The sequence below is a fragment of the Magnolia sinica genome, chromosome 6, assembly GCF_029962835.1.
Source record: "Magnolia sinica isolate HGM2019 chromosome 6, MsV1, whole genome shotgun sequence".
NCBI classification, from domain to species: Eukaryota; Viridiplantae; Streptophyta; class Magnoliopsida; order Magnoliales; family Magnoliaceae; genus Magnolia; species Magnolia sinica.
In genome coordinates, this window is record NC_080578.1 from 3,079,776 (window position 1) to 3,151,864 (window position 72,089).

General features: G+C 41.6%; 4 protein-coding genes across 8 annotated transcripts; 2 read left to right on the plus strand and 2 right to left on the minus strand.

Moving 5' to 3' along the window:
- Positions 1–1,553: 1,553 nt before the first annotated feature.
- LOC131249460 (lysM domain receptor-like kinase 3) lies at positions 1,554–2,645 on the minus strand. Its single transcript, XM_058250271.1, has one exon. It carries the CDS (start codon positions 2,643–2,645, stop codon positions 1,554–1,556), a length of 1,092 nt encoding a protein of 363 aa, XP_058106254.1.
- Positions 2,646–24,257: 21,612 nt separating this feature from the next.
- On the plus strand, positions 24,258–25,367 carry LOC131249461 (lysM domain receptor-like kinase 3). Its single transcript, XM_058250272.1, has one exon. It carries the CDS (start codon positions 24,258–24,260, stop codon positions 25,365–25,367), a length of 1,110 nt encoding a protein of 369 aa, XP_058106255.1.
- Positions 25,368–34,653: 9,286 nt separating this feature from the next.
- LOC131249462 (uncharacterized) lies at positions 34,654–37,036 on the plus strand. Its single transcript, XM_058250273.1, has 2 exons — positions 34,654–35,272; positions 36,725–37,036. Exons 1-2 carry the CDS (start codon positions 34,820–34,822, stop codon positions 37,034–37,036), a joined length of 765 nt encoding a protein of 254 aa, XP_058106256.1. The 5' UTR covers positions 34,654–34,819.
- Positions 37,037–55,510: 18,474 nt separating this feature from the next.
- Positions 55,511–66,447, minus strand: LOC131247958 (protein TOPLESS-RELATED PROTEIN 2-like). Of its 5 annotated transcripts, none has more exons than XM_058247948.1 (26): positions 66,250–66,447; positions 65,362–65,854; positions 65,086–65,265; positions 64,884–64,997; positions 64,655–64,813; positions 64,118–64,292; positions 63,907–64,033; positions 63,689–63,801; positions 63,414–63,552; positions 63,172–63,281; positions 62,975–63,044; positions 62,782–62,855; positions 62,597–62,692; positions 62,417–62,512; positions 62,094–62,221; positions 61,635–61,869; positions 61,392–61,559; positions 61,172–61,279; positions 60,940–61,089; positions 60,609–60,719; positions 60,337–60,519; positions 60,049–60,177; positions 59,345–59,440; positions 58,800–58,985; positions 56,581–56,753; positions 55,511–56,047 (listed from the first exon to the last, which is right to left on the minus strand). In XM_058247948.1, the coding sequence occupies exons 2-26, from the start codon at positions 65,439–65,441 to the stop codon at positions 55,834–55,836; spliced, it is 3,414 nt and encodes a 1,137-aa protein (XP_058103931.1). In that variant the 5' UTR covers positions 65,442–65,854; positions 66,250–66,447; the 3' UTR covers positions 55,511–55,833. The 5 variants fall into 5 exon arrangements, with proteins under 5 accessions (XP_058103931.1, XP_058103930.1, XP_058103932.1 ...); XM_058247947.1 differs by having other exon boundaries at positions 65,362–66,127; XM_058247949.1 differs by having other exon boundaries at positions 63,689–63,798; positions 65,362–66,447.
- Between the last annotated feature and the right edge of the window lie 5,642 nt (positions 66,448–72,089).

Here is a 72,089-nt window from a genome sequence, read left to right on the forward strand (position 1 = left end):
CTTTGAAATTCGGTCATTGATGCAAAGACTTGCTAGAGGTGGATGCGGTTCAATATTGTGGACTAAATGCTGATGACCCTGAGCACCAAGATAGATAGATAAACTGCAGGAAATTGTTTATGGTCGAGAACGTAGCAATTTAATCTTGTATTCATTGACACGTTAAAGAGATCAGACAATTGATAAAGGAAAGAATTTAACTATTTAATAAATTCTTTTATACTTTTAGCAAAAAGTATTTTAAAATTTATGTGATTTTGTAGTTCAATAATAATAATAATAAAAGATAATAAATCAAAAGATGAAAGTAATTATTTTGATAATTTAAAGTAACTGCACTTGCAATTAACTATTAAGAATAGTAATTTGTTCGTTATTCGGTGGAAACTACAGTCGTCCAGCAAAAGAACGCGTGAAAGTAAAAAGATGATGAATCATTCATAAGAGGTAAACTCTTGAAGAAAAAATAGGCATGATTGAACCATTTTAATATCCACTTGACGAGTAGTGGAACCGGACAAGGGACAACATACTTTCTCAAAAATGAGGCTAGAATGTTAGTTCTTCACCGTTTAAACAATGGTGGTGAGTCTCCAAGCGTACACATGGCATAGTGGTAAGTGGATCCGGACTGTCCGGGTTTCTGACCTAACCGTGGATGGAGCATAACAAAAAAAATTGCACTGAAAAGATAATATTTGCCTGCTTATTTTCTTTGAAAGAGTTACACTTGATAGCCATTAATTGCATGGTTAGAATTGCTTGATCACTTTGATTGTAGCATAGGCTCCATCCATAATGGGACCCACAATCCAAAACACATCAGTAGTTTTCATATATAGCTGGTGTGGAGGATAGGTAGGTTAAGATTCTTTGTGGGACCCACTTTAGATGGGCCACTGTAGAAGAAAAAATCATGCCAATTAGTGTGGACTATTGGTCTCTTTTTACTTAAACCACCTGAACGGTCATGATCACAATGAGGACAGCGGAAACGAATGTAGTAGAATCAAACAAAGTAAATATAATTACACAACTAAGCCCAAAGAAAAATAATCTCAATTTTACCTAGAAAACGGAAATTATAAGAATTAGTGTTTCTATCAATTTGAGCAAGCTTTGAATCTCCTTCAAGCCCTAACTATGCTCTTGAATTCCTTACATAGGAACGATTTAGAAAGTCTTACTACATCTTAACAATATTTTAATTTCGATTGCACTTAGATATAAATAATATCACAATTGGAATAGAAAACAACTTGTGCACTTACACAATCCTCCACACATATTTGATGGAACCTACTATGGCACTTCGATGGTATAAATAGCACATCTAAATCAGTTCAGTAGCTGACATGAATTTTTTGAATTTTCTTGATGGAATCAAGCATTTGTCGATTGCATTGATGTATGCTCGATGTTAGTGCTTGATCGCATCGAGTGGTTTGTTGATGACATCGAAAGACCTTGTTACAGAGATGTTCGAGAAATTGTAAACAATTTGAATAATCCGTCTTTGCACCATCGAGGGTCCCACAAACCCCGGGCCATCATCATCTACCCACCGATGAAATATTGACCCCCGTACTACGTCTCATCTTCTCCCACTTCTCAGAGAAAATCAAGACCCTCGACAGCTCATTAGAGACCCACCTCATGTGGGGCCTCTTTTCTGGGTCCAAGTCCACACAAGCTCGAGCAATTTCAACCACCCTTTCTACGCAATCCAACGGATAGGAATCCATCATCCTCCCGTCAACCCAATTCCTGAAACCCCTATTGACATAGCCCAACCCCTCCACCAACGAGATCTTCCGATACATGGTCTCCCTCTCTTCATACACGTATCGCACGGCCTCTTCGCCCGTCAGCAGCTCCAAAAGCACAACACCAAAAGCGTATACATTGAACTTCGGTGTAATAGACCCGCCCGCCGCGTACTCGGGCGCCATGTACCCCTGGGTCCCACTGATCTTTACGCTGCCCGACCTCCTCGTCTCGGCCCGTTCCGGTACGTGTAGCCCACACGTGAGCACGTGCGACCCTACGTATGCGAGCTTGGCGCGAAAATCGGGCTCGCTCACGATGATACCAGAGGACTTCACGTGCTTGTGCACGAAACGTATCGGGATATCGTGGTGCAAGTACTCGAGCGCCTTGGCTATATCGGACCCGATACGGATCCGATGTATCCATTTGGAGAGGAGCGTGTGCTCGATAAGGTTTCTGCCACGTAGGCAGTGGGCGAGATCGGTACCGCTCTCGAAGTCGTGGACGAAGTACACGTGGGGCCCACACTCGCAAGCGCCGATTAGTCGGACGATGCCGGCGTGACTCACCTTGCAGAGATCGGCGAGGAGGGTGCGGAATCGGGCCGCGTCGGGGGCGGGGTTTGGGAAGGGGAGTTGATAGACCACGACGGTTTTGCCGCGGAGGGTGCATTTCCACGCCGAGGAATTGCCGAGTTTTGGGGATTGCAAGGCGTTGGTAGCTGATGCTATTTCAGAGGAGGAGAAAAGGAGGTTGGTTTTTTCGGTTGGGGGTAGTTGCATGGAATTGGAACGTCTGAGGGATTGGTTTTCGGATCGTTTGGGTGGAGTTATTGAGATTGGGCTTTGGACTTTGTGTGGGTTTTGGCGACACATGGCGTTGTTGGGGCTGCGGTGTTTTGTACTTCGGAGGAGATTTTGGAGTGTTTGGACGCATGAAATTGGAGAAGCGAGATGTGGGCTTTTGGTGGGGAGTTCTGAGGAGCGTCAGCACATTTAGTACAGTTGGATTCGAGAGTTTTGAGGGATTTGAAGATACGGAATCATTTTTTAAATAGGCCATGTTCTTAATTTGTGGGAAATGCCAGATAGGATTTATGGGTCATGATACATGTATGGACCATATGAAATACAAAGGCGATGGATAGAACGCTGTATCTGTTGATTTCTTTTTTTTTTTTTTTTTTATAGCAGGAGACCCTCACAAAACGCTCGAATCAACGCCAACCATGTAAGGCATTCGTCCCTTAAAACTTCTAAATATTACAAGGCTACCCCCAAAGAGAACAACGTCCTAGGTACTCTGTAAAACTGTGATGGATGATACACATGCGCTTTTGAATCGCACACGCATATAGTCTTTAAATTTAAGTGCGCGGGTTCAGTTTTGATGGTTTCCAAACTGACAATTACACTGATTTGAGTTTCTAGATAGGTGGTTGAGATTTAATGGACGGTAGAAATGGAAAATATCAACTATCTGCATTTAAGAAGGAAACAGCCATTAATCAGAAGGATGGTTCAATTAATCTTCCTAAGTAGGCCTCGCAATTTGGACTATTTATCTTTAGTTAATGTATGCAACATGTGCAGCTTATGTGTGCCTGGGTATCAAGGATTACACTCCGCCAGAGTATCAAATAACTCCTCGACAAGAAAAAGGCCACGTGTCTCTTCGGATGACAGTTGGGCCTACACTTGTGTGCGTTTGCCACGCTAAATGCGACCTACTACTAATCCAGGCCGTCTTATTCATTAATTCAACGGTGGGAAGACCATAGCCTGAAGATCGATTGGAATATCCTGCAAATGGATATCTTGGAGAAATATCAGCTTCCCAAATAGAATAGTTGGGTTAACATCATGAGAACTGTGAGATTTTCTCTATCTATAATCGCAGCCCGATTTTTAGGCTTCAAGCGGAAAATGATGGACGGATTAGATGCCATGCACACATCACAGTGGACCCCGCACATCTCGCTGTATTGAATCCGGCCTCTTTATTTTAATACCGCGTGCAATAGTCAAGGTAGAACGACCCGGTTTGCTCGCCGAGTCAATCACATCAACTCACCCCAACGAGGTTCTGGTTTTTCTATCTATCCGCACTTCTTGGCCTTTTACTTTCCATGCAAGTAAGTTGAGGAAACGATAAAAGGAAGGAGGAAAAAAGAAAAAAGAAAAAAAGTACAACTCGCCGGGTCGACTCACTTACGTTTGACGCAATGACCACCCATTAGAGCCCCTGATAACAGCTATTAAAACAAACCCATCAATAACCATCTTCATCTTTCTCTTGCATCCGTTGAATGTTATCAATGGACGGCATCCACCGAGCAGGGCTGGTCCACTTCTAGAATGCATCGCCTTTGGAAAAGGACCACATCATCGCAATGCTCAAGAGCATGGGCGTGGACGAAGATGGACGAATATCGAAAACATGAACTTCTTTGCCTCGTGTACAAGGCCATGCCCACATGCCACTTATATGGGTATTTTGGTCTTTTAGCTAAGTAAATTACCAAAAAAATTGGTCTTTTTATACGGAGAGTTAAAAGTAATATTTGAAGTTTTTTTTTCGGAGAAAAAATGAAAGAAAAAGAAAGTTTCGTATAAGAAGAAGATTAAGAGGCTTCTACAGCTGAAATCTTAGTATCCCGATTTGCGAGGGTCCATCTACCATGCCAATGTTTTCAACTGTCTTTCCTAAGTGTTGTATTGAGGATTTTATACCATCCTTAATTGGTGAGAAATTCATTTGCTTCATTGTTACTTGTAATCTAATTTTAGATGATGTACTTGGAATATCGCAGGGATGTCTTTTGATGATTTAATTTTCACTATTTCTATTACAATGGATTTGTGCCGGATTACGTCCCGTGAATTTTTTCCTCCACATCCCAGGGTTTTCCACGTAAAAAAAATTCTTGGTGTCTCTTACCTCTTACATAGTTATTAATTTGCATGTAGAATAATAAGTTGTGTAGTTTCCCAACACAATTGGCTGAGCTCTACTCACCGTTGCAGGTCGCTTGAGTTATATACATTCATAATGTTCTACTATGCCACCATTAGTAGAATGGCCCACTAAATGCGTATCGTCCGTGCATCACTCACCATCCAAGGATGGTTTGGCGGACATCCAAAACTTATTTTGTTGTGGGATTCTTGTGCACTCACTCTCAGGGAAGAGATAGCCGGGAAGCCCACCTGGCCCAGCAAGCCTGGCCCGCTTTGGACTGGGCTTGGACCTATTAGCTTGGCCCATGGGCGGAATCATGGTCCTGACATGTGTGGCTGCAGAAGGGAATGTGTTAGATCCATCTCTCCCGAGCGCAGCGCACGTGGCTGGATGACTTATCATTTTGAACCGGGCAATAGCCATAGATCGGGTGATCCGAGTCACCTGATCGATGGCCTTGGAGGCATAACGTTCAAATCATTTGAAAAATAAGCCATCCATGATAGTAGGGCCCACAGCACCAGTTACTATATCACCCTGCCACGTTCACCGTGTAGATATAGGTTCTAACATAATCCGGTTATTTGGGCACCAATGGGTGACGTGTACATTACCATCAACATGCAGCCACATGAGGCACGTGTGCAAGATCACATCTTTCCATCAGGTGGCCTACACTATTTAAATCTTCTGGTCTAAAAGACATGCTATTTCAAGCCTTAACTCCATCACTTTCAATGCAAATCAACGAATGGAAAATACTGTATAACCGTCAGTTTGCCTTGTAAATTATAGCCCACTTGAGCAGGGAAACTGCCAGAATTTTTAGGGGGAAGATCTGATAACTATTTCCAAGTAGATGGAGAGCTCAGATCTCACACATGTATTCCATATTGGAACGTGAGACTCCACGTGGATTGCCAAGTATTTCCGTTTATAGATTGGAGTCATGAGTCATGGACATTAAACAAGCATGGCCTCTTCTTGGACAATTTCGTCTTGCTTGGGATGAAAAACCAGCTGGTAAACCTCAGTTTCTTTAAAGTAGATTTTAATACCATATGGGCCCATGTTTCAGCCATCCAAATCCGTTATATGACAAGATTAACCGTCCATGGCTCATCTGAAAAAAAAATAACATCACACCCAGATTGCAAGATTCTAAACAATATTTGGCCTTATCTGTGAGCCATTCTTAACCATCTACTTTTTGGACCACCATTCAACGGTTTGGATCACTGAATCATTGGTCACCTGAGGAGTGGCTCGACTCTTGCATACTTTTGTTCCCGTTGCCACTGTAAACGTGACTGGATGAACCTGATCAAATTAATAAACTTTCATTTGTTGGAATCAGACATTTAACTCTTTTCATGTAATCTGTCCATTTGATGGCCTCCAATATGATGGTTAATATCATTTGTTCGGTATAATTTATGCAATGTCTCCATCTAGTGTAGGAACATGTACAGTGTGTGTGCAGTATGTATGATGTAGAGCAGGTCGCGGGCATTTTCATGTATAAGATAGACCAGATAAGGCCTGACCAGAGGTAGAAGTCATCAAGACTATTAAAACCTTAAAACAAGCATATCTTGCAAATTGAAATAAGTTACTTAACATACCATAAATGATTTTAGGATAGGACGAGCTACTTTTGTGAGATGCCATTAAATCGACGGTCCAATTGCCTGTTTATTTCCATTTTTACTATTTTTAGTAAGTTTTAGTTTAATTGTAACTCTTTATTTGTTGGGCTTTAAGCATTGTCTCCAACATAAAAAGTGTTTAGAAAAATTAGAAGAATAATGTGGCTAAGCCACATAGGACAGATATCTAATAGCTCCTCATATTTATTTGTTACAAACGTGGTTGGCAATGGGGTTCTGCTCCCCATCTTGTCTTATACATGTAATTGGACCAAAAGCTCTTGAGCTGAGTTTGGCCTGAAAATAAGTCAATTTAAGAAAATGCATCATTTTTGGTGGACTCATATTAAAGTAGTGTTGATCGTGAGTGCTTTTAATATATTGCGAAGAGGTTATTTTTTAACTTGGCTAAAAATTTGTTGTTCATTGTGATACTTTGTGCTTTTCAAGTTGGATGGAAGGTTTATGAGTCGATTTGACTGAACCAAATGCACAAATACAGATTTTGTTTTCTAATATGGTACATAAGTATATAAATACCTTGTTAAGAATGATTAGGATAAAGCAGAATGTAAGAGAACTTTTGAACCAAGGGTTTTGAATGAAGAAACTTGGGTTTTTCATCTGTGAATTGTTTCATCTATTATAACTTTTTTTTATTATAATAGATTATTCATTGATTTGTACAGTTAATTTTTCATGTAAAATTTGTGTTTTTTGCGTGTGTTTGATTTTTTCTTTCGCATTTACTTATTTAATTCATATCTATGCTTAGTAAGGAGTATTTGTACCCAATTAGTATATACAGTCCATTCAATAAAGTATTACTATGTTCTACAATACTTTTATTATTCTTATGAATAAGTGCCAATAGAAATAATCTACCCTATAGGAATGGAGGCTTGGGCCTAAGAACGTTTTGGATGAGAATTGATCAAGTTGGGTTGTCAAATTTGAGTGCTTGGGTGTTTTAGCCAACTGGTCAATCTACGCGGATCAGGGCTTGACCTACTACTAACCCTAATTGCAAGGGTAACAAGATCGCACAATGCATTTCACTTGAAAAAGAAAAGCACTTGGGATGTTGGGAGAGATGCTTGGGGGTAGATTGAGTACCACCCTCACCGGGACATCCCAAGAGTCTGACAGTCCGATTAGGAACCTTGTGGGGCCATTGTGATTATATGTTTTGCGATGCTGTCCACCTACTTTGATAAATTATTTTGGAGCATGATCCAAAAAAGAGCCAGAATGGAAGATTAATATGCTGTCCACCTACTTTGACAGATTATTTTGGAGCATGATCCAAAAAAGAGCCAGATTAGAAGCTTAAGTGGACTACATCTGAGGAAGTAGTGAGGATTGTAGGCTTACGGTTGAAAACTTCATACAATGAAAATGAGTTTTGGATCAAGTTGATATTTATGGTTTACTTCACTATGGTTCATGTGATCTTATGAACAACCGGAATGGCAAATAAACGTCACATTGAGCATTAGTAAGTTTTCATTGTAGGAATTCAATCCACACATCTTCCTGTGGAATGGTCGTCGCTTCTTTCTGTTTTTTTATTTTTTTATTTTTTTTAAAATTTTATCGTGATCTAAAATGATACGTTGAACTGAATAGGGTAGTACCTGATCCACGCCCGAGACACTTCCACCAACCATTTTTTTTTCGTTACGTTTTCCCAGGTGACACGTGTCGTGTGCAGGGAGTGACACGTGGGATTTGGTTGACGTGACACGGTAAACGCGTCGGGACCACTGATAAACGAAAAGCAGGCTCCTTTACACAACGAATGTCGGACCTTTTATAAGCCCACGAGCGTGTGCACGGCATCCCGTATGCACGCTACCATACATTCCAGCATGGAATATAAGTACGAGATCCACAGCATCCGTCATTTGGGTCACATTATATAGATAGCCCGTCTGGAAGATCAGGAAAATCCAGTAATTAATGGCCAAAGTTCACAAAACAAATATGCCCATGAACAGAAACTAGCTAAGGTTTTCTTCACCGTGTATTGTTCGTCAACAATCGTGACCACCTGATGGGCAGAGAAGCATGAATTTTTTGGAGAGATCATCTAGAGGGTAATAACCACCTGATGAACGGTTTGGATTTTGGTCCTGCAGGCCAGTTTTGCACGTGTGGGGCCGTAGATGAGATGCCTCGCCACGGCCTTTGGTCTTAGCAAACGTCAGGATACCTTTTGGAGCCACTGATATTGAGGCCGCCCGCCTCTACAAGTCTTAGAAAAGTTTAGGGATCCAACCTGTCCATCAGGCTCTCTCCGCCGTGAAATCTGGACACGCCAAAATTGAGGTTGATCCAATCATGATAAGGGCCCTCATGAATTTAAAGGTTTTTGAATGGCTGTCCACTGATTTTTAAGGTGTGGCCCACCTACTTACTTCACAACCCTCCTTTTTTGTTTTTGCAACCTATCATCACTATAGGGATCACGAAATCCAAGATTACATGGCATATACAAAACCCGGTGGCCCCCACCATCATAATATAATGGAAAACCATCCAAAGACATACTTGTTAAGAAGGCTGGATCAACCTGATTATTTGGGGCGTCCAGCTTTCAAGGCAGGGCAACCCCGCTTCACGCAGCACTTGTAGGATACGTAGCAGAGGAACTGGCCTCAGCACGTTATTGGTCCCAAAAGGCCCACTATCTGTAAAAGCTAATTTTAGCTTTATATCAGAAAATGATATAATTGCCCATGCATTCATCCTAATGGCATGTTATGCATCAATGCCATCCATTTGATTAGTTTCAGTTCAATAGCCGTGAATTCAAGCTAATTGTAACACAAAAGCATTGGTTTCTGACGCTTGGAATACTAAATAACGGTTAGTGTAACTTCGTGGCCCACCTACAGAGGGTGGTGGTCCATTGGCCACAGAAAAAAAATGCCTGGGGGCAATCGAGGGTAATTTCGTAATTTTCCTTCCACGAGCCGGCGACTTTGAGGACGCGGATTTCCTGCGAAAGCCTTTCACATTAAGTTCCTGCGCAAGAATGCGGTGTGGGGCCACCACTATGTTTTTGAGAAATGTACTCCGTTCATTCGTTTGGTGAGCTCATTTTAGGAAATTAACCAAAAACGAAGTGGATCCAAAACTAAAGTGAGCCTCATGAGAGGGAAAATTAGAGAAAGAAATACCTACTGTTAAAACCTTTTTGGGCTCCACCTTGATGTTTATATGCCATCTAAACCATTTATAAGGTTATTAACACAAGGATGAAGTAAAAATACACAAAATTTAGCCTGAAACAAAGCTTTTATGGTCATACGAATGTTTCAACGGTTCTAAATGAATCCCTAATTTTTCCTCTCGCGTGGCCCACTTGAGTCTTGGATTCACCTCGTTTTTTATATCTTGTCCTAAAATTATCTTGCAAAACGGTTGAACAGAGTATATTTCCCGAAAACAATGGTGGTGGCCTCACCCAGCATCCTTGAGCACGAACTTTCTGCATCCGCGTCCTCAAAGTCGCCGGCTCGTGGAAGGAAATCCGCGTCCGGCGACTTTGGTCTTTTGACCTGAATGCATTCTTCACGCAACCGTGCAGGACGCGGATTGCGTCCTACCCTCGCCCGACTCTAGCGACGAACGGGCGGTTCTGTGGGCAGGCCCACTGTGATGTGTCGGTTTATCCACGCCGTCTATCTCTCCTATCAGATCATTTTAAGTTCTGTACACAGTAATGAAACAGATCCAAAGCTCAAGTGGGCCACACCAAATAATAAGCTTGGTTGTATTAAATGCACGTGGCATTAAATGCAACAGTCATCTATGTTATGGTCCACTTGAGCGTTGGATCTGCCTCATTTTTGTGCTTATGCCTTAAAATGATACAATATTAGGGATGGACGGCGTGGATAAACCGATACATTACAGTGGGCCCGCCCACAGAACTGCCCTTACGTGGCCAGAGACGGGCGGGGGCAGGACGCAATCCGCTTCCAACCGTGCAACCCACGCCCACAAAAGAGAGTTATTTGGTACGCTGGTTGTTGAGGGCGCTTGATACACAGGCACCTAGAAATGATATACGTGGCATAAATTAAAATAAATTAAACCGACTAAATTCTGGAACCACTGTCAATAAACTACAAAATAAGAAATCAGATTGGTTGGATAATTCTATCATGTGATTTGTGGACACTTATTTTTATAATAAGACATCATTTTTAACCATCCAATGGACGCCTTCAATCTAATATTTAGAGTAACTTTTGGTTAATGATACATCTAAATTACTAACCCAAATTCGTACGGTATATTTTGAATTAAATTTACACTAGTTACCCAATTTCTCAATAATTTCTAACTGCCTGCGTATCATCCGTCAAAAGCCAGAGTATCGAAGTATTTTTCCGTGAAAAGTAGTAAGAAACCCGCATCAATTGCGGACCCTCGCCGGAAAAAGAAATATCTATTGGAATAGAATGTCACGGGTGCCTCAGTCATTCCTGAAAATGACCCAAACCATCCCTAACATTTCTCAGATCGTAGGTTATAAGCGTGGTTTTTAGATTCGATGACTCGGGCCGACTCGTCGATCTCAAGTTGAGTTGTACTGGACGGCCTGGGCGTGACTCAGTGTACCGGGCCAAGTTGGTCCCTATTATTCGATTATACAAAATTCCATTTTAAAATTCGTATTTTTTGAAAAATACGATTATAATTGGTTAGTCTTTCTAAACTAAATCTTTTTATAATCTGAATCAAACACGTTTTTTCAATAATACATTTTTTTATTATTTTTATTATTTTTTATTTTTTGCAGCAATTCAAAAACTAAAGACAGGTGATTGCCGACATTGATACTGAGTAAACTCTGTGGGGGCCATCGTGATTTATGTATTTTATTTACTCCATCCATCCAATTTACTGGATAATTTTAAGGCTTGAACTAAAAAATGAAGCACATCGAAAGCTCAAGTAGACCATACAATGTGAAACATTGTGAATTGAATGTCTACGGATGAAAAAATCTTGTGGGTCACGGAAGTTTTGGATCAAGCTGATATTTGTGTTTTCCCTTCATCCATGTTTGTATGATCAAATAAACAGGTTGGATGACAAATCAACATCACTGTGGGCCCTAGGAAAGTTTCATCACTGAAGATCATTATTCCCACTGTTTCTTGTATAGTGATCTACTTGAGCGTTGGATATGCTTCAATTTTTGGTTCAACCCCCAAAATGAGTTGGAAAAACAGAAGTATGGTGTTGATAAACCACATACATCCATAAAGGGCTTAACTATGTTTACTCATTACAATAAAAGCATACCCAAGGTGATTTTTTTTTATAGCATGCATGAATTGATTTATACAAGGATTACTTGAAAAGGAAGCACTTGAGAGGGTAAAAACAGCATTTTACTTTCTATATACATTATTATTCATATTTATATGAATTATAGTTATTTTAATTAAAAATTTCTATTTTAAATTTATTTATGTATAATAGGAACGCAGAGATATGCACATATAAAGCCATTATTTTTACTCAGTTTTCTATTCCAAACCATGGTAAATCTAAAGTTTTTCATTTACTGAATTGGCTTGTATGTGTTTTAACTAAATATTTTACCTATCCAACCCCAACCACCTACAATATATCAAGAGTTTGGCTGATCTAACCATAGGGACCACTTTCCAAAAACTAAAATTCTGTGGGCGGCCCCACCTGCATGGTTTCAGCTTCGCATGAGTGTTGTATGATGGTTACACCTCGATCCATAGCTCAACTAGTAGACTGAGTTGAGATACCTTGTTTCAACACTTGAGGTCAGTGGGGGTGGCTAACAGTGCAGTGTGTATTGACAGTGCCCCCCTTCCCCCTGCCCCCAACAATATATCAACAGTTTGGCTGATCTAACCATGGGGACCACTTTCTAAAAACTAAAATTCTGTGGGCGGCCCCACCTGCATGGTTTTAGCTTCGCATGAGTGTTGTATGATAGTTACACCCCGATCCATAGCTCAACTAGTAGACTGAGTTGAGATACCTTGTTTCAACACTTGAGGTCAGTGGGGGTGGCTAACAGTGCAGTGTGTATTGACAGTGGCCCCAACTGGTAGACTGAGTTGAGATACCTTCACTATAGGAAAGTAGGCCTTTAGCCTCAATTTTTTAGCCTCGGTTTAAAAAAATGAGGCTAAATATAGTTTTTAGCCTCAGTTGTAAAGGAATTGAGGTTAAAAATTCACTTTTTGTCTCGGTTGATGAGAAACCGAGGCTAAAAGTCTGTCATTTTGCCTCGGTAGGTGAGAAACCGAGGCCAAAAGGCTGCCCTTTTGCTTCGGTTAGTGAGCAACTGAGGCTAAAAGTCTTCCCTTTTACCTCGGTTGTTGAAAAATGAGGCCAAAAGTTTGCCCTTTTGCCTCGGTTGATGAGAAACTGAGGCCAAAAGTCTGCCATTTTGCCTCGGTTGTTGAAAATTGAGGCTAAAAGTTTACCCTTTTATCTCGGTTGGTCAGAAATTGAGGCCAAAAGTCTACCCTCTTGCTTCGGTTGGTGAGCAACTGAGACCAAAATTCTACCCTTTTGCCTCGGTTATTGAAAACTGAGGCAAAAAATATGCCCTTTTGCTTCGGTTGGTGAGAAACTGAGGCTAAAAGTTTACCCTTTTGTCTCGGTTGGTGAGAAACTGAGGCCAAAAGCCTGCCTTTTTGCCTCGGTTGGTGAGCAACCGAGGCTAAAAGTCTGCCCTTTTGCCTCGGTTGTTAAAAACTGAGGCTAAAAGTCTGTCCTTTTGCTTCGGTTGGTGAGAACTGAAGCTAAAAGTCTGCCCTTTTGCCTCAGTTGGTGAGCAATTGAGGCCAAAAGTCTATCATTTTACCTCGGTTGTTGAAAATTGAAGCCAAAAGTCTGCCCTTTTGCCTCAGTTGGTGAGCAACTGAAGCCAAAAGTTTACCTTTTTGCCTCGGTTGGTGAAAAACTGAGGCCAAAGTTCTACTCTTTTACCTCAGTTGTTGAGAACTGAGGCCAAAAGTCTACCCTTTTGCCTCGGTTGTTGAGAATTGAGGCTAAAAGTCTACCATTTTGCCTCGGTTAGTAAGAAACTGAGGTCAAAAGTCTGCCCTTTCGCCTCGGTTAGTGAGCAACTGAGGCTAAAAGTCTGCCCTTTTACCTCGGTTAGTGAGCAATTGAGGCTAAAAGTATGCCATTTTGCCTCGATTGGTGAGCAACTGAGGCCAAAAGTTTACCCTTTTGCCTCGGTTGGTGACAAACTGAGGCCAAAAGTTTACTCCTTTGCCTCGACTGGTGAGAAACTGAGACAAAAAATCCACCCTTTTACAGGCCATATACCACGGTTGTCACCCAAAGTTGTTGCCCATTCCTAGCTAGAGACGGGCTGGGGTAGGACACGATCCACGTCCAAAGGGTCATAAATGATATGCAAACACTTATAATACATGGAATACAAGTAATTAAAATTAAACGGTTCAAACTATTTATGAAATTTCAGGTGTATCATCAACCAAAAATTAAGCTTATTCTATTATCCAACTATTATATTGGTGGACATTTATTGGACGGTTAAGAATTTAAAATATCCAAGGGCCCTGTTTCAACAAATAAGTGTCCAAGAATCTGTGGCCAGGATTGTTCAAACTCGACTGTAACCTAGTGTTACTGATTTCTACGATGTAGATAGTTTGATTTGAGTTAATGTATGCTCAGTATACAGTTTCTGAGTGCATGCGTATCAAGCGTCGTATGCAACCGGAGCATAAAATAAAACTCCCCTGTATAAATTCCTGTATTCATTTTCTCACACTCTCAAACTTTCGCGCCCAGAAGATGAAGTCTTCTACTGTCCAAACACCTCAAAAAGCTGCTATCCGTCGATCAAAGGAGAAATCCCACAAGGTGCGTTTGAAATCTCTCTCTCTCTCTCTCTCATGTCCCTTTCCCTTTCGCAGATCATCGCAAAATCCCTAAATCCAGCTTTCTTAGCTGCATCCGAAGCCGATCCGCTCCATTCTTCGTTCATGCAATCACAGAAGGAAATCAAGAAACTGATCTCTCTAAAGTATGTTTCAGATCCCAATTCTTCGAAATCTATGTTGAAATCCATGCAATCTCTCACGTTTGTATGTCCCGTCTGCAAAGCGGTCCAAAACCCTCGTTTTCATCTCCGTCGGACGCGTTTGACCCCACCGATGCATTAGAATCCTTCTCTACACCGTCGATTGCTGATGGGAATCAAGGATCTGGCGGATCAGAGGTTTTCAAGACGGAGAATGTGTACATTCAGGTGGCCATCGATTTACTGCTCGCCGCTCGTTTCCAGGTCCTGAATTCTCCCAATGTTGATCTCCAATGGAAGAAGCTTCTGGATTGCCTGATCAAGAGCGCAATCGAGCCGTTGGATTGGCTACCAGAAGAGCAGGACAGGTTTTACGGGCTTCTCCAAGAGAAGGTATGGATCGGATTACTCCGTGTTTTCGTGTGGATCATTTCGGTGTCAGTCATCATGGATCGAGATGCCCGAACTAGGACGGGATTTCCTGGCATGCCGCCTCCTACATGACGGTTTCTAGGGATGGCACGTGCGTTGCATGTGAGACGGAGGCCGAAATGAGATGACAAAGCGGTAAAAAAAAAAAAAAAACAGACAATTGATACACATTACCTCTCCTTTTTTTTAAAGCTCGAAATTCAAGGTACTGAAATTGGACGGATCTAGTGGATGAACTTACTTGTTCAGGCAAGTATCTATTTTCTCTTATACCTTATGAAAACCTCAGAGAATTAAATGATTGTAATTATATGGAGATTGATTGAAACTGAAACTCCTGTTCATAATTATGTTGTAGGCAAACTGTGAGATTACTAGTGCAAGAAACTAGGTGATCGTTGTCAAACAAATATGAGTTTTCCACTTGCTATCCTAAACATGACCCCTAATAATGGAATCCATGCCTCAACATCGAAAAAATCATTACCTTTCTTTTCTTTTCCCTTGGAATACATGTATCCAGACAAGTATCCAAGTTATGAAGCACTCCATCTACATATCTATGCACCGAAATACAAGGTCTCAACCATTAATTTGTCATGCCCTACTGATTGGAACAACTTTGCCACCAATTGGAAGGCTTCTTTCAATTGAATGTTGACCATTGGTTGGAGTTTTCCTAGCCATCCATTTGCATCCTCAAAAGTTCTCCGAACAATGGATAGGATCACCCGAATTGTGTGATTTCTGGAGAAACACTTTTTCAACTTCAAATTTGGAACATTTTCCTAATCCACAGTGGGCCCATTAGGTCAATGGTATGGTTCACCCAAAAATGTTCCATGGATCACCAAACAATGTTTGAGACTTGTATGAACGGGCACATCCAGACCCGATAAATCCTCATTGTTTAGAAGAATTTGAACAGGGCAGATCATGCTTCACAGATTCTGCATGTTTTCACTTGCTAACAAAAACAAGCAGTATGTTTGATAATTCAAGAAATAACAAGACTTGTCAATTAAAGATATACTTCCATTCTAATTAGTGATTGTTGATGTAGGTTATACTCTGCATCTTTTCTGTTGCAAATTCCCTTTTGACCTTAGCAAGGGCGTTCTCATTTGCGTTTGGTGGTTTACGTGCTGCAGTTCAGGTGCATACTAAGCTTCTGAACAAGCTTATCAATGCACCTGTAATATCTCAAAGCTTCATTCTCTTTTGTATGGTTTTGGTGAGCCCTCATAAACCTCTCTACATGCAGCTTACATGCCAACCTGACACATGTAGCAGACATCCGAACCATGCAAACAGTGGGGCTCACTGTGTAGATGAACTGGCCCAAAAATCGGCCTTGTCAGCTCATCAGGTAACACATCTATGGGTGAATCTTATCCACTGACAATTTTTTAACCCATCCATTATGTTTGTAAACGTGTGGCCACCTTATGAGTTAACAATCCAAATATCTGATTGGACTGTTTTAGTTTTGTATGATCGTATTTCTTAATACTACCTAGATAAAGTATGTTGTTCAGACATTTAATTGATATGTGCAGATTCCGTTCTTGCTTCCATTATGACCGTTTTGGTATATCTACAAAAACTTGCAGGTATGTGTCTAATACAATTTCTTTCTGCTAATATTTATTCCTTAATGATGAGCATACTTGGGATGATGATAGTAAAAAACCAAATTATTTATTTTCAAGTTAATCTGTATGGTTTTATGATTATGTCCATTTTCTTAGTTTATTTCTAAGAAAGTAGGCGAAACTAGTATTTTTAAGAAAGCAGAATAGCAGTAGGCAAAAGAGAGCGTGCATATAGGTAATTTTCAAGAACCAAGCTGAAAATCATATAATTCTGTAGAGTTTTTATTTGCATATTCATTTGTCTATGGGTATGACGAAGAAAGGGCAAGTCATACTGGTTTTGGTCCCCAGACGAGTCACGTTCTGAAACGCTACTTAAATCCATGCCCAGTGGAGTACACGGAGCCCACAAATAAATGATAATAAATATCTAGTCATTGTTTTTGCTGAAAATACTAATCATTTTCACAAATTATTGTGGTAATGAAATAAGCACACTGCTGATTTTTGAATTTGGAGCATCACCACCAAGAAGCTAAACTGTTGTTTGGAATAATTCTGAGATACATTCAAGGTTTTTCTTTGTTTGAGCCTGTTTAAACTTGTGTGCCATGTGAGGAGTAACTGCCAAGTTCAGAATGGTAACAACTCTTCCAACAGAACATGGAAAAGTTATATGATAATCTAGATTGTACAAATAACTTAACCGATTGTGCTTTGAGCATAAAACAGAATTTCACCAGCCACATGAAATTAATCATTTGATTTTGCCTTGGAATTTAAACCATTCCCTGTTAACCATCCATTTGATAACCATCAATCAAATGATGATTATCTTTGATTTATTAATGTGAATTTTGAAATGATAAATAGCCATGCGTGAGTGTCACATTTGAGGAAGATGACTCACTAAACTACCATTTTCAAGATGTTTGTGAGCTCTGACATGTATGATGACTCCTTTGATAGTTAACTACAATTTTAAGAAAAATGGTGGTAACTCTACCAACATACACATGTCACGGTTATATGACAATCCAGGCTGTCCAATTGCTTGCCCAATTGTGTTCGGGGCATAAAGTTACACAGGTAACCACATATCCAGGCCATCCTAATTGCTGGCCCAACTGATATTTCAATTTGGCCCTTTGGAATTTGAGCCAATTGCTGTTTGACTTTTAACCGTCAAATGGATGGTTAGGATTGGTTGATTAGTGGGAATTTCGTCACATGGTCCATTCACTAGGCCCTGAACAGGCCTTCAATGCAGGAGGAACTATTCCTAAATCATTGAAATCTGCAAAAGAAACCGTGGTATCCATGCTTCAGCTTAAATCAGAAACAGCTGGGGCTGAAAATCAAAACAGGGATTTTCTCCATCATTGGTGTGGTGTTAAATGCAGCTGCCCAAGACTTTGCCATGCTCATTATAGGAAGGATCTTCCTAGGGTGTGGAGTCGGCTTCGCTAATCAGGTCTTTTTCTAGTTCCACTTCCGATTTATTCTTTATTTTATTTTAATTCAGTTCTGTTTAATCAACGAATCTGGCCCACCACCAATTTCCCATATCGAATTACGGTGGTGGTGCGGACCGATTTTTAAGTTGTCCTACTGTCTTATTTTTAAGTTGTCCATTTGAAAGACTTGCGCAGGTGTTGTCATGCTAACGGACATCATTTTCTGGGGTCTTATAGTTCCATTTCTCTCAATTGAACATTTCAGCTTGAATATGGTGAGCTTTCTGTTCTATTCATTCCTTTGGTTTTTCTAAAAGGTTAAATACTTCATCATAAGTTGGTTTGATGTGTACTACATTGAGTTGACATGGTTGATTGTGTCCTCATTTCTGCAAGCACTGTGCTGTTATACTTCAACTTACCATTGCACAAATACATAGCTAAATGATTAATTAATTAATTAATTTATTTTTGTTTCTTTCATCAGAGCTCTCTTTCTTTTTAGAAGTTCATATAAAATCAAAACCATCATGGAATTCAATTTCTTTTATAAGCTCTTCTTGCTATACTTAAACTTTCTTTTTATCTTTTTTTAGAGGTTCAGATTGAATCAAAACCAAATGAGTCTCAATCTTTTCTTTGCAATTTATAGTTGTACCTAATATGACAAGTTGGATTTACAATTTGTATGATTCACTATGAATTCTAAATAACCCAACAGATATAGACTGATTTTTTTTTTCTTTTATTCTAAATTGGTTACAACTTTATACGTATCAAGTATGAGATCCTTCTTGCATTTAATAGGTTCTGCACCCGTTTAATTATCTGTTCCTTCTCTTTTGTCTTCTCTTTTTTTTTTTTTTTGACTCGGTGTTGTTCTCCAGATTTTTAGGGGCCTAGCTTATATTCACAGTGTACCCAGGGTTTGTCATAGGGATGTGAAGCCTCAAAATCTTTTGGTATGTGTTTTCTTTATTAGGGATGTTTACTGAATTTGTTCTGTTTGGGAACTACAACTGTTTATCTTACAAGCACCATCTCTTAGAATTGTTCTTTGTTGCATGTTTGTGGTCGCAGGAAGAATGTGAGGATCTACGTTACAGAATGAAAGAAGGCCATCTTAAAAGGCCCACTGTGGTTGCTGCCCGAATGAGGTATATATTTTGGTGAGGCCCAGTCATTTCGTGGTGCCCTCAATTTCTCTGTATAGCATCCTTCCTATCTATGGATCCCAGGTGGTGTGCCCCCACCTTTAAAAAAAAAAAAAAGGCCCACTGTGGTGAGCTCACTTCCATTAGCAATTCATTGATTTATTTTGGGGTGGATGAGGCAGTGTGGGATGAGACTGTTAGAGTTCAGCCATTGCTTGTTATCTGACCCGATGGCTGGACCTTTCATTCAGTGCGCCATCTATTTTGTTCTAGAGGTAACATGAGTTCAGAAAATTATTTTTCTTACAGTAACTCTTATATGACTCATTCAAGTAATTCAAAAAAAAAAAAAAGAAAAAAAAAAGAAAAAAAAAGAAGAAGAAGAAAGAGTTGATGATGCCATTCCCATGGAAGTTATTCCATGTAAGATTCTTCATGGATCATTTGTGTCTCTGTATCAGTTGTAATTTGAGCTTTTGTTTCATTTATTCATTTTGATAGAGAGACTGATAAGGATGTGTCTAAACTTGTGTCTGATTTTGAGGCATACTTATCCTAGTCTGGTTTATTAAAGCTTATTGCTGTAGAGCATAACAATGATACTTAAATATCATCTTCTATGCATTCATGGTAATGCGTGGATCTTCTTTGTGAGAGTGAGATTGCCCAGAGTTGTGCTGCATGTTCAGCGAGCAATGTGAGCTATTGGAAGCACAATGGTTTGTTACTGTCAACAATGGAAAAATGTCCTAGTCACTAGGGAATTTTCTCACAATTTGTGAGGTAACTAACAAAATGTGTGTTTGGGAAACGTTCTCATTTTGTAATTTGAGTTTATTTTGAGTCGAACATCTTTGGAATCTTTTCTGCATTCTTTCTTGCTAGAATTGTTTCGGCCATAACCAATTAATTGTGTTGTAGTTCTTCAAGTTGTACCATCCATTGGCCTTGAGAGATTTCTTGATTAGCATGCACTACCAGTAGATTAAGGTCTATTTGGTTGATGTTCATCTGGCCAAGCTGACAAACAACATTCTTATCAATGATGGACGCTCCTTGTAGGAACTATTGGTTACCACGCAGCATGACTAAGAATTTGATTGAAGTTCATATTTCATTAGCCTTGATGCCAAAAACTGAAAAGGAAAAAAATCTATTGTCTGTCAGGATGGACAATGAGGCGATCTCATATTATGAGAAGGCACTTGCCCTTTCGACCAAAGTTTGAGCACCTATGCAGGTCTGGCGTACACTCATCATTTGCAGGTAATGATACTCTTTAAGCCATGGAATCTTTTTGGTCTTTCCAATTATTTCCTTAGTAATTGGGAATTCATTGGTGAAGGGACATACATAAGGTTGAGCAATGAGTTGGAATTTGACCGATTTTTAAGTTGTCCTACTGTCTTATTAGTTATTACTTTATTAAATTTCCTTGCTGGATGCCTTCGATTAGTTTGTGAAGAACCATGGTGTGTGCATTGAATAAACTTGATGAAGTGCTCCTATGACAGCAGTTAAGGATGGTATTCCAATTTAAATGTGGATGAGACATTTTATTAGGTTGATGTAGCTTTGGGTTTCAGTGATACTTGTTTCCATCTTCTATCTGATCTTGGAATACTTGCGTTCTTCTTTCATCCTGTTTGAATTGCATGATCTTTGATGGTTTTTACTGATAATCTTCAATCCATTTGAGCCTACACCAACAAACTGTGCTGCGAACTATGAAATTTTTTTATTTTTTATTTTTATTTTTGACAATTGATTTTATTAAGAAACAAAAAGGAAACAAAGGCAGCAACAAAACAGGGATACCAAAACAGTGATCATCCAATCTCATGCTCTATTTTCTTTAGATTCTTTCATTTGATTTTCCTTTTTATTTGCTCTTTTAAATTCATCGCAGACTATTTGTTTGATTTCTTTTTGTGCAATCTATGGGGTATATCATGCTTTTGTATGATCTCTCTTGATTTATGTCTATCCTCTTACAATTTTGTGTTTCTATTTTCAGGCAAACATAGGTACATATCTCGTATCAATGGCCAAACAGCACATTATGTTGCTTCCTCAAGAAGGAGACCTCCAACAGTCCCCACCTCAGTGCCCTGTGGTGTAATTCCCAAAAAAACACAACCAAGGAAAAATTCTCTCAATGAAGCCAGCAGCAGCAATGACAGAAATCGTGGATGTACAACAACAGCAGCAATGGCAGTTTGTTTGTTTTGAAAACTTTAAATATACCATTAATTGTTTTGTTGGTATTGTGTTGATTGTTGTCTTGATGAATGTTAAATGCGGGAAACATGCACAGGTTCCATCGTTGGTTGATTATAATATTGTTAACTTTTGTTGATAGAAACTAGATTTAGCCTCGGTTATTAATAAATGATGTTAAAAATTGAATTTAGCCTCAGTTGACGACAACAAAGGCTAAATTCATCTTTAGTCTCGGTTTTGCCTTAGTTACCTAAACTGAGACTATAACTCCCATGGCTAAAGGTTGTAGCCTCGGTTGTTAAGAACCGAGGTTAAAAATAGTTTTAGCTTCGGTTAGAGGCAATTGAGGCTAAATTTGGATTTAGTCTCAGTTGGAAACAATGGAGGTTAAAATTTTAATTTAGCCTCATTTCGAGAAAATTGAAGCTAAAATATTCTTTTAGCTTCACTTGAAGAACCGAGGGTATAAATGTCATTTTAGCCTCGGTTGCTAAAACTGAGGTTAAAGCATTTAGCCACGGGGGTTTCAACCTCGGTTTAGATAACTGAGGCAAAACTGAGGCTAAAGGTTTTAGCTTCAGTTTTTAACCTTTTTAGCCACGGTTTTGAACTGAGGCTAAAGCCCCCTTTTCTTGTAGTGCTTGTTTCAACACTTGAGGTCAGTCGGGTTGGCTAACAGTGCAATGTGTATTGATCAACAGTTTGGCTGATCTAACCATGGGGACCACTTTCCAAAAACTAAAATTCTGTGGGTGGCCCCACCTGCATGGTTTCAGCTTCGCATGAGTGTTGTATGATGGTTACACCCTGATCCATAGCTCAACTAGTAGACTGAGTTGAGATACCTTGTTTCAACACTTGAGGTTAGTGGGGGTGGCTAACGGTGTAGTGTGTATTGACACCCCCACCCCAAAAAAAAAAAGAAAAAAAAGCCAATAGTAATGTTTCGACTTGCTCTGAGTCACCATGGCCTCCCTTGACCCCCAGAATTCAAAGACTTATGGTTAAGTCTGAGTCAACTCAGGCGAGTTGGGTGTGACTGGAACAAGTCAAACAATGCTTAAAAGGGTGGGGATGGCAATGCGTTAGTTAGGTGGGCATGCCTTTTACCTCTTATTTCATTCTTGAACTTGAGTTTGATCATATCAGATATGGTCTAGTCTAAGTCCACCGTATTTGAATAAAATGGGTCGAGCTGGTTTGGGCTTTGGGCTTTGGTTGAGGGAATTTTGAGCCTAGGCCATAAGTGATAGGTCATGGGTTGGGATCGGGCTGAAATTCCTAGCCTGTTTAGTAAATAGGTTTGGCTCAAGCTCGACCTAACTCACCCAAACCTAATCCATTCATACCCTAATTAAGGGGCTATTTGGATAGGAGATCCCACAAAATCAAGATAAGGCGTTAATCTCATTTTTGGTGGGCCACGTCCTCCACATCAAATTTATATGCGACATCTTAATCACAATTTTCGATCTTGTTAACTTTTTCAAGGGTGCGTTTGGTTGCAGACTAGAGTCGTATGGAACATCACCTTGTAGGTTTCAGCAGTGTGAGCTTCTATCCCCACACGTTAATGAGTGTTTCCCTGAGTGTAACGCCCACCTTAATGCATGTGTGGTATATCCACCCTGTCCATCCATTTTTTCACTTCATTTTAGGGTATGGTCTAAAAAATAAAGTATATCCAAATCTCAAGGTGGACCACACCACAGGAAACTGTGATGATTAAACGCCCACCATTAAAAACTTTCTAGGGCCCACTGTTATGTTTATTTTCCATCCAACCTTTTGATAAGGTCACAAGAAGTTTTGTGGCCCACAAGAGACTTGAAAAGGAAAAGCAGAAATATCAGCTTGATCCAAAACTTTTGTAGCCCACAAGACATTTTTAATGACCGGCGTTCAATCTCAACCATGTGATCAAGTAGAGATCTAGACGTGCTTCATTTTTTAGAAACATGTCTTAAAATGAGCTGGAAAAACTGATGGATGACGTGGATACACAACAAATACATCAAGGTCGACCCTACAGTCAGGAAAACAAACTCGATCCTCTCCTTACGAGAAGCAGGAAAATTCTGATTTTCTGCATCCTGATTGGTACACCGGTGACGTTGTCAACACCGCTGCTTTAAATGTAACGTGTGATTGTGTGGCTTAATCAGATTGCAACAAGCAGGATTTTCCTGCCAGCGGAAGCAGAGGATCCAGACATCTTGGTGGGCCTAGAGAGCCTGGGGTCATGAGGAATTCCCTTCCTTTGCTAGGCTACATTTGTCGTTTAAAGCCAAACAGGGTCTGACCTACTGCTTAGCCCACCACCGTATCGACTGAGGAATCTTCCCAGTCAAAAGCTGATGTCTGAAAGTCTCCTCCCACTGAAAAATTCGGTTCCACGTATCCTCCACTGTCCAAATCATACCGAAGTCTCTGGAATCTACCACTTTCTTTTAAACGGATGGACGACATGAACGTGTTACATACGTCACAATGGAACCCACAAATTTAAGTCACTCCTTTTAAACCGCTTGCTCGTCAACTTTCAAGTTGATGTAAGTGGAAATAATATGCTTTTTTTCGAGATATTTAGGGAGAATAAAAAATCAAATACCCACTAGCAATCCTGAACTCCCCACCACCAGAACCCACTTTCTATTTCCTCAAAAACATAAAAAATCAAGTATCGTTACACCCTTCAAACTCCAATCCTCAAAACCCAACTCCAATTTCCTCAAAAATTTCAAATCCAGCTGTACCAACACTTATAAAAACTCCCCATCTCTAAAACCCACTTTCTGTTTCCTCAAATCCCTGTGTCCTAACACTACTCAAAACTCCCCATCTCCAAAAACCCACACCCCACTTCTCCAATTTCATGCGTCCAAACACTCTAAAATCTCCTTAAACGTACAAACCACCGCAACCCAATCCAAACCAAAGTCATGTGTCGCCAAAACCCACACAAAGTCCAAATCCCAATCTCAATAACTCCACCCAAACAGCGCCAAGTCCAATCCCCCAAAACCTCTTCTCTCAGAGATTCCAATTCCATCCAACTCTCGCCAACCGAAAAAACCAACCTCCTTTTCTCCTCCTCTGAAATAACAGCAGCTACCAACGCCTTCCAATCTCCAAAACTCGGCAATTCCTCGGCGTGGAAATGCACCCTCCGCGGCAAAACCGTCGTGGTCTCTCAACGCCCCTTCCCAAACTCCACCCCCGACGCCGCCCAATTCCGCGCCCACCTCGCCGATCTCTGCAAGGTGCGCCACGCCGGTATCGTGGGACTAATCGGCGCTTACGCGTGCGGGTCCCACATGTACCTCGTCCACGACTTCCAGAGGGGTGCCGATCTCGCCCACTGCCTCCGTAGCCGAAATCTTATCGGGCACACGGTCCTCTCCAAATGGATACATCGGATCCGTATCGGGTCTGATATCGCCAAGGCGCTCGAGTACTTGCACCACGATATCCCGATACGTTACGTGCACAAGCACGTGAAGTCCTCGGGCATCATCGTGAGCGAGCCCGATTTCCGCGCCAAGCTCGTGCACTTTGGGTCGCACATGCTCACGTGCGAGCGACACGTGTCGGGACAGGCCGAGACGAGGAGGTCGGGCAGCGTAAAGATCAGTGGGACCCATGGGTACATGGCTCCCGAGTACGTGACGGGCGGGGCTATTACACCGAAGCTCGATGTATATGCTTTTGGGGTTGTGCTTTTGGAGCTGTTGACGGGCGAAGAGGCCGTACGATACGTGTATGAAGAGAAGGAGACCGTGTATCGGAAGATCTCGTTGGTGGAGGGGTTGGGCCATGTGAATAGGGGTTTGAGAAATTGGGTTGATGGGAGGATGATGGATTCCTATCCATTGGATTGTGTAGAAAGGGTGGTTGAGATTGCTCGGGTTTGTGTAGACTCGGACCCGGAAAAGAGGCCGATTATGAGGTGGGTCTCGAATGAGCTGTCCAGGGTCTTGATCATGTCTGAGAAGTGGGAGGAGGATATGAGAGGGAATGATGGGATTACTATTTCATTGGTGGTTAGATGATGATAGACCCCGGTGTTTGTGGGGCCCACGATGATGCACGGGTGGATTTTCTGTACAGTTAACTTAACTGTCCCAATTATGATCCTGACCGTCCAAATGGATGGTTGAAGTATAGAAATCAACATTCTACTCTAATTATTTTGGAGCCTATGTGATGTTCGGCCATGTCCCAAAATTTCGCTTTGCCACACCATGGGGGAAGCCCAACGAATAAAACCTCCCTCGAGTCTTGCGTACTGTTTTGTATGTATTCCATCCAAGCCATTCATTGACAGCCCATCACGATGAAGGGACACCAAAAATCAGGCCATTTAAAAACTCAGGTGGGCCACACCATGTAAATTTAGAGGTTTTAGACATGATTTTACATTGTTTCCTATGGTGTGGAACACTTGAGATTTTGATCAGCCTGATTTCTGGCATGATGGACGGAGAAGATCAAATGAACACGTCACGCGGACCCATGATAGACCCGGGCGTACTGGTACGGTGTGAACGCACCCGTTGAGGGATAGGGCACGGATATCTTTAGATGAGAAATGATGACCGACATGCCGTTGAATAGTAATTGCCGTGGCCCACCTATCCCACCACCTTCGTACTTTTGTAGGATATCTCTACCCTGCAAAAATGTAGGTAGCCGTTTTTGCTACGTAGCATGGAGGCCGGTTCCTATGCAAGATCGCAATGTTCGACAACGCATACTGTGGGACCTACCGTGATGTAGGGACCACGTCCAATCTGTCCATAAGGTGGGATGGGGATGCCCTCCATTGAAACCTTCTTGATTGGGTGTGGGGACCACCTTGTTTTCTATAAGCCATCCATTGAACTGAGAAGATTCACATTGTCAGGATGAACGGATGCAAAAAAGATCAGACATTCTGATACTCAGGTGGGCCACAGCAGGTGAGCTTAGAGGTTTTAGGCATGAATTTATATGGTGTGGCCAACTTGAGTTTTGGATTGAGCTGATTTTTGGGCTGCAAAGAGAATGTGGGCGGAACATCATTTAGGTCACTGATTTGAAGGGTTCGGATCTTACACTCTTCATGGCCTTTGGTGAATCCCCGATCATCGTGGGACCCATCACGCCAACGGTCCGGATTAACTAACCATGGGCTCCACTTGTATAGATCAGGCGTCCCGATGCATGTGGATGCGAGACACCCATTCTGCAGGGAATGGAGTGGATGGCTTGAGAATCCAAACCTTTGATCTTATGGGTCTCATTTTGGATGGGGAAGAGTCCCCAAAAAAAAATAAAATAAAAAATTCTTCCACATTGAAAGATCCTAACCATCCATTCTTCAACATTTCTTCGATAGCTAAGTTGGGCTAAAAACCAGCTCCTTCCATGAAGTGGAATAGCCCATTGGACCGACATGCATGCCTCATGGTTGGATTATCCCAACCGCGCAAATTTTCCAGCTGTCCACAACTCGATAGTGAGGATTGTAATCAGCACGGTTTGGAGTTGGACTGTAGCTATATCCTGGATCACGCCCACTGGGTTTTGACGGTTCAGGTCATCCTCTCATGCAATCATGTGGGCCCACTGCCTGTCCTAGGCCTATTTTTAAGTGTGAAAAACCTCCTGTTCGGTGTATTTTTCTACTAAATCTCGGCCATGGGCAAGTCAAATCAGGCCCACTCAGCGACTTGGACCAATTGGCACGTCCTGAGTCAAGTCGTGACTCGGGATACCGATCCAGCCCGAGTTGACAAGGACGAGTCGCATCAGAGTCGTCCGGGTCTTAAAACCAATGCCTGAAACCCTGCCTGCTTGCCAGTTCACGTGCGCAACTACGGCACACGCGTGTGACAGCCGAGCTCTCTATCAGATGGGCCCTAACCATGACAACTGCCATCGTATTGTGGTGGTTGATTGATCACCTACGTCTTGTTTCTGTGTTCCTTGTTTCTCACTGTTTTGAAAATGGTGGTGACTCATCTTCCTCTTACGTGGCATTCGTGTATGGATATCCAGACCAACCAAATGGTAGGGCATCTTATGGGTGGATCATATTTCTAAAGGTGCATTGATCAAGAAATCCTAACCGTCCAAGTAATGACTATCAAATGGATGGTTAATGTGAAGTAGTTAATGGTCCAAATTCCAATAGCAAAATCGGATGGTTGCTTTCAATTTATAAGTCTAATTTTTGGGCCATGTCCCATCCACAATTGGTCAGCAATCAGCAATTTACACAGCCTAGATTGGATGGCTGTACAACTTTAACTTGTGTACGGTCGAAGAGTCAGGCACCATTTAAACAGTGGTGGTAAACTATCACAGGAATCAAATACATATTAGACAAGCCCACGGCCGATGACTGACCTTGACTCATAAGCCATGAGTAGCCTGTCCACGAATATGACTTTGATACCATAAGGTGTCACACATCATGGTGGGCCCCACGCAGCTCGAACATATCGTAACTACCGTGCTTGCGTATGTAGTCAAAGAAGGGTGCACGTGTTAAAAAGGATGGATGAAAATGGAATGGTCCAGATTGGGCGTTCCGTGAGCATAGACAAGTGGGCCCTATGGTTTCCCCCGGGAGTGTACGGCCCAATTGTTTAGTACAAGATTTTACGCATGTGGGACCTTAGTTAGGGGATCAAGGCCGTTGATTTGATGGGCCTTACTTTTACTAGGGAATTCCGTTAAAATCACCCAGATTAAAAGAATCCAACCCCTTGATCGTGAGACCAATTCTCGTTGAATACGAATTACTACTGTTTTTTCTCCTTCACCATCAAATTGTAGGCCATTGATCGAAAGGATATAATCTTCCAATTTGTAAGTTGTTTGACTCATTTCCCTTCAGTGGTGGAGGTTTTCAAATCAATGGACCGGATGAACCTATGGCCTACACGTACGGATCTGGCCTTTCACTTTTGCTGATGCGTATAATCTTTAATAATGTCTCCAGGGATAAACCCTTTCTTAGTTCTTACATGAGAAAGTATCACATGTACATGGAACGTTGCATGCTAACATAAAGCGTTTTTATTTTCCATTTTCCATCCATTTCTTACTTCAAAGGAACATCGAAGCCGTGACAAGGGTGGACAATACCATAAAGATCATCTCCAACGAAAATTGCAGCAAACCACTCATCAGATGGGCCACGGACATACTATGAATCAGACCATGGCTGCACAATAATTTCAACAGGTTAGTCCTCCTTAATCTGACTGTTCGTTCAATGGTACTATTATCAGCTAACTATAATGCCAAAATCACGCCAATCAGATGATCCTGACCCTGTGAACCGGGCCAACTTATTACAGCCGTCTGTTTTTTAAGAGCTATGGAACACGTGGCTAAATCATCGAACCAAGAGTACAATTTTTTTATTTTTTTTTTATTTTTATTTTTATTTATTTATTTATTTATTTATTTTTTTTTTTGAGTCATTAGCAATACAAAGTGGGGTCTATTGTATGGTTGGATCAAGATGATTGGAGTTATTTCGGCTATCAGTTCAATTTTAACTGTCCATTTCCGATGCTAATGATTGGATGCTTCTACATTATTACCACATGTCATTTAAAAGCCTTGGGGGCAGTTGCTAGAGCTGGGTATCTAGTCAAGTCGGACCGGGTTAGGGCTGACTCGACTTGATCAGATTTTGAAATAGGCTTGACCCAAACTTGATCCGACTCGATACTGAGTCTAGCATGCCTGACTTGATCCAAGTTCGATTTGGCTTGGACTGATCCAGACTAAGTCCGATCTGGTCAGAAGTACTGAGTCGGGTCGAGTTGACACTGAGTCAAATTGAGAGATGAGGGAGAGAGGGAGTGGAGAGATGGGTGGTTGTTGGGCTTGGAAGAGGAAGAAGAGGAGGATGAGGGAGGGAGGGAGGGAATGGAGAGGAGAGAGAAGGGTGATGGTGGTGGGTGGTTGTCGGGCTTGGAAGAGGAGGAAGATGAGGGAGGGGGAGAGAGAGGTTGGGATCGAGTTGGGATCGGGTCGGGATAGGGTTTGAGAGTCGGGTCGAGTTGAGTTTCGGATTGAGTCGAGTCAGATTGAGTTACTGAGTAACTCGAACTTGACTCAATTTGAGTTCGAATTAGGCGAAGCTTACTCGATTTGGACCAACTCACCCATTTAGTTCGGGTCAAGTCAGATTGGACCGAGTCGGACGAGTTGAGTTAGCCAAATCGGGTTGTCCCATGACCATGTTAATGTTTGTTATTTGGTAGAGTGTTCATTAAGTGAGTCCAAGTAACAACTTAGTGGGCAAGTCCATGATGTCATGGGGCCCATCTGGATATATGTTTTGTACATCCACGCTACCCATCTGTTTTTATAGCCCATTTTAGGGCATGGCACCGAAAATGAAGTAGATATAAATCTCAGGTGGACCACGACACAAGAAAGAAGGTTCATTGAATGCTCACGATTAAAAACTTCCTAAGTCCACCGTAATGTTTATTAGCCATCCACTTATTGATAAAGTTACACAGACCTGGATGAGTGGAAGAAAAAAAAATCAGTTTAATCCAAAACGAAAGCCAATTATGGTGCCCCACTTATCACGGGGACCACCTTGATATATATACTGTATCCACGCTGTTCATCCATTTTTCCAGATCATTTTAAGAAATTATCCCAAAAAGAAAGCAAGAAAGCAAATCCAATTATTAGGTGGATCGTTCTATAAGAATCAATGGTGATTGACCGTCCTACCATTAAAAACTTCTTAGGGGGGCACATTAATGTTTGCATGGTGTTTATTTACCATCTAGTAGTGTTTATTCACCATCCAATCCATTGATAAGGTTAAATGAGCCTAAATGAAGGGAAAAAACAAAATCAGCTTGATCCAAAATTTTTGTAGCCCATTAATAGTCAATCACCAACAAATTATTTTTAATAATCCACTTGATAATTGGATTTGATTAGTCTTTGGAATAATGCCCTAAAATCATACGGAAAAACGGATAGACAGTGTTGATACATAATACATATATCAAGATGGGCCCCACAGTAAGGGCCGCACCGCCTGGGGTTAACTCGGGGTCTCACCTAAGACTTGGTTATGCATCATTTCTAGGTCACGGATCTAAAATGAATTGCCAAAAAGGATGGAGGCGTAGATCTACAACATATAGATTAAGGTAGATTAAGGTGGGCCCCACGATCAGAGACTCACCCACTGAGTTGTTACCCTGGACTCATCTAATCTGCGCCCTATTTGGTAATGCACTTGTAGAAGTCTGTCCTATTATTGTACCGGGCACCGGAAGTGCTAAAAATAGGATGTAGCTTTTAAAAAAGATGGGTGTGGATATCATACGTCCTGCTATTGACTTTGCCGACAGTCGCTATCCGTCGCTTGTGGGCTTTCGTCTATCTACTTCTACTGTACAGTGTACTTGTGGCTACAGTTACTGTGATCTGGATGATCATCCATTGGACCCCAATGGGTTCTGGTTTTTGTATTTACACCTATCTGGGCAAGTAAGTTGAGGAAAAGAAAACAGTAAAAGAAAAAAAAAAGACTCGCTGGGTCGACTCAATGAGTTCCATAGCTACTGTTACTTAAGACTGCATTCAACACAAACACCACTCATTAGAGCCCTCAACTTAATCACAGCTATAAAAACAAACCCGTCAACAAAGCGCCCTTCATCTTTCTCTTGCATCTATTTAATGCTATCAATGGATAGAATCCACAAAGCCGGGTTGGTCCACTTCCAGAATGCATTGCCTTCTTAAAAGGATCACATCATCGCGTTGTTCAAGAGCATGGACGTGGACAAAGACGGAAGAATATCCAGGTGTGAGCTTCTTGGCCTCATGAACAAAGCCATGCCCACGAGTAACATCTTGTCTCTCTTTGCCGAGCTCGGACCGGAACGGATCTCTTGAGTTCTATGAGTTCGTTACATTCTACTACGCTAGCATTAGTAGGCCGGTTTGCAATGGTTGCAAGGAATTCGTCACGGGCTTGTATTATTGCTGTGTTAGGTGCTGGGAAATGCAGATGAGCGACGGGCATGGGCTGAACCAGCTGTTCGAGGCGTGCGCACTATGTTACTCAAAGAAATCATTCTGGCACAGCCACACCGAGTTCTTGGACAATTACGTGTTGTTTCGGTCGAAGAAGATATCGGTAAGACTTGATATCAATGCAGAATCCATGGGTTTAGTTTCACCTCCGAGTTGGGACATTTCCGTCATTCTATGAAAAATTGGTGGGCCATTTTGAGAATGGCCTACCAAATGTGGATGGTCCACACATCACTCACCATCCGCAGATGATTTGGAGGGAATCCAATACTTATTTCGTTTTGGTGTTCTTGTGAACTGACTCTCTGGGTGGAAACAGGCCGACAGGCCCACCTGGGCCAGCGAGCCTGGCCTGCTTTGGGTAGGGCTTGGATCTATTAGCTTGCCAATGGGCCGAGTCTCGGTCTTGACATGTGCGGCTGCAGAAGGGGAATGTGATAGATCGATCTCTCCCGAGCGCACGCGGCAGGGTGACTTGTCATTTTGGACCGTCCAACTTTTTGCTCCTACCGTGGATGGTCGAATAGCCATAGATCAGGTGATTCTAGTCATCTGATCAGTGGCCTTCGAGGTAACGGTAGAAAATAAGAATGCTGAACTGTCAAACCAATTGAAAAATAAGCCATCTATGATATTAGGGCCCACTAGATAGACAGCCCCGATTAGTATATCACCCTGCCACGATTACCGTGAAGAGATAGGTTCTACCATATTCCGGTCATTTGGGCTCCAATGGGCGACGTGTACATTACCCATAAACAATGCAGCCACATGAAGCACGTGTGCAAGATCACATCTTTCCATCAGGTGGCCTACACTATTTAGATCTTCTGGCCTAAAACACATGTATTTCGAGCGTTAGCTCTATCATTTTCAATGCAAATCAACGAATGAAATACCGTTTAACCGTAAGATTACCTTGTATATTGTGGCCCACCTGAGGTGGGAAACTGCCAGAATTTTGAGGAAGATATTTGATAACTATTTCCAAGTAGATGGAGAGCTCAGATCTCACAAACGTGTTGCATATTGGCACCCGTGCCTCCCCGTGGATGAGCAACTGATTTCCATTTCTAGAGAGGAGTCATGGACATTCAACAGGCTGGGCCTGGGTTGTTCGGGGCCCATATAGTTCAAGTGATTGAGCTGGACCTGTGACGTCTAGCCCATTGACATCCCTGATGAATAATGGCGGTCTGATTACCAGCACATCACCACCATTGAATCGTCTACATATGCATGTACTAAAGAGGAGAAGACAGTAAAAGAGAAGATGATGGACGCCGCACTCGATGCAGGCCGTTTATATTACCGAGCCCTTTCGGGCACTGAAGAGAATGTTGCATACAACCTGTTTAGGGAAATGGACAACGATGACGACGGTAGGGTGAGTGTAAATGAAGTGATTGGCTTCGTAACTAATAAGGGGATACCATGGACCGATGCATATAAGGTGTTTGAGGGCATTGGCCTCGCGCATTGAGTTCGTCGTGGCCTTGTTGTACATCTTCGTGATGCGACCATGTTGCAACAGTGGTTGAGCCAGTAAAAGGGGCTGAGCCCAAAATTGAAGCATATCCAAATATCAAGTGGATCATACCACAGAAATTTCAACGGTAGAAGTTCAAGTCAACTATTTTCTTTGGTGCGGTCCATTTGAACTTTTTATATGCTTCTATTTTGGGCTCAAGCTCTAAGATTATCTGTATAAATGGATGGACGGGGCGATAAAATACATAAATCATGGTGGACCTCACAGAGTTTACTCAGTGCGATAAGGGCAGTGAGTTACTCACTTGTACGCAATCCACTTCCGCTGCTGCCGCCCGGACCCAGCAGCATGTTTGAAAGTTCTGTATCTGTCCGGTGCGGTCCTTATTGTAGGACCCACATTGATCTATTTATTCCATATCCATGCAGCCCATCCATTTTCCATATATATCATTCTAGGGCGTTAACCCCAAGAATGAAGCACATCAAATTATTGTGTGGACCATAATAGAGGAAACGGTGGTGATTGACTAATTAATGCAGCTACAAAAGTTTTGGATCAGGTTGATATTTGGTTTTTTTAGCTTCATTCAGGCTTACGTGACTGTATCAATATATTAGATGGGAAATAATCACTACCGAAACATTAAGGTGCGCCATAAGAAGTTTTTAATGGTAAGATCTTCAATCACCACTATTTCATGTTACATGGTCCACCTGATAATTGGATCTGCTTCATATTTTGGAATAATGCCCTATAATGATATGGAAAAATATGCCAATGGCATAGATGCAGAATATATACATCAAGCTGGGCTTCACAATATGGGCTCCACATGGATTCCCCACGGTAGCCTTTTGCAGTAAGTTCCTACGCAAGGTGTCTGGGTGGGGTGGGCCCCACTACAATGTTTGTGAAAAATATAACATGCCCATCCGTTTTTCGATCTCATTTTGGGATATGCCATCAAAAATAAGATCCAAAACTTAGATGGACCACATGAGAAGAAACAATGGATATTTAGTGACCTCTTTTGAAATATTTATATGGCCACAAAATTTTTATATCAGTCTAAGTTCTCGGTGTTTTCACTTCATCCCGGTAAAAATAACCTTATAAACCGTTCGGATGGTATATAAACATTAAGGCATAACCTAGGAAGGTTTCAACTTTAGGAATTCATTTCCCCACTGTTTCATCTTATACGACCTACTTGAGTTTTGGATCCTCTTAATTTTTTTGGTAGCGTGTCTTAAAATGATCTCAAAAAAATGGATGGATGAGTTAGATTTCTCATAAACATCACCGTAGACCCACCTTGCATCCCAGCTAAAGTCTTTAGCAGGAAATCGGCGTCCCCAAATCCGTGGATCGCCGTCGGCCAAATCTTGTTCAATAAAATCTTGCACGTAGGGCTCCACCATGATGTATGTGTTTCATATACGTTTCTCTTCCAGACCACGAAACGGCGTCAGTTGGTACCGCCTTCGTGGAAATATTGACAAATGCTTGCAAGCAGGGTATGGAATCCGCGTCTAAAGACAAAAAAATTCTAAGAAATGGTGGGGCCCACAAAACTGATTGACTACTCCATTTCAGTAGGTAATCCGCGTCCAGCACCACACATGTCGCTGTTGGTTAACCTTGACTGATAGTGCCAAAGCAACCCTAATACCACGTTCTGTAGTCTACGAGTCAAACATATTGACTCACCCCAATGGGGTTCCAGTTCTTTGTATCTATCTACTTCTCCGCACTTGAGGAACAGAAAAGGAGAGTGAAAAAAAATAAAGTCTCTGAGTCAACTCACTGAGTTCTGTAAACACTGTTACAGAACCACCTGTTAGAGCCCATTTCACAGCTAGCTATTAAAACAAGCCCATCAACAACCACCCTTCATCTTTCTCTTGCATCCATCGACTTCTATCAATGGACAGCATCGTCCAAGCCGGGTGGATCCACTTCCAGAATGCATCGCGTTTGGAACAGGATCAAATCATCGCAATGTTCAAGAGCTTGGATGTGGACCAGGATGGACAAATATCAAAGGCTGAGCTTATAAACCTCTTGAAAAACACCATGCCTACGGCCAAGATCTTGTCCTTGTTTAACAAGCTTGACCGGGACGGGAGTCGGTCCCTTGATTTCTATGAGTTTGTAACGTTCCACTATGCCAACATTAGTAGGTCAGTATGCAATTGTTGCAACGAATTCGGCATGGGCTTGTATTATTGTTGCGTTAGGTGCTGGAAAATGCAGCTGAGTGACGGGGATGGGCAGGTGTTCGAGGTGTGCACGGAATGCTACTCAAACAAATCATTCAAGCACCAGCACAACGAGTTCTTGGACAATTACGTGCTGTTTCGATCCAAGGAGATTTTGGTATGTTTTCAATATCAATGGAGAATCTATGTATTTAGTTGTACCTCCAATCCGGAGAGCATTTCCATCATTCTATGAAATGTTTGTGGATGGTCCATACATCATTCACAGGAATCCGAAAAAAGTATTTCATCATGGGATTCTTGTGCACTGACTCTCAGAGAAGAGCCTGAATAAGTAGGATGGGAACAGGCCAGGCTCACCGCCCACCTGGGCCAGTCCTGGTCCTGATGTGTGGCTTCAGAAAGTGAATGTGGTAGGGTGACTGACGCAGGGAATGACATGTAGAGTTCTAGCACTGTCTTCCTCGGGGGATAACATGGAACTACTCAAACAAATCATACAAGCACCAGCTACTCAAACAAATCCATGAGAAGAGAGCAAAAATAGAAAATAATTCTAATAAAATTTGTAATAGAATAAGTTTCGAAATTATATTATAACTAAAACTTCCTAAAATCGTAGCTTATTACTATTTATAAACGGTAGCATGGTTTTCAACCAAAAATAATAAGTGTCCTATTTGACTGAACTATGATGTTCCCCTAATATTTCAAAGCACTTTTCGTGTTGGACACAACTAAAGCACAACGTACAAAGGGTTACAATCAAACTAAAACTTACTAAAAATAGCAAGCACGAAAATAAATAGGGATTTTGACTGTCAATATGATGGAATATCGCAACCAAGCATGGAGGGGTTGGGTGGCTAAAGTAGTTCCTCCTACCCAAAATTATATACGGTACATCCGATAACTCATTCCGGTTTGCGAAATGGGTCCATTTTAAGTTTTGATGGTCCGGATCAGCTCCGTCTCCAATCGGGCCTTTTCTTGTCCACCTTGGCCATGAAATTATCCGTGACCTGCTCTACATCAGTGACTTATCATGTTGGACTGTCCATCTTTTTGCCCCTACTATGGATGGTTAAATATCCATATATCCATTTGGAAAATAAGCCATTTATGATAGTAGGGCCCACTGATGGACAGCCCCGGCTAATATATCAGCCTCCCACATTTACCGTGTTGAGATTGATTCTACTACATTCTAGTTATTTGGGCTCAAATGGGTGAGGTAAACACGCAGCCACATGAGGCACGTGTGCAAGATCACATCTTTCCATCAGGTAGGCCTGCACTATTTAGATCTCCTGGCCTAGATGACATTTTCAATACAAATCAACCAATGGAAAATTTCTGTTTAATCATAAGTTTGCCTTATACACTGGCCCATCTGATTAGTATATATTTCCAAGTATATGTAGAGCTCAGATCTCACACACGTATTCCATGTAACCACGTGTGTCTCCACTAGAATTTCTAGAGGGGAGTCATGGACATTCAAGAATCTGGGCCTGGGTAGTAGTGGGCCAAGATGTTACAATTGGTTGAAGAGCTGGTCTTCTCAAGACGGGCTTTAACAGGCCCATTCAATGATCTACATGTTCAGGTACTAAATCGGGAGAAGACAGTGAAAGATAACCCAATACAGGCCGCGTTCAATGCAGGCTGTTTATATTACCGGGCCCTTTCGAGCATAAAAAATAACGTAGCAGATGCCTTGTTCAAGGAAATGGACGGCAATGGTGATTGGAGGGTGAGCGTGAATGAGGTAATCAGACTCATGACTAAAAAGGGGATATCGCAGGCAGACGCTAGTAAGGCGTTTGAGGACATTAACCTGGCCGGGGACCATTACCTTAGCTTTAAGGACGTCGTGGCTTCGTGGTGCTGCCACGTTGCGACAGGTGTATGGCCATGATCATGGGCTTGTACTACAGCTACAACATGTCAGAGAATGGAACAGATACAGATCCATGTGACCTTTGTCCCGAGTGTTACAGTAGCGGGGAGTTTGAGCATGAGCATGACCTCTTCTTAGAATTTCATCTTGCTACGGATGAAAATCCAACTAGTAAGTCTCTGTTTGTTTAAAGTAGAGATTTTAATACCAAGTGGAGCCATGGATTAGTCATCCAAACCGTTGATATGATATGATATGATATGATCACTAACTGTGCACGACCCATCTTTTAAAAATAAATAAAATTACATCACCCAGATTGGAAGATTCTGAACAATATTTGGCCTTTTTCCATGAGCTATTCTTAACCATCTATTTGTTGGGCCACCTACTAAGAGGGTTTGATTCTTCCATCTGGATGATTATTTGTTGATGTACCATGGTGAAAACGAATATATCAACGAATTGGGTCACTGAATCATTGGTCACCTGACGAGCGGCTTGAATTTTTCAATAAATGCATAGGTTTAGTAGACTTTTTTTTTTTCTTTAATTATGATTTTTAAATGCATTTTTTTTTTTTACACTTATATTTAAATTATACAAGACATTATGCTCTAATAGTATGTTAAAAAATAATTACTTTAAAAACTTGAGTCTCGTTATGTATATCAATATATATCAAGGGACTTATATAGTCCAACAGTTTAGCAGATGGGTCGATCCACACCATCTATAACTTGCAAGGGTAACAAGATGGCACAGTACAATTCCCATGAGTTTTACCAAACTAGTAATGCATTTTTTTTAAATTAAAATTTTTAAGCCAGGGAAAAGTACATCCACAAGTTCCAACGGAGGGCAAGGAACGCAAGTCGCAAGGCGATCGTCCATGCGTAGGATTTTGAAATTTATTGCCAAAGTCTCGGTTGAAACTTGCGCAAGTGCCGCCGTGGGCTCATTCTGTAGCATCATGTAAACCCATGGCTGCACCATTTCATCTTCTATGACGGGAATCTGAGGCAGCATTTATGCAGTATGGGCTTCGCCAGAGCTTGTCATCATCAGATAATTCTCTACATTGCGAACTAAATTATGTAATTTAGCATAATGATTTTGGATTTATATGAATTAATCTATCTTTACTATTTAGACATTTCGAAGTTCACATTTCAAAAGCTCATTTTGAAATATATATATGCTAAGATTCTCCCATCATTATCATAAGGGTGCATATAAACGCTTGCCTGAAACTTTTAATTTTGGTAATCTTAATCATTTTGGTATGAATTAAAGTGTATGGTTGGCATGTAAAACAGTGAATTCATATGTGGACAAGAAGAATAATTTACCTCTTTAGCAATCAGTTTCGCTCTGTACATGAGAATCAACGACTTTAATTTCACTCTGTTTGATGGCAAGTGGGACCCACTAGATCATCTATTCAAGTGCTATTTGTGAACACCACTCCATTCATCAAGTTACAAAGATGAGTTGGATAAATATGAACTTGAACACGTTCCACCTTATGAGGGGACGTCCGTATTTGTGGGTGCATGATCAACATGGTCCAACCAGATGAATGGCATGGACCTCTAAAACGAGCCCCACGCTGGTGCAGAATGCCTTTGCAACTCCATGAGGCATAGACGTGCACTATATCCTCCGCCATGTTGTGGAATCTGAGTAGGACTTACTCTTTCTACACCTCACTTGTTGTTGCCATGAATCTAGTTAATAGATGAGGTTGATGTAGGGCTGAGATGGCTTATGTCCTTGTTATTGTCATCTGGTGGATTTAAAACAATTAGAGAAAATATGAGGAGCAGGGAGGTGCCGGTGGTCAACTGTGAATCATCCTCCAATGCTTGGATCAAGCTTGTAGAAGATTATCACAGTGAGGTAGATTAGAACTTGGATACATCACCTTTTTTTCATCCCCTGGTTTAAAGTCTATGGTTGTATATATAAGGCATGGGAGAAGGCTTTGGACCTTTGAATCCCACTGTACTACGCTGGAGGCCCCCTGATCTGGTGAGACTCTTATCCTGAATATATTGGAGTGATCTTCAACCGAGATCAAGCTGGATTCATATTTCTTCCAGATCCGATGTAAGATTTGCCCTAGATTTCTTGTACCACCTCTCTATCAATGGTCAACCTGGGATGCTGGGCAGCTCGGGGCTCAGAGCCTGAGCTCCTTCTCCATGGGTTCCTTACCCGTGTTGTAAGTATTTATGGCGAGGCGAGTCCTCTCCTACTGAGCTCCGTCCTTTGATGACTCAGCTCGACAGCTCGTCTCTAAGCTGAAGGAATTGCTCGTCCCGTACCAATTGCTCTTCCATTTGAACCTCGGTCACCCTAGCTCGGAGGGATATCACTTATAGATAATTGTTGCTCTTCCCGTGTGAGGGACCAGTTCGGTATTCTTAACAATAGTCTCCCCCTCCCCCCCCCCCCCGCCCCGAGTGAGATCTTCGGGTGAGATTCTAAATCAATGTAGTGATATTTGTCATTTTTCCCCGCCCACTTTACCGAACAAGGCTTATTATTCGGTGAAGGGCGGTGAAGGTTGAATTCTACATGAATCTCCTCAAAACATCTCTTAGACTATTTTCTAGTATTCGTGTCAGTATGAAAAGTGCCTTTGATGGCCTATCTTCTTCCTCTGATCGTTACCCAATCAGCGCAACGTGCTTAGCTGGAGGGTTCCTTCAACGGCATTTCCCTCACCTCGGCGCTTTTGCCCGACTACTCAGGTCAGTATGGAATGTGCCTTCTCTAACGTAATCTTCTTCTGATCATTACTCAATCAGGGCAACGTGCTCAATTGGACAGTACCGCCTTTGGCCTTTCCCTCACCTTGACTCTTTTGTCCAATCAGGATGGTAACCACTAAGTCTTTCACTGTCAGAGGGTGTCTTCTCTGGCCTTACACTTCCATCGGCTCTTTAGCCACTACGCATGTCACTTAGAGACATTAGAATGGTGGTCGATGTAGGAACAAGGATACTTGATTTATGAAAAATCATTTTAAGCGTTTAATACCTGAGGTGTTTGTCAAAAATTGAATGGTTGAAGCATTTGTAGAGCTCGACCCAATCAGTTTTTACTGATAGTATATCTTCAGGTTCTCTGCATTTTAAGGATGGGGCAGATCTTGTCCTTCTGAGTCTTCTAGCTGATATGTCCCTAGTTGGACTATACTGATGACTTTGTAGGGTCTTTCCCAGCTTAGTGTCAAGGCTCCCGAGCCGGGCACTTTCGTGCTTAGGACGACTTCTTGAAGCATCAAGTCCCCCACTCTAAAGCTTCTTTACTTCACTCTCAAATTGTAGTATCAAACAACTCTCTAGTAATAGACGACAACCTTCAATTATACTCTATCTCTAAGTTCTTCAAGCATGTCGAGACTTAACATCATTTGGCCTTCACTTTCTTCTGGTTGGAATAGCTCCGTTTAGCATGAGGATATTCCAACCTCAACTGGAATCACTACCTCGGCATCGAAGGCCAGTAATAAGGGTGTTTCCCTGGTAGTTGTCTGAACTGTAGTTCGATATGCCCATAGGACGTGCTATAATTCTTCTGCCCATGCCCCTTGAACCTCTCGAGCTTGGTCTTGAGGTGGCCCTTGATGATTTTATCAATTGCTTCCACTTAACCAATGACTTGAGGGTGCTGAGGTGAGGTAAAGACATTATAAATACTAAGCTTTTCACACAAACCTTGGAATCTAGCATTGTCAAATTGTCTGCCATTGTTAGTGATAGTGGTGTAGGGGTATGCCAAATCTACAGATGATGGATTTCCTAATGAAGTCAGTTGTCTTCTGCTCTGATCCGAGCTAAGGGCTCAGTCACAGCCCACTTTATGAAGTAGTCAATAGCGACAATGGCTAACTTGGTTTGTCCCTTGCTTCTTGACAAGGGCCCAATGATGTCGACCCACCACTGAGCGAAGGGCCAAGGACTACTCTTCACGGTAAGTTGCTCAGATGGCTGCATGGCACCGCCATGAACCGCTAGCACTTGTTACATTTTCATGCGAATTGCTTGGCATCCATGTGCATGGTGGGCCAATAGTACCCTTGCTGAATTGCTTTGTGTGCTAATGTTCTCCCTCCTTAGTGATTTCCACAAACTCCTTTATGAATTTCTCTCAGGACATATTCGGTTTCTTTTAGTTGTAAGGACCTCAAGTAGGGTAACAAGAACCCTTTCTTATACATGACGTCTCCCAGTATAGTATATCGAGAAGACTGGTACCTAATTTTTCGTGCTTTGAGCTTGTCATCTGGCAACTCGTCCTATTGCAGGTAATGGATGATCGAATCCATTCAACTCGGCCTGTTGCAGACTGGGAGGGCCTCTTTTAACTCGGATTGACTGATGCTCGGTCCTGGTAAGAACTCTATCGGAACAATTCTGGCAAGGTCGGTATCAATGGTCGAGGCCAACCTGTCAATGAAATCTACATTTGCATTCTCGAATCTCGGGACTTGTACGATATCGTATCCTTCGAATTTCTCAAACAAGTCGCGGACTCCGCTTGGGTAGGCGATCAACTTTTTCCCTCTGGCTTGGTATCCAATAGTCACTTAGTTAATCACATGCCGTGTCACGCCCCAAATCCGGAGATCGGACTCACAGAAATCCCAATCGCCGAATCCGGTACCGACAGCCTCCGTAGTACCCCGTTCTCGGCTTCCAGTGCCCATACGCCAGATTCTAATCCTGAGATCCTACAAGAAGAATTTTTCAACGTACATTTATCTTGTAAGAAGCATAATCACAAGTTTACTCAAATCACAAAGGTAACATCATCATCACATATCCACTTATATAAACATTTGAATACAATGCCGAAAGGGAAATACATATATATCAAAAATCAAAGCTTCTGAAAATCGCTGCATGCTCCAAGCTCAACGTTGTTGCGACCTAACGCCACCTGCACACATCTATCATGCATAAGCTTATAGAAAGATTAGAGGGTGGTGAAAGTGTGTGCGTAAGATAAGTGTCAAGTACACAATACAATGTCATAAATCATAGAATATCGAAAATACTGACAAGATCATGAATCATACGATATCAGAGTAAGCGGAAACGTTGATAATTTCATAAGTATCATCAGCCTTATCCAGGCCATGCGATGCAAAAACATAATAAGCCAATATCATAAACTGAGGAAGCAATGTAGATCAGTTATGCAGTGCAGAAACATAGTAAGACAAATATCAAATATCGAGTCCATGAATACCGTCAAGCTTAATCAGGTTATGCAATACAGAAGTATAGTAAACCGAATGCTATGTGTTGAGGATGCAATGCAATATGCAATGTGAATAAAATGACCAAACTGGAGTGTGAAGTCGGGATGATAGTACGTAGTATCGCAGGCTACGGGGTCCACCACAAGGATTTCTATCCAAACAAGTCCTATACCTAAATTTGGATAGTCAGACTCAATGTGATAAACTCCTGACCTCAGGTTAGTCGCGCGCCCAACAGAAATCCTGACCATGCGAAGGTACACGTAATAAATAGTTGCGCACCACCAGCCTGAGTGGATAGTGAGTGAATGAATGAATATGCAATTCCTGCTCAATAAATTCACATATCAGTACGGTTCCTCTCTAGAAAATCATTGGGGTCTATTACACTCCAAACCAGATTGTTGCCTCATCGCACGCAACAAGTTGAGTGGAAGATACCTCACTATCCGCCTGCCAATATCAGGCTCAGCTCGTTGATAGCGGACTCATTTCTCGAGCTGGTCAGACTCAACATAGTGGCCTAACGGTATACGGCCCTCATGCGCTCACGCATCCACTCAGTCAACATGTTAGAGCAACCTTTGGAACCAAGAGGTTTCTGAAACTTTCACCCAGGGATATCTATAGCACCCCATGTAGAACAAATTTTCGATTTCTCATCTGGCCCTTCATGATATGTCTGTGGTAGCTACGGCCCTGATGTCGCTAGGGCGTACAGTAATCACAGCACACAATGTAAGATGCATGGGTCATATAATCCAGTCATGCATCAATCCTGCATATACCATGCACTCATGTGAGATAATCTCCACCTATTAGAGAGTCTCATAACAACCGGCACTATGACATATGCAATGGTCAATCACATCTCATAACAAACATGCAGATAATGCGTATGGGCATGTATTATGATGTTATACTGTCACATACTCACAAGCAGTATCAATAACCAGCCTCAATAATGTGGACATTTAACAAGCATTACCCCTAAGGAATGGCCCACATAAAGCCTAACATATAGCGAACCCATGGCCTCACACAAGGACCAAATATACAACACCATGGGCCTCACTCAAGAGCTTAATATACATCACGATGGGCCTTTCACATGGGGCCTAACATACATCACAATGGGCTCCATCGCCTGGCCTTCAAATGCATCACAATGAGCCACATCACATAGGTCTCATATACATCACATTGCGCCTTAAACACGGGCTGAATACACATCACAACGGGCCTCAAATACGAGCTGCATATACATCACATTGGGCCTCAAACACGGGCCGAATGCACATCACAATGGGCCTCAAATATGGGCCTCATATGCATATCATTAGGCCTCGACAATCGAAATCGGCCTTAACAATCGGAATCGACCTTGACAATCGAAATTGGCCTTGATAATCAAAATTGGAATCGGCCTAAACAAATGAAATCAGCCTCAACAATCGGCATCGACAATCGGAATCGGTATCGATAATCGGAATCAATATCGTCAATCGGAATCGGCCTCGACAATCGAAATCGGTATTGACAATTGGAATCGGCTTCGATAATCAGCTTCAATAATCGAAATTGGCCTCAACAATCGACAATCAAAATCGGCCTTGACAATCGGAATCGAAATCGACCTCGACAATCAGAATCAGAAACAGCCTCGACAATCAAAACCAGAATCGTCAATCAGAATCGGCCTCAACAATCGACCTCGACAACCAGAATCAGAATCGACCTCGATAATCGGAATCGGTATCATCAATTGGAATAGGTCTTGACAATCGGAATCTGCCTCAATAATCGGCCACGACAATCAGAATCGAAATCGGCCTCGATAATCAAAATTGGTATCATCAATCGGAATTGGCCTCGAAAATCAGCCTCGACAATGGGAATTGAAATTAGCCTCGACAATTGGCCTCGATAATCGAAATCAGTATCATTAATCGGAATCGGAATCAGCCTCAACAATCAGAATCAGAATCGGTAATCGGCACCGATAATCAGCATTGGTAATCGCCACCGACAATTAGCATATAAACAAGGTGGGGTCCATGGATAGGCAGTTGACCAACCATAATATAAAGATTGGCCCACAACCATGGTTATATCAAATCTAATGGCACGGAGCCATCCGTCTATGGCGAATGGGGCCCACTTATTTGAGTTAACTCGCTAAGAGAATGATGAGAATGGGCCTAACAAGGCCCAAGGAATGGTCACAATGAGGACATCTAACCATCATTGCTCATCAATGTGGGCGTCTAACCAACATTGCTCCCAAGAAGTGGCCCACATAAGGGATTCATACACAACGTAACGGCCACACATACATCATTCATGGGCCTCTCATATATCATGTTGGGCTTCATATAAGGGCCTCAAACGTATCACAATGGGCCACGCCCATGGGCTTCGAATACATCACAATGGGCCTCGCCCATGGACCTCAAATACATCACAATGGGCCACGCCCATGAGCCTCGAATATATCATAATGGGCCTCTTACGTCAAGTGGGCACATCGCATGGGCCGCATATATAACGAGTGGGCTGCATCCTATGGACCACACCATAAATAACAGTGGAAATATTGATTTTTACTGTTAAAATTTATAGGGCCCACCATAATGTTCACTTTCCATCCAATCTATACATAAGGTCACAAAGACCTTAGTTAAGAAGAAAAATAAATTTCATATTAATCCAAGACTTCGGTGGTCCCAAATGTACCCAATGGTAGGCGTCACTGATTTTTGCAGTGTGGACCACCTGATAGGCGGATCTGCCTCATTTTTCCTTTCAAGCCTTAGGACAAACTCACCAAATGGATGAACGGTTGAGATATAACACATACATCAAGTATGGGCCCCATAGATGGGCGGTGCAAATTACACATGTACATCTCAGTGGCACTCACCGTCCAGACATCTGGACGGTGTGGATGTAAAGCAAATACATCACAGTGTTGCCACAGCTACTGGACACCAGTCCAGCAACATCCTCAAATGGATGGTCCGGATTAAAATCGGACCCATGGCCCTACTACTGCATGTACAACAACTGTACGTCACCATCCAGGGATTGGACGATGGATGAAACACTTACATCATGGTGGTCCCACGTCCAATGGGCCACACGTGTTGGATTAAGTGATATTTGTTTTTACCTCCGTCTAGGCCTGATCACTGGATGGTATGGATCCTACATCGGGATGAGATTTCCACCATCCAGATGATGGATGGCATGGATAATATCATGCATCAAGGTGGGCCACAATCCATCACACAAAGAGAGAGAGAGAGAGAGAGAGAGATGGGCGGTGATGGAGGGGCCTCACCACTATGGGCCCCTCTTTGATACAAAGAATATATTAAGGTGGGTCCCACTACATGTGGGCCCTTAAATCACAAAACTAAAATAAAATAAAATGACAAAGATGTAGATCTAAGATCACCCACCTATGATATTCTCCTCCTCCTTCCGCCAAAGCATCCTAGAGCTCCAATGGACGAACTTCAACAATTGAGATGGACTTTGGATGGTGGGATTGGGTGGTAGGGAGGTAGGCCACACCTAGCTTTCTCCTCTCCCTTGGACGTTGGATTTTCATTGGGTTTGCTTGAAAATGAAGAAAATGAGAGAGAGAGAGAGAGAGAGAGAGAATGGGATGTAAAGAGAGAGGGATGGGTGAGTGAGTGATGGGTGATGTGTACTTTGACATATAAGGGATGGGTTGCTTTGACTTTGGGGTTGCTTGGGGATGGGTGTTGTACTTGACATGTGAGGTGATTGATGAGATTGATTGATGGGATATTTCTCTTGGGTTTTGCAACACGCAACGTTTTTCTCAACTAAACGTGAGCCCATATCTCTTGACCCGAGTATCGCCTCAGGGCGCGAGACGCGGCGTCGGAACCATGGCAACGACGCGGTTGCAAGGATATAAGTCTCAGGTTGAGCCGACTCTGGAATATAGGATACAACTAAGGATTGTCCGTAAATGCCAATTACAAGTCGCAGGTCACCGGAATTCGACCGGGAGGACCGAAGAAGCCTACGGAATAGTGCGGGCTAGGACACGGGTCTCACATGTCGCAAGTCACCTTAGATTTTTAGCTTTTGTGCTCCCATTACCTTGGCTAGTCGTAGCTCTGCTAAGAGTGTCTCATACTCAACCTCATTGTTGGTAGCTTGGAACATGACTCACATCGCATACTCAATCTTGATCTAGATGGGTCTTTTGTGCTCCCTTACGAACTTAAAGACCCGTCTACATAGAGGGTACACATTAGCATTGTCAGGCTCTGCTCATTCCTCTCGTCTGTAGGGGAAATACACGAAGATGTTGGGGGCCGTTGCACAAAACCTTAGGATCTAGCCTCCTAAAACAAGCTAGAATTATAGGATAATAAAGTAATGAAATAAATCAAAGCACAAACCACACGGTACAAGAGATTTTTTACATGAAAAACCCTCAAAGAGGTAAAAATCACGGGACCTAGTCCAAAGCAACAATTAACTACGAAGTAGAACGTTACAACCGATCACAAGCACACACCGCTTGGATCAAACCTTCTTCACTCATGCAAGAGTGGATAAACAATAAGAGAATAAAAGAAAAACGGAGAGATCTCACCGATTACGAGGACGTAGAAGCACTGAGATATCAAGTGTACAATAGATCACCTCTGTGAGAAAAACCTCCCTTCCACAAGCTTCCTCTCTCTCTCTTTCTCTCTCTCTCACACCTTTGATAGCCTTAAACCCTTTAGCAAATCATTGCAAAGCTTTAGAAAACCCTCTTGCATTACCTAGAACAGCCCTAGGTACCCCTATTTATAGTTTAGGCAACTCCCTTTCGCATCTCTTGCGAAACTGCCTCAAATTTTCATAGTCCGCATAAGATCCGGACTCAAAACTGCATAAGCTCAACTGGTCGAGCAGGGTTCTCGACCGATCAAACACCTCCCTCGACTAGTCGAGCACCATGAAAATAAATAAATCAAACTTGCTGGAGTTTGAGTCGAGCCAGTCCTCAATTGGTCGACCACCACCTTTGACCAGTCTAGTGAGGCTCTCGACCGGTCGAGCCTGGAGAGAAAACCCCATCAAATCTCTTCCTTTTCGACTCAGGAAAGATCCACCTTCTTCAAACCAGTCAGGTTTCTACAAACCTCAAACTTGCCCTTGAGCAATACCTTGGTCATCATGTCTGACCTATTATCGTTTGTATGGACCTTCTCAAGTTGTAACACCTTTTGTTCAAAAGTATCCTTGATCTAGTGATACCGAATCTCTATGTACTTTGACTTGGATTCTTGCTCAAGCTTATAGCACTTTGACTATCGCAATAGACCACATGCTCCTCTGTGACTGGAATGTACTCGGCCTCTGTCGTCGACAATGCTACGACCTTCTGTAGCTTGTTCTACCAATAGACCGCTCCCCCTGCAAACGTAAACATGAACCCCGATGTAAACTTCTTGGAGTCTATATCACCTGTTATATTTGCATCTGTGTAGCCCTCTAACACAGGTTTTCCATCACCATATCATAAGCTCAACCTAGATGAGCTTCTTAGATACTACAGTATCCATTTCACCGCTGCCCAATGTTCTTTGCTAAGTTGGCAAGATACCGGCTGACAACACCAGCCACATATGCTATGTCTGGACACATACATACCATAACATACATCAAACTTCCTACTGCTGACGCGTATGGTATCTTCTGCATCTCATCCACATCTACTTCGTCTTGGGACACTACCTGTCGCTCAATCTGAAGTGACCATCTAGTGGAGTACTGACCGGCTTCGCTACATTCATATTGAACCGCTCTACGACTTTCTTAATATACTGCTCTTGTGACAACCAAAGCTTCTTACTGCTTCTGTCACGGGTTATCTCCATTCCTATGAGTTTAGCCGGGCCCAAGTCTTTCATTATGAACGACTTGCCCAACTCCTGTTTCAGCCTGTTAATCTTCTTGATGTCTTTTCCCATGATGAGCATGTCATCAACGAATAACAGCAGAACTAAGAAATCACCATCTGAGAACTTGCACGTGAACACACAGTGGTCCAACTCCGTTCTGCCATATCCATACTTTAACATAAACGAGTCGAACTTCTTGTACCATTATCGTGGAGCTTGTTTCAGTCCATACAAGCTCTTCCTCAGCCTACACATCATATGCTATTTACTTTTGACTTCGAACCCCTCTTGTTGATGCATGTAGATCTCTTCTTCTAGGTTACCATAGAAAAAAGGTAATTTTAACATCTAACTGCTCTATCTCCAAATCCATGCTAGCCGCCAACCCAAGCAACACCCGTATGGATGTCATCTTCACCACTGGTGAGAATATCTCCTCGAAGTTTATACCTTTTCTCTTACCAAAACCTTTCACCACAAGTCTAGCCTTGAACCTCATTTATGAATTCTTCTGCTCAATCTTCTTTTTAAACACCCACTTGTTGCTCAGAGCTTTCTTACCCTTAGACAATTTCACTATATCATAAATGTGATTCTTATGCAAGGATTTCATCTCCTCTTACATAACTTTCAACCACTCCCCCTTATGCTCATCGGCTAAGGCTTCAGAATAATCTTCTGGCTCTTTCCCATCAATGAGCATAATATACTCATGCGGCGAGTACCTCTCAGACGGCTGTCTGTCCCTAGATGACCTCCTCACCTGTAGCTCAACAGGTGGATCAAGTAGGGGCTGATCCCCGGGTCCATCTTCTATAGGAACTCCCTCGTCCCCTACACCTTACTGTACTCCCCTGTCATCAGGCACCATGGGAGAAATAACTGGATCCATGTCCTCTAGCTCACCTGAACTAGATTGGCTCTTCTCTGACTTACCAATGTCTTCTATACATTGATCTTCAAAGAAAACCACATCTCTGCTCCTGACGAGCTTCTTCTCGATCGGATCCCACAATCTATAACCGAACTTTTTATCACCGTACCCCAAGAAAACACACTGCTTGATCTTCATATCGAGCTTAGACTTCTCGTCCTTTGGTATATGAACGGATGCCCTGCATCCAAATACCCTGAAATGACTGTACGATGGATCCTGTCCAGTCCACACCTTCTCAGGTACTTCACCATTCAATGGGGCTGATGGAGACCTGTTTATCAAATACACCGTCGTGTGCATTGCTTCTCCCCAGAACGTCTTGGGCAACTTTGCATGGGATAACATGCATTTGATTCTCTCAACAATAGTACGATTCATTTGCTCGGCCACACCATTATGCTGGGAGGTTTTGAGAACCGTCTGTTCATGCTGTATACGTAGGGACTTATAATACTCATAAAAGTCATCGATGTATTCACCACCATTGTTAGTGCAGATGCACTTCAATGATCTACCTGTCTCTCTCTCAACCATAACATGAAACAATTTAAACACACCAAAGACCTCGTCTTTAGATTTCAAAGTATAAGCTCAAACCCTCCTGGATGCATCATCTATAAAAGTGACAAACCAAGGTTTTTGTCCTCATAGGACCACAAATATCAAAATAAACCTTATCTAATGCATACACTTTATTAACATGAGAAGCAGATTTAATAAAAAAAACTCTATATTACTTCCCTGATAAATAATCAAAACAGGTTTTGAGAGGTATACCTGTCATGTCTGGAAGGAGCCGCTTCCTCGCTAATACCTGAAGCCCCTTTTTCACTCATGTGGCCTAGACACCTGTGTCACATGTCAATAGTTAAATCTTCCGCTACGTTTAACCTACCCTTGCATACACTGACACTTGCCTTGTAAAGGGTGCAACACTTCTTTTCTCTGGTTGCGATCAACGAACCCTTGATAAGCTTCTAATGCCTACCAGCAAAACGGCTTTCATAGCCATCATCATCCAGTCTTCCCGTCAACATCAAGTTGAGGCGAAGGTTTGGGATATGCCTCACATCCCTGAGAACCAATATCAGCCTACATCGGTCTTCACATAAATATCACCAACCCCTACGATCTTCGATACACCAGAATGTTCCATCTTCACGATCCCATAGTCACCTAACTTATAGCTTATGAAGAAATCCCTTTATGGAGTCGCATGAAACGAGGCTTCCGAGTCTATCACCCAGTCGATGTCTTGACTCATAGCCGTGAGACAAACATCATGATCTGCTAAAAGAATAACTAAAACATCGCCATCTAAAGCGACCGCAATGGAATCTGATTCATCTTCTTTCTCCTTTCATTTTTCTTTCTTGTCGTTCTTATTCTTACGACATTCATGCTTATAGTGACCCTTCTTGCCACAATTCAACATTCAACATCCTTCCTGGTACTCGACTTGCCTCTTAATTTATCTTGGGCCTTCCCGCCCTTTCTGTTCTTTCCTCTCCCTCGATCTTGCATCACAAGGGCCTCATGCTGAGTAGACCCTTGAGACTTCCTCCTTGTCTCCTCATTGAAAAGACAGCTAGTTACCAGTTACATGGACATCTTTTCGTCTGGTGCGGAGTTACTTAGAGACACCAACAATGTTTACCAACTATCAGGCAATAAACTAAGCAATAGGAAAGTCTATAATTCATCATTCAGGACCATCTTCATAGCGGAGAGCTGGTTCAATATATTGCTGACTTCATTCATGTGCTCAACCACAGAACCACTATCTTTAAACTTGAGATTCACAAGTCGTCTTATCAGAAATATCTTATTGTCAACTGTCTTCCTCTCATACAGCCCTTGCAGTTTCAGTCATAGGCTAGCGGCTGAGGTTTCCATAGACATATGGTGTAATACGGAATCGTCCAACCATTGTCTAATAAACCTCACCGCCTTCCGGTCCAATTTCTTCCAATCGTCATCTGTTATATCCTTTGTCTTTGCTTATATGCCAAGGATTGGAGCATATAATTCCTTGCAATAAAGCAAATCCTCCATCTTAACCTTTCATATGATCCAGTTAGAACCATTGAGAGTAATCATCTTGATGAGCGACCTTCCATAATTCAGAACCGATCCCACTCCGTTCAATGAACTTAGCTTTGATATCACTTTGTTGGGGGTCGTTACACAAAACCTTAGGATCTAGCATCCTAAAACAAACTAGAATTATGGGATAATAAAGCAATGAAATAAATCAAAGCACAAACCACACGACACAAGAGATTTTTTACGTGGAAAACCCTCAAAGAGGTAAAAACCACGGGACCTAGTCCAAAGCAATAATCCACTATGAAGTAGAACGTTACAACCGATCACAAGCACACACCACTTGGATCAAACCTTCTTCACTCAAGCAGGAGTGGATAAACAATAAAAGAATAAAAGAAAAATGGAGAGATCTCATCGATTATGAGCATGTAGAAGCGCTGAGATATCAAGTGCACAATAAATCACCTCTATGAGTATAACCTCTCTTCCACAAGCATCCTCTCTCTCTTTCTCTCTCTCTTTCTCATACCTTTGATAGCCCTAAACCCTTTAGCAAACCCTTGCAAAGTTTTAGGAAACTCTCTTGTATCATCTAGAACAGCCCTAGGTACCCCTATTTATAATTTAGGCAACTCCATTTCACACCTCTTGCGAAACCGCCTCAAATTTTCGCAGTCCACACAAGATTTGGACTCAAAACTGCGTAAGCTTGACTAGTCGAGCAGGGTTCTCGACCGGTCAAACAGCCCACTCGGCCGGTCGAGCATCATGGAAAAAAATAAACCAAACTCGCTGGAGTTTGAGTCGAGCCAGTTCTCAACTGGTCAACCACCACCTTCGACCGGTCGAGAGTTCTCAACTGGTCGACCACCACCCTCGACCGGTCGAGTCAGGCTCTCGACCGGTCGAGCCTAGGGAGAAAACCCCATCAAAAGAGTGGGTGAACGTTGAGATGAAATCAGTGGCAGCTGGTCCCTTGATGGTCGTCTGAAGTCGATATCTTATGTCGAACTCGCCAAACTCAATCTCCCACTTGGCGAGTCGACTCGAAGCTTTTGGCTTATGTAGCAATTGTCACAGTGGCTGATTGGTTAGAACGACGATAGTATAGGCTTAGAAGTAGGGCCTAAGACGTCGGGATGACATGACCAGGGATAGGGCCAACTTCTCGATTTCAGGGTAGCACATCTCAGCATCAAGCATTGCTTTACTTACGTAATAAACGGGTCATTGAGCACTCTCATTTTTCCTAATGAGGGTCGAACTAACTGTTGTTGGTGAGATGTCCAAGTATAACAGCAGGCTCCTCCTCTTACACAGGTTTCAAGAGCAGGGATGGAGACCTTAGGTAGGCTTTGAGCTGATAGAATGCATGCTCGCACTCCCATATCCAGGTTGGCTTCTTACTTCCCTTCAGCTGCTTGAAGAAGGATAGGCACTTATCTGTGACTCTAGAGACGAACCTATTCAGTGTTCTCATTATGCTTGTGAGGCGCTAAATTTCCTTTATTGAGCTCATCCCTGTGAGAGCTCGAATCTTATTTGAGTTTGCCTCGATCCCTCTCTGGTGGACCATGAAACCTAAAAACTTCCCCGAGCTGATGTCAAAAACACACTTGTTCGAGTTAAGCTTCATCTTGTTCCTCATCAGGATACCAAACATCTTTCTCAAGTCAGTTATGTGGTCCGCGGCCTCGGCAGTTTTGACGAGCATGTCATCAACATATACCTCGATAGTCTTTTGAATCTGTTTGGCAGACATTTTGTTCTCCAATCTCTAGTATGTTGCTCTGGTGTTCTTCAGGCCAAACATCATGACCCAATGGTAGTACATACCTATGTCTATGATGAAAGTAGTCTTCTGTTTGCCATGCTTGTACATGCTGATCTGGTTGTACCCTAAATATGCATCCATAAATTTGAGCAGTGCGTACCCAGCGGTGGTGTCTACCAACTGGTGCAAGCTTTATTCAGGTCGGTGTAGTCGATACAGACCCGTTATTTTCCATTGTTGTTTACCAGCACTACATTGGCGAGCCAATCGGGGTAGTGGACCTCTTCAACGAAATTGGCCTAAAGAAGTTTGCCGACTTCCTTATTGATTGTGGCATACCTTCCGCATCGAAAACTCGTCTCTTCCGTCGGGATAGGCTTGTGCTCAGGATTCACATTTAAGCGGTGGACCATGATTCTCGAGTCTATCCCGGGCATGTACTGATGAAACCGTGTGGTGGACCATGATTCTCGACATTTACTTGTTGGAATCAGACATGCACACTTTTCTTGTAATTAATTTGTCCATTTGATGGCCTCCAATTGGATGGTTAAGATCATCTGTTTATTATAATTCATGCATTATGTCCCCATCTAGTTTGTAGGTCTCACCTTTAGACGGATTTTATTGAGGGACATGACTAGCGCGGGTGCAGTGGGCAACTGGACATGCATGGACCGTTTGGCTCTGCCGCACATATCAAATAACTCACATTTATTTATTACAAGTGCCGCTGGCAATAGGATTCGGTTCTCCTGCTCTTCTTATAGATGGGGTTGGACCAAAAGGTCATGAGTTGTGCTTGGCCCATGAGATCGGTTTCAGTAAATTCTTCATTCTTGACGGACCATGTTAGAGAGGTGTATGTGGTTGTGTTCGCTAGGATAATCTTTTGAGCTACCGTATTCTTATTATACTTATAAACAAGTGCAAACGGGGAGAACCCTAATCCTAACTTTTCTTAAACTATAATCCACAACCTAAACCCAACCCAAGTTTTAAAACATGAGTGTTAAGTGGACCCATCAATCGGAGTTGAGGCTTGGACTTAATAATTTTCTGGATGAGAAGTAGTTGAGCTGGGTTGTCAGATTTTAATTCTTTAGCGTTTTAGCAAATATGTCCGGCCATGCGGACCAGAACCTAATCCGCAACCAACCCTAATTGCAAGGATAACAACATGGCACAATGCATTTCACAAGACTTTTTATAAAACTAGTGATGATCTTCCTTTTCTTTTTCAAAATTTTAAGCTGAGGCAAAGGACGCTCCAGTTCCAACAGAAGCGGACAAGGTACGCAAGTCACATGGCGATTGCCCTTGCATAAGATGATGGCATTAGTAGCCAAAGTCTCTGTTGAAGCTGCTTTAAGTGTCACCGTGAGCCCTCCCAGTAGCGTCATGTAAACACATGACTGCACCATTTCATGTTCTTTAACTCAATTGAAGTAGATGAGAATCCACAACTGCATTTCCACAGTATGAGCTTGTCTTCACCAAATTATTCTCCACATTGCCAACAAAATAATGTAATTTAGCATGGTGATTTTAGATTTTGATGAATAAATGCCTAGAAATATATGATATGATTCCCATCCACCATTATCAAAAGAGTGGGCTGGGCATAAACACTTGCCCTGAAAATTGTAACTTCGATTATCTTAATATTTTTGGTGCCGTATTAAGTGTGCAGTTCTTATGTATATGCAGTGATTCGTGCGTACGCGAAGAGCAATTTACCCCTTCAGCAACCGGTTTAGCTCCATACATGGAGAATCATCGACCTCAATTTCACTCTGTTTGCAGGCTAGTGGGGGGCTATAGCCAGGTGTACTCCAGAATAGATCTGCTGAGCCCAACACGGTAGGCCGAACAGATATTTGGGTACACCCTTATCTGTGGTGGAGCCTATCAAATCAACAGTGAGAATCACCAGGACATGGCCCCCACTTCTACAAACAACTAAATAATATTAACAAAATGAGAAATAGTACGGAGCTTAAATACCACTGTAAACTATGGTTGGCCAGCTGTAAACTACGGTGCTTAATAGAATTCTCACCACCTGACTGTTGCAGGCTTGCAGCACATACAATGGCCAGCCATGTATTGCTGATGTTTCTAAAGATCATTTCAATAAGTGCAATCCTAATAATCCCCATCCACAAGCTCAGGAAAAAAAAACACCTAATAAAAAAGAAGGGCTAATTTACTGATGGATCAAATTCAGTCCGAAAAATCAGCTTTTCTTTTTCAACTGAGTTGATATTTCCTTTTCAATCCCCTGTAAAGAGTGAGAAAGCCACGGCGACCTACTGCAGCCAGCCATATGCGTTACACAAAAGTTAGCATCTCCAGCAACTAATACAAGTGAGAGACATACCTACAAATAAATAGCAGTAAGAGACACCACCATACTAACACTGAGAGGAGAGGAGACCGCATAAAAGGAAATGTGGCCCTCTCCCCCCTCTCTCCCTCACACACTCTTACGCCTCAAAAACCAAACATATGGTGAGGGATAAACCCTAAAACCGATGGACGTGAGAGGCAAAGGCAAATGGCCTCATACGCCCCCAACCATCTGTTTCATATCTGATGACGATGATGTACACATTAGATTTTTAATCTTTGGGCCCTGAAAATTAAAAAAGAAAAGAAAAGAAAAGGAAAAAAAAAAAAACTTTACAATGAGAAAGATTATATGATGTCCCTCTATTGGATGGCGTCAGATGAGAACAAAAAATAATAATAATAATAACAAAGACCGCCTCTGCATATGCTCGAGAGGGCCATCTGTTTGGCTTCTTTTCAGAGTCCTGGTTCCTGCCACAGTCACCTTGTAGGAGGTTCTGATGCCTGGCTACTCAAAGCTGCATTCGAGGGGAGAGACGGCAGAGTCCCGTTGTCTTGAGGGGGTGGGGCACCCCATTTTGACTCTCCATCCGGAGGCTCCACCACATGAACTGCACCATCGCTCATGCCTAGAGCAATCTGGTTGGGTTCAGATGGATGAGCCGCAATCACCAAAGGATAGACGGAGTTATTACTGCAAAATCCAACACGGTAGGTTATCAGCTGATTCAACTCCGATAGACAATTGCAGTATGGGGATCATTATCCTTTTGTATTTTCCAAACAAGAAAGATGAATAAGATTGACTTCTTATCCAAAACCTACAAATTAGAAAATTTCCTCTTTTTAAGTTTAATTGCAAAATAATAGAAGATGGCTTTGCGATTAATGCCTCAACATATATACATACATAAGAGGGGATTATAGAAAAAGATGTTCCAACTGCTTTAGTCAGAAGAAGCTCACAAAAGAGTTTATGAGATTCATTTGCAGTGAATTTTAAGGGAAACATAATAAATTAAATGCTCAAAGAATGCTGCTCTGTACAGGAGGCACCTGATCTTATCAATTAATCACGGAAAATTCATATAGGGAATTGGGGAGTAGAGCATGCAACGTCCACTCATTGGCAAAATTTGAAAAGACAGGTCACATCAACAGCTTCATTTGTTTGAACAACCAAAATAAATATAAATAAATAAAGAGAAGAATGTTACACTTGCATACCTTGACACAGAAGGTGGTATATAAGAGGTGGGTGCTATCCGACATCGAAGCCTCAAGCTGTCTGCATCAAAGACTCCAACTGCACCATCACAGAACCCAGTATATACCAGCAAACCATCGCATGAGTAGATTGCACTTGAGATGGGTGCCGATAGTGCATCTCTTGGAGACCACTGCATGACAGGGTGAAAGAACTGTAAGAGGAGGAGAAAAGAAGGATGAAATAATAAAAGCATCAGAATATCATACTCCGTGATCACTAAAAGGCCAACAGTTGCTACAATAAACAGGTCCTGTTTGCTAGATGCCTAAAATTGAGTTCATCTTGTTTTAGTTAACAGGAATTTATGTATTAGAGATCTATTAAGAAACGCTCATCAGGCTTGGCAGATGACTAAAGTACCTATCAGGTGACCTTCCCAACTCCCAACACATGGGCATATGGTCAGTGGCCCCTGGCTACAGCATCACCAAATGCCTACTGATACCTATTTTCTTCTCTCTTTTACAGTGATAAGGAAGCAGAACTTGTATCCTAAACAAAATAATAAAGGTTTTTTTTTCCTTCTATTGGCAACAAAAAAAAAATTTCTATTCAAACGAAAAAGGAAAAAATATAGCATTATAAAAAATTATCCATCGAGACAAATGGATGTGAAGGACCCACAGATAAGGGTATTAAAAGCTGTGTTATGACCCCCCAAAAAGGCCAACTCTTGTTTTCATATGGTAAGGGCCACTCCGAAACGTGATAACAGAAAAAATGGAAAACGTCCTGCCTGTGGATAATACGAGATTTTCTATTTTCTTTTTCACCAAGAAATGGCATTATAATGGATTAGTGTAATGATGGTATGGTTAAAAAGACAGCATATTCAGCCCTTATTTAAAAAATAAGGGCCTTTATTTAACAGGAATTTTATGTTACAAAAACACAACGGAGAGTGACCATTCCCATTACAACATGTGTCACGACATCTTTTTCAACTTTTCCACAAACAGGCATTATAATGGATAGTGTAATAATGTTATGGTTAAAAAGGCAGCCTTCATACATAATTAGCCTAATTAGCCCTTATTTTAAAATAAGTGACCCCAACACCAGCCAGTTAGCTGGTGTCAAAGCGCTGTGGGCTGTCCATCCATTTTGCCAGCTCACTTTAGGGCATGAACCCAAAAATGAGACAGATCCAAATCTCAGGTGGACCACACAAGGAAAAGAGTGTTGACTGAACGTCCACCATTAAAAACTTCCTACAGCCCACTGTAATGTTTATTTGTTATCCAACCTGTTGATAAGATCACACAGACCGGGATGAAGGAAAAGCGTGAACATCAGCTTGATCCAAAACTTGTGCTCTCCAAAAAAAATTCAACAGCAAGCGTCCAATCCCCACTGTTTCCCATGGTGTGGTCCACCTGAGATTTGTATCTGCCTCATTTTTGGGCTCATGCCCTAAAATGAGCTGGCAAAATGGATGGACAACATGGATGAAACACATACGTCATGGTGGGGCCCACGCCAGCTACCTGGCTGGTGTTGGGGTCACTAGCCAAACCGCGTCAGCCAAAAACAAAGCTTTCCTCTTTACACCTTCATATCCAAAACATACACAGTATTAAACCCTCGTGCAAAATGATTTTAATAGACATGGTCTCTAGAAGATCTGAGTAGGCCTATCCAGTTAGACTGGAAAAAACAAGTCTAAATAAACATTTTATCATTTATCAAAATATCACCAATTCCGGTATGAACCAGATTTCTTGGAGACCCATGCAGCAATAGCATTGTTTAAAGGTGAAGCACCTCTCCGGGTCATTGGATGCGCACGTTGATTGAGTGAACAGCATGGTTCCACAATCCAATCCAATCAAATCAAGATTTCCCACCAGCTATTGTATCAACCCCTTATTTTTCCATGTGCTTTGTTTTGCTTGCACTTGTTTACATTTCCAGTTCTCGTGTTTTATATGACCAAATGCACAAAGGTGAAGCATCATTTGTAATTTCAACAAGACAGCTAAAATCATGCAACAATGCTAAACCAAAATATTATATAAGGGTCAGGATCCTAGTCCTTGATCAGAGGTGGCACATTTTCCTGGAGTTCCTGAAATCCAAAAATTCCAATAACTAGAGTCTAGAAAGGTGGTTTCAATATGAAAGAATTTCACTGCTTTAATGTTCTGATTGTGTGTGAGAGAGAGAGAGAGATTACTGAGCGTAAGCATTCAAGCTTGCTATCATAGATGGCAATTTGGCTTTCATGGACCACTAACAGATGTGCTTGATCATTATGGAACTGAACTTTAGTTTCCCCGACTAGTGAAGCTGAGCGACCAGGCGGTGCTTGTATGAACCTTGATTTCTTCTTCTCCCACCCATCAATACTCCACACACATAGCTGCAATGTAGACCATTGAGAAATATAGAAGTCAGGCACGGATAACAGAAATCACAATTGGTAGTAGGTAAACAAGGCGAAGAAAAATATCAATATTTAATTTTAGTGAGTCCTGTCGGTATGAAGAGACCCAATTTTCTGCTTGCCAAATATTCCATCATTTTTTTCATTCCACTACAATTGCTTTTACAGTTTAAATGGACGGTAATGCTAAAAAGAACATTATAACGAAAAGCAGGATAGTCTTCCAAAGCTGAAACCCTTGTGGTCCTTATCATACTGCCAGTTATTTCAGATTTTTTCCCACATGTCTACAAGAAAACAAAGATACAAAAGCATTCATTTTGGTAACTACTTACATGTGCATCAGCCCCTGAAGAGACCAGCACATTCATGGCCTGGGAAAATGCAAGACCTGTGATTCTCTTCTGGTGACCCTTGAGCTTGATTTTAACCTGCCAGCATACAAACAAAACAAGTTTAATGCTAAGGAGAACATTCCAAATACATTACCAGAGAAAACAATAATCCAAATATGAAAATCATGATATGCAAAAAATCGCAAACAATAAACTCGCTAATCTCACTTTCTAACCTTGATTTCCATGGATGGCCAAATAAACATGATTTCTCTTTACTTTTTTAGACAATCAACAGATTTTGTTAATCATAATTTACCAAACTTATTAGTTGGGATAAGGCTTAGATGATTATGATGATGACTTACTGAATTTATCAATTATTAATGGGTTCTTCGTCCCATCTAGAAAAGACCAGCTAATGACTTGCTTCAGAGAGTAAACATGTTTGCGTAAGACCATAGTACATTGAGATAACTGACGAAACACAAAGTTATAAATGTCATCCCAAAACATGAACCAAAGGAAAATGGGTTTGTAGCTTCAATTGATCTTTTCTAAAGGTCAGAAATGACCTTATCAATCTCAGTTTAAAGATTCGTGAAAGAACAAGAAATTCCTCAAAATTATTAACCATGCACTGAATATCAAAAGATATGTTCCACTCACTCTCGCTTGCGAAGATCAAAGGGCAAAGGGATTACCTCATCAATCCGGACATTGTATATTTGAATTGTAGAATCATCCATCCCTATGGCAATGATATTATTATCTTGTGGGTGGAATGCCAGGAAAGTGGCCGCAGGAGGCGGTGGCATGAAAGTCGTCATGACCTGAGATTGCATGTTACCAGGTTTAATTCAGTGCATTAAGAATCTCTATTTTTAAATAATAATAAAAATCGCATTACCACTAAAGAAAATGGAAATTAAACCAAGGAACCACTCTGCAAAGTTTCAGGGGTGTGAAGCAAGAGAGAGCAAGTTATGAACCTTAAATGTCATCATGTTGAACAAGGAAACCTTCCCACCAGATGCAGACATGACATATGAGTCATTCTTAGACAAAGCAATACATGCAGCCGACTCTTCAGCTGGGTTGGATTCGCTTATGTCATTTGTCATAGGAGTTCCACTATTGGGTTGCCACAACTGAGGCGCGACGGAAGCAGTAGACTGCAACGTACAAGCAACAGCACAACTACGAATCAAGGACTCCAGCATAAATTTCCTTCTTTTGAAGTTTAAATACTATGAAAGCTAACCTTCCCAGATGGATTTCGATCAGTGCGCTGCCATTTCCATAGCTTATGAACTGCATTAGAGGCAAGGGCTAACACAGCTAGCCCGGAGTTTGTATATATCAGACGTACAATCTGCAATTCACATAAAAATAAAATAAGAATCAAAATGCAAACCTCACCCTATAACCAGTTTGATTTAAAAACTGAAAAGATAGCATCAAGATATAAATCAATGATTTAAACAATTGAACAAGCTTTAAACTCAATACGAGTCCTAATTTCACCTCCCAAACAATGCAATGTCTTCAAAGTCGCTGATTTGGATTCTTAAAAGTCCAATAGTACAACATACCTTGCCAGACGACAAGGGATCAGACAAACGTAGAGCTTTGAGCTGTGCTGAATCAACAATGTCAGACAATTTCCAGCTTTTAGTCTTGTCAACATCATCTGAAATCCTTGGTTTAATATCTGCTGTCCTGCTGCTGTCCATGGTAGCCTGCATTTTCGTTGAATATTGGAATCTCAGAACTGAATATTGGTTAAATATCAACAAGTAAAGGCAAAAGTCAAGGAACTCCTACCAGGCTACTCATTGATACAGGTGGTGGAATTCTATCGGACCGTTCAAGGGAGGCAGCTAGAGGGGCAGAAACATTTGTTGCAGCAGCCAGTGCATTGACAATTTGAGGCTACATGAAAGGTCAGCAAAAAACATATTGAGACTAGCTTATGGAAATGGGAACTTAATCAACAGCCTAGGGACATTTTTTTCCCTTTATTTGTAAGAGAAATCAAAAGTACCTTTGTGTTTATTGGCTCGGATGGTCCTCGAGACCCCTCAAATGCTCTGCTCTCCAGCATCCTTATCAAGCGTTGGCCATCAGTATTTGCTAAAATCTTGATTCCATTGTCACTAGTTGTAACAGCGAGCAAAGATCCCTCTTTGTTGAATCTCAGTCGAGGACTTGCCTGCAGAGAGTAATGAGAGCACATAAAAATCTTGTGATTCTTCAAATAGGTAAGCTTGAGGAAGTTGTTACTAACCGGCAATCCACCATCTGCATCTGTAGTGGTCAGTATGTTGGTATTATCCATCTCCCAGAATTTGATCTGAAATTCATCACCAGCAGCTAAGAAACGGTTCCTTGTTGTGTCAAACTGGACAACACCTAAAGAGTGTTTCCTAAAACCAGAGTACGTCCTTTTGATGGCTCCTTCACTCTCGTTCCACTCAACCAAGTGAGAATCTCCTTCTTTGCTTGTTCCACAAGAGAAGAGCCTATGAAAGACATTGACAATTAGATATTTTCGAACCAAGAAAGTGTCAGGTATGTTGCTCGCGAATTCAACTTGAAGAATTGGTCAACAAAGAAAATGATGCTCGATGTCATGATCGTCTTTCCAGCTATCAATGTAGATGTCAAGGATAACAAAGCACCAGCAGTAGCACCCGAGTACTTTTCTGATCAACAATTATATAATATAAAGTTTCGCAAGCATTACCTAGTTCCATCCGCACTATATGCCATTGTGGTGCACCAGTGTCCAGGAGCATCATAATCAACTCTAGATCCCAAGCAATCATAGAGCCATGCTTTAATCTTTCCGTCAATTGCAGTAGAGAAAATAAACTGCACATGATGCTCAAGTGAGATTAATTTCTACAAGATTAACAATAGTAGAAAAACATATGAAGATCTTTATGAGGCATCTACTATATATCCAACGTAAAAGAGGAGCCTCTAAAATTCCATTCAATCAGTTATCTAATAAGGGAAAGCATGCCAAAGAAAAAAAAAAAAAACAGTTTGTAGAAGGTGAAGTACCTGGATAGCTTCTTTATGGTGCGGGCAGACAGAGTATACAGGTGCTTCATGGCCTTCAAATATATACTGCCTGCGCCCTCCTACAGCATCCCAAACCTACCATTCCAATAATGAGTATGTCAGCACAAGGTTTTTGCTTTCTTTCCCCAATACCAAGTTCAGGCCTCTCAAGGTCATCACCTTGATTGTCTTGTCATCACCACAGGTGATTATGCAGAGTTGTTTGTTGGGATGGGAAAACGCAATATCATTAACACCACCAATATGAGCATCAATCTGGACATTATAGGAGGCATCAGCAAACTCCTATCCTTTTGTTCTATTAGGACAACAGTGTATCCAACTTCTTTTTTTACAAAACTTACCTCTAAATGTTGTCTCAACTCCCCTGTTGGATTGTATGTGTATATTTGAACAATATGCTTTGAAAATGCAACACCTATAAGAACCAACTTAGCAGAGTATATAAATGAGAAACAACGGGCCTGATCTGATTGTAAGAGGGGAAGATTCAACAAATGAAAAACCTTTAACAAGGAAAATAAGTTTTAAGTTTACCGAGTATAGATCCATCAGGGCCCCATATACATCTATTGACAGATATTGCGGCATCTTTCATTAATGCTGTCTGGGAATTAAATCAAGATGAATTATGAATGATTGAAGACATCATAAAACACTCATGCCTGGAAGGCTTGGTTCAACTACTACTACAATTTAAGGAGCCATAGTCCAAGTAGTTAAGGAGACAGTACCTGTAATGGCATCGAACAAGCTGTGACGTCCCAGACCTTAAACGTTTTATATGCTAGTTTATCTCGTGAACCAACTTCCCATATTGCAATGTCACCAACATTTGTTCCAACTAAAAGATAATGACGAAGAAAATGATAAAGTTCAGTGCTTTAAACCAGTTATAGCAAAGTGAACGAAAAAGTATGAAATCATTGTCAGCAATTAGAATATTATTACTCAAAGTAATCAACCAAAAAACCACCTAGAAGAATTGTCTGTTGCTGTGGATGGAAATCCATGCTCATGACATTTGAACCCTGGGTAAGGGTCCGGACAACAGTTTTGGGGAGGTCGTCTTGTGAATAGATATTGGGGGGGTGTGTTGCTCCAGAGAACGATACCTACACAAAAAACATTAGAGCACTTATGGTTATGCAACAAGTACCACTCAAAAACAAAGTTAAACAATGTTATGACAGATAAGTAGCCAGTGGACTAATTTGAGGGCTCTCAAACATGCTTGTTATCCATACAAACCTCATCAGATGGACCCGTACGCATCCGCTTCATCAAGTGTTCGGAATCAGCAGATTGATACTCCATTCCTGGAGCACTTGTTGGAGTCCTCGGATGCTTCAAAAATGCAGCTGCTGACATGGAAAAAACCATGTTAAGTTAACCGTGTTTCTCAAGTCGGGGGGATCCGGAAGCTTCTGTGATCAGAGATGAAATAGAGCCATCAAGAAGATGCTCACCTGCATTGGGAGGCTGCACAAGACCAGGGGGTCCCGCTGCCACGGCTGCATGTGGTAAAGAAGGGTTAGTGCTTGACATCCATCCCGCAATAGCACTTGCAGACGGAGAAACAACTGGCTGGAATGGCTGCAGGGTGAGATTTTGGCATCAGTCAAAGCTAACGGATCATGAACTATACTTATGCATGATGGAAGGTCGAGATTCTCTTACGCTATGGGCGCCAATGGGAGGAAAAGCTCCAGCTTTAGGAATGGGCCCCACGAGGGGGCTGTTAGTGGGAGGAGGACGAGCTCCATTATTAGGGGTGCATGTGTGGTCAGTGAAAAGTGTTTTGATATCTGGGTTGGAGCGAGGGTTCTTGCAAAGCTGATGCTGCCAATTAAGACTGACAATGCCAAGACAAAAGTTTTAGAATATATAAAATTTAAGGAAGAAATTAGGGGAAAAAACTCTAGATGGACAAGAATTCAAAGAATTTCAGTCAGTAGCACTGCAAATTATGCATATATAAGCATGCTTGTAGCTGCGGTTAAATGCAATAGCTCATAGAATAAAAGAAGATACTAATGTGCATACAGATGCATGAAGTTGCATTGTGCAACTCGGGTTCACCATATGTTGTGTCAATATTAAATACCCACCTGGATTCACTAATTGTTCCAAGACATGATACCTAACTATCTAAAAACTTGTGGATTCAGAAATAATTTTAGAAACAGTGAAATAAATTAATAAGAAAATATCAACCTTTGGTTGATCAAAGTCCGCAATCTGGAAGTTTTGAAGGGAGGAAATGTAAGCTTGTCGCGGAATAATGGATTCGCCTCAATGAGCTTTTTAAGTTCCAAGAGCATAATATTCCGGGCGGATTTCGTATCTCCATACTTGGAAAGCTGCTCGTTTTGCCTACACAGGAGAATAAAACACATTAATCCGAGTAATCCAAAATGCCAGGAAGGACACCACCAATGGGTACCTGAAGTTCTCGAGAGTAAGCAACTGGGTGATCTCCTTGAAGAGATCTTCATTGAAGGATGCAAAAACCTTGAGATCCTTCACGAGAATCTCAACAGCTTTGGCCCGATCATGCCTGAAAAAGCCAAAAAAGAAGGAACACAGAATTAATACTCTCCAGACCCTCGCAGAGGGGGTAAAATGGTAAAAATTGAAGAGCCCACCTATCAAGAGCTTCTAGATACTTCTGCTTCCGTATCTCGAAGAAGATTTTCATCGAGTACCGGTTGTCTTCGACTTTTGTGAATCCACACAGATATCGCTCAACTTCATCCCATTCACCAGCCTGAACTTGATCCTCAAAGTGTTTCATATTGAAGAAAAACCCTGACTCTTGTTCCAACCTAAATTGCAAAGGAAGCCACCTCATAAGAAAAAACAGGGAAATCACATGGCAGCTTTTTCTCAACTGAAAACAGAAGAAAGGAGAAGGGACTCACTTGTGAACTGTTTCCTTGAACTTCTCCTCATCCAGGAACTGTAAGATTAGGAAAACCAGTTCCCTGCTCAAGGAAGACATGGTTCCCGGAATACCTAATCGCTCCAGCGCAAAGATCTGAATATCAAACGACAGATAGAGACAAACGCAAGTATCGAAAAGACCCCTTTCACTTTTATCACTTCAGCCTGATTTCCCTTGAAACAAACAAAAACAAAGAGAACTTCTTTTGCCTTCTCTCTTCCAACCAATCCTCTGTAAATGGCCAAAATACCTCCTTTCTCTTCTGAAAAATCCTCCGTGAGCTCTCTCTAAAAGGACGAAAATAGATAAGGAGAGGAATAAACGAATTTCTTCTCCTTCTTTCTCCAAATTATCTCGAGGATCGAACTGCAAACTTCTGGATGCAAAGGAACACTGAAAGAGACCTCCTTCTCTCTTGAAACCGCACCACGACGAAGATCTGAGCTGAAACGAAACAGGACTTTGCTTTTCTACAAAGAGACGCAGAAACAGCCTCGTTCCATCAATCCCTTCCGAAGAGAAACCTCATTTTTCACTCCATTTTCACCAAAAACCCAAAGATCTGACTGTAAAACGCCGCGAAAACCTCTAAAACCTCCTCCCTCTCGCTCCTCCACCAAACGCCTCGATAAAACCCTAATTTCTAGCCTCGGAACGAGATCCGAGGCAGAAAACGCGAGAAAACGAGCGGAACACGAGAAAAGGGGAGGGAAAAAGCTAGCCGCAGCGATCGATTCCCCGATCTAGATGCAGAAATGCGTGTTTTCAGAGGTTTCCGAGATGAGTTTCGAATCAGGCGATTCTACAACGAGAAATGAAAGGAAAAATAAAAGGAAGAGATTTGAAGAGGGGAAAGCGGTCTTACGCGCGATTTTGAGAGGGTGAGAAACAGACAGACGATTTCTAGGGTTTTGATGCTCCTCCTCCTCCTCTTCCTTCTTCTTCTTCTTCTCTCTTCTCTTCGCTTTTTCTTCCTTTGCTCTACAACAGCGGGCCGCCGGGTTCGGTTTTTCTTCTTCCGCTTCTCTCTCTATTTTCTCCCCTCTTTTCTCGCTTTTTATAACCCTATCAATCGCCCTTCTCTCTGGCTTTAAATAGGAAAAATGCGATTAGGTCGCTTCCAAGTTCGGCTTTTCTTTTCTTCCCACACCCGCCCCTCCAGTTAAACGTTATTACGAAATTACCCTACTGTCATCTGACTCTTGGACTATTGTACGGATTACCGTCTTATCCCTGCACTACCAAGTAATGGCCGTTTTGTCCTTTCTTGCCCTTTATTTTCCTACCCTGTTTATTGGAAGTGGATTGCTCATGTGCCCGGAGCTGTGTGGGGCCACAGAGATGTCCGTGATAAATCCACTCCGTCCATCTTTTTTTAAAGACCACAATAGGATAGTAATCTAAAAATCAGAAAGATCCAAAAGTCACGTGGGCTACACCAAATGAAACAGTGGGAACAGAAACGTCCACTTTTGAAACCTTCCTAGAGCTGACCATGATGTTTATATGCCATCCAAACCGTTCATAAGGGTTATTACACTCAGATAAACTATCGGCACAAATATCATCCTAATACAAAACATTTGTCACTGCCCCGCGTTCAATCCCCATCATTTGCCGTTCAACCCCCTACTTTTCGTGTGGAATGGCCCGCATGAGTTTGTGGATCTGTCTAATTTTCAGAGTAATCTCCTGACAGGACGGGAATTTCCTGCTAAAGACTTTCTCGTGAAGTTCCAGCGCTGGATGCTAAATGGGGCCCACTATAATGTTTGGGGGAAATCCACCCCATTCATCGGTTTTGCGATCTCATTTTAGGACATTAGAACGAAAACGAGGTAGATTCAAAACTCAACTGGGCCGCAAGAGAGGAAACAGTGAGGATTCAGTTACTACCGTTGAAATATTTTTATGGACACAGAAGTTTAGCATAAGGTTAAGATTTTCATGTTTTCACTTCATTCTAATGAGAATGACCTCGTAAAGGTGGAGCTCGGGAAGATTTCAATGCTAGGAAACTCTTTTTCCCGTTTTCCCTCTCGTATGGCCCACTTGAGTTTTGTATCCATATCATTTTCAGTAGAATGCACTAAAATGAGATAGAAAAACAGATGAACGGGATGAATTTCCCCCCTAACATCAAGGTGGGCCCCACCTACCATTCCAGGGCAGAAACTTCATGGAAAAGGATTCCGCAGAAAACCGCGTCCCTCCTAACGTGGTCTTGCAAACTAGATGGACAGACATCCCTGTGCCCCGCTATAACTCCTGGCACAGGCACATCTTTATGTCGGAGGGCACAAGCAATCCAGTTCATTGTTCATTTATGAGCCTTGATCACCAAGGGCCTGCACTGCCGGTCTTCTCATTTTAGGTGTATTTGAATTGGGTGCAACCAATATGTAAAGAAAATAAATTAATTTCCCTTCCCAATAGCACATGTCATTTGATAGTAAAAGGTGGACCATGCTATAGATTAATTTACTATAGCAATTTTCGGCATTGGAAATAAGGTTGCCATTGTCTAATAAAATTAAAAGCTTTTGACCTATAAAAAATAATAATTATAAGGTCATTGTATTACCCGTGAAAACTAAATCAATTTCTAGACTACTGATCGAGTGCACCTAAAATACATCAAGGGAAAAAGGCTAATATACCACTTCTCTGTGAATCCCATGTTGAATCCAGTGATTTCAACAACCTTGATGAAACCACTCAACTATAGTCACTTCATAGTTGTTGAATTCATGGAATTTAATATGGGATTCATTTGGTCTACTTAAGACATTAGTAGTAGGCTAATCTTATAGTTTTGATCATTCCTCGGGTGTTAAAAAGATGGTAAGTTCTTTTTAAGATTTTTTTATTGGTTATTCATAAATTTTTAACTATTAATTTTGAGTTTTAATCGTTGGTTTGTTTTAAAATATACTTAATGAACAGTCAATGACTAAGATATGTTAATTCACTCATTGGTTCATCATAAAATTGGTCCATAAATAATGACAACAAATAGTGGAAAGATGTGGATGATTAAAGTGTACATATTAGGAGGAAAAACAAGCTGCTTTCACAATAAGATACACAAAAGTCTATATAATAATGGAGCACCATAATTCTGTGAACATCCATGAGTAGGGTTGAAAGTCGGGCAGATCGGGTTGGGTTGGGTTGAGTCGAGTAGGGTCGGGTTGGTGCTCAACCCTAAGGGCCTGTTTAGCCAAGCGAATCTCATGGGATTAGAAGGGATGGGATAGATTTTAAGATAATGATGGTGGTGTCAGTGGATTGGTTTAAGATCCATGGGATTGCTATATCCCAGGACAAGTTCACTCGGTCTGTTTGGCACGCTCGGCATATCCCGGGATTTTACCTTCCAATCCGTCCAACCAAGGGATGGGATCAATTTTAAGGTAATGATGGTGATGTAAGTGGATTGTTTTAAGATCCATGGGATTGCTTGTATCCCGGGACAAGTTCACCGGGTCTGTTTGGCTCGTAATGCATATCTCGGGATATCGCGAGCCCATCCCTTCTAACACCATGGGATCGGTCTGGCCAAACAGGCCCTAACCCAACTCAATGTTCCTATACCTCAAGCCTATCCCAACTCAACCCAACCCAACCTCAGGTTTAGAATTCTCAACCCAAACCCAATTCAAGCAAACTCGATTAGGATAGTCGCATTGTTAGGGTGGATATATGCTAATATTTTTATTATTACATTAGTCTATTATATTTCAAAATATGTATTAGACCAAGATTCCTAACTTGACTTTGGCATCGGAGGGTCCCCTGCTCTAGCCAAGGTATCCTTTGTCCTTCTCCTGTGTAGGCTTACAGGGCTCGACACTAATGCTTGGAGCTCGATGAGGGTGAACTAAATTTTACATCAACAATTATTTATCGTAAAGAACTTCGTTTTTTAAACAAATAAGGTGAAATATAGGATAACGATTCCTTTAAAATTCACGTTGTATAGCACACAATCTATTTAGGAGAGAGAAATCCAATACGTCTTGTTAGCTTGAGTCATCGAAAATGACGTGGACTAATGAGACCTGGTGGCTTTGGAATTTCTTGTGCCTTCAACACAGATGATTCACACTCAATTACAATTTATAAGTAACATGTATATATCGATTGGGTTCGGGTTGGGTTAGGTAACCCAAGACCTCAACTTGAACTTGACATAAGTTTTATTAGGTTGGTATTTGTATAGCCCAAGCTCGAGATCGAACCCGATTTATCCCGCTCGAGCCCAACCCAACGTTGGGTCGGTCACATGTCAATTGAGTTGAACCCACCCAACTTTTAGCCCTATCCATAAGACCTAACTCATCTTTATATATATATATCATACATCTTAAAAAGAAATACATATTAAAGAGAATTATTTATAATAAATAATAAATTAAATTAAATTAAATTTTTTAAAAGAAGAAGAAGAAGAGGAAGAAGATGATGATGATGATGAGAAAATAAGGCGCCTACATCTCATTAAAATCACACACATGCAACCCCAGAGTGTAAGGTCCAACTCTGAAGGGCTCTAATCAGCCCTTAGCTTCTATTAGAGGAGCTAATATGGCTCCCCAATGTCTCACACTTAAAATAAATAATGGAGATAACTCTACGTGCAGAGCATCTTCACCAAAAGCTGAAATGGCTTTCACTTTCTGGCTCCTCTTATTCTTAGCATATAGGTGGTGAAGGAAGTCGCATTTGTTTCTAACTCAAATTCAAACTTGGCGGTGATAAAAATTAATCAATTTTCCTTGCACAACTAAGCTTCTAAAAAGTAATATTTCGTTTTTATGAAATATTAGGGACAAAAGTCCACTAAAGACTACTAAAATCTAAATTTTTAAAATTAAATTCCACCATGTTTTACCTAAAATCCAACACCTAATAAGTAATTTTCTTAAACAAAGAAAATAAAAAGTAATCCATGGCATGTGTACCATACATGTAATGTGATCCAAGCTGTCCAAATAATCAACCTCATTGTGGACAGAGTGCGCAGGAAGGAAGCATACACCAACAAACCTAATAATCTTATTTCACCGGTAGAATTCACACGGCTGACCATCTTACTCTTCAGCCGCCCGTTTGATGGTCACGGAATACATGGCTGGATTTAAACATGCAGTTGTTTACATGTACGGTGGACGAGTCGCACCATTTTGGGTTGCCCTAGTTGGTAGGAGTACAACAATACTCCCAAACAAGTGAGCCTGAGACATTGTACGTGGCCCCACATTGGCAGCCAATCAATATGGGTAGCCTCAAAAAGGATCTTACGGCGTGTTTGGGCAGTGGGATTAGAAGGGATTAGGTGGGATGGGATTCATCTGTCCTGTGCCAAATTCCACTCCATGTTTGGGGAGAATGATAAAGCTTGGAATTAGATTAGATGGAATTGCATTGGGTCCCATGCCAATTTCACTCAATGTTAGCAAGTTGTGTAGGTCCCACCATGATGTGTGGGCTATATCCACACCGTCCACCCATTTTTCGAGATCATTTTAGAGCATGGGCCAAAAAATCAGGTAAATCTAAAGCTCAAGTAGACCCATCATAGAAAGCAACGGGGATTGAATACTTACCGTTGAAAACTTCTTTGGGGCCACATAAGTTTTGGATCTATCTCATTTTTAGGCCCATGCCATAAAATGAGGTTACAAAACAAATGAACAGTTTAGATATAACACATGTGTGTTATTCTCTGTAATTTCAAATGATGGTGGTATATCCCTTCAATGTACCATCGTGTTACCAACAAAGCATGACATTAATCTTATCCCATGTCAACAGGGGACAATCCTCCAATGGGTAATAATTATATTTTTTGGAATCCCATCCCACCTAATCTCTTCTAATCCCATGGCCCAAACAGGCCCTTAACGTCCATTCCTCGGCATTCCTATGTTAGAAATGGACACTGCCGCATTGATTAGCTGAACCATGCATGTATTTGAAGCCCCCTCTCAAAAGTGAGAGCCGTCTCAGTACCGTTCTATATATTTTTAGGGTATGGTCATGCACTTGGTGCAATGGTCGGGATTAGCAGACATTTATTGGGCATTAAAAAATGAAAAGTATCCAACGGTCCTTTTTCAACAAAGAAGTGTCCATGAATCGTTGGTCAGAATTGCTGGGTGGATTCTTGGATCCACCGAGGTCAGTGAGATCCCTGATCGTGGGGTCTACCTTGATGTATGTGCCTTGTATTCATGCTGAATGGACCGCAGGGCCGACCCTGATGTATGTGCCTCTATATTCATGTCGTTCATGCATTTTGAAAACTCGTTGCCTGGACATGATCCAAAAAATGAAGAAGATCCAAATCTCCGGTGGACCATAATACAAGAAAACATTGGTAGTCAATCATAAATCATAACAAAAATAAAAAATACTGTGGGTCACAAAAGTTTTGAATCAAGCTGATATTTGTGTGGTCTCTTTATCCTAGTTTTTCACACCCGTTGGATGGCAAATAAACATTCTAGTGGCCCCATGAAGTTTTTAATGGTGGGGATTTAATCAAAACTGTTTCCAGTGGTATGCCCTAAGATGAGTTATAAAAATGGGTGGATGGTTTGAATGTAAGGCACATAGATCACAGTGGGGCCACAGTTACGGATCCACTGACCTGGGTGGATCTGGAGATCTACTCAAACCACCCTCGTTTCAACATGA

Excerpts from the sequence above, each read along its gene's own strand:
- LOC131249460 (XM_058250271.1), bottom strand. The coding sequence starts at position 2,645 with ATGTGTCGCCAAAACCCACACAAAGTCCAAAGCCCAATCTCAATAACT.
- LOC131249462 (XM_058250273.1), top strand. The coding sequence starts at position 34,820 with ATGGACAGCATCGTCCAAGCCGGGTGGATCCACTTCCAGAATGCATCG. Across the intron at positions 35,273-36,724 it reads TTCGATCCAAGGAGATTTTG|GTACTAAATCGGGAGAAGAC; the intron begins GTATGTTTTCAA and ends CTACATGTTCAG.
- LOC131249461 (XM_058250272.1), top strand. The coding sequence starts at position 24,258 with ATGTGTCGCCAAAACCCACACAAAGTCCAAATCCCAATCTCAATAACT.
- LOC131247958 (XM_058247948.1), bottom strand. The coding sequence starts at position 65,441 with ATGTCTTCCTTGAGCAGGGAACTGGTTTTCCTAATCTTACAGTTCCTG. Across the intron at positions 61,870-62,093 it reads TATAGTGCGGATGGAACTAG|GCTCTTCTCTTGTGGAACAA; the intron begins GTAATGCTTGCG and ends TGTCTTTCATAG. Across the intron at positions 61,560-61,634 it reads ATGCAGATGGTGGATTGCCG|GCAAGTCCTCGACTGAGATT; the intron begins GTTAGTAACAAC and ends TACTCTCTGCAG.